The 57,676-nt window shown below is 30.2% G+C and overlaps 6 protein-coding genes and 1 long non-coding RNA gene across 9 annotated transcripts in view; 4 read left to right on the forward strand and 3 right to left on the reverse strand.

The window, feature by feature from the left end:
- Positions 1–16,162: 16,162 nt before the first annotated feature.
- On the forward strand, positions 16,163–18,059 carry LOC123220456 (transcription factor CSA-like). Of its 2 annotated transcripts, none has more exons than XM_044642679.1 (3): positions 16,163–17,164; positions 17,283–17,690; positions 17,798–18,059. In XM_044642679.1, the coding sequence occupies exons 1-3, from the start codon at positions 16,699–16,701 to the stop codon at positions 18,052–18,054; spliced, it is 1,131 nt and encodes a 376-aa protein (XP_044498614.1). In that variant the 5' UTR covers positions 16,163–16,698; the 3' UTR covers positions 18,055–18,059. The 2 variants fall into 2 exon arrangements, with proteins under 2 accessions (XP_044498614.1, XP_044498613.1); XM_044642678.1 differs by having other exon boundaries at positions 16,165–17,164; positions 17,780–18,059.
- A 4,922-nt stretch (positions 18,060–22,981) lies between these two features.
- Positions 22,982–24,898, reverse strand: LOC123221882 (WUSCHEL-related homeobox 11-like). Its single transcript, XM_044644852.1, has 3 exons — positions 24,262–24,898; positions 23,845–24,020; positions 22,982–23,216 (listed from the first exon to the last, which is right to left on the reverse strand). The coding sequence occupies exons 1-3, from the start codon at positions 24,809–24,811 to the stop codon at positions 23,199–23,201; spliced, it is 744 nt and encodes a 247-aa protein (XP_044500787.1). The 5' UTR covers positions 24,812–24,898; the 3' UTR covers positions 22,982–23,198.
- Positions 24,899–32,620: 7,722 nt separating this feature from the next.
- LOC123220101 (S-sulfo-L-cysteine synthase (O-acetyl-L-serine-dependent), chloroplastic) lies at positions 32,621–38,642 on the forward strand. 2 transcript variants are annotated; one of them, XM_044642113.1, is made up of 10 exons: positions 32,621–32,901; positions 33,543–33,652; positions 33,912–33,969; positions 34,127–34,390; positions 34,485–34,622; positions 35,364–35,415; positions 35,522–35,571; positions 36,488–36,547; positions 37,598–37,678; positions 38,140–38,642. In XM_044642113.1, exons 1-10 carry the CDS (start codon positions 32,656–32,658, stop codon positions 38,227–38,229), a joined length of 1,149 nt encoding a protein of 382 aa, XP_044498048.1. In that variant the 5' UTR covers positions 32,621–32,655; the 3' UTR covers positions 38,230–38,642. The 2 variants fall into 2 exon arrangements, 1 of the variants encoding a protein (XP_044498048.1); XR_006502982.1 differs by lacking the exon at positions 38,140–38,642 and adding an exon at positions 35,995–36,044.
- Positions 38,643–42,847: 4,205 nt separating this feature from the next.
- On the reverse strand, positions 42,848–44,376 carry LOC123220571 (transcription factor MYB60-like). The gene is made up of 3 exons (XM_044642831.1): positions 44,058–44,376; positions 43,830–43,959; positions 42,848–43,714 (listed from the first exon to the last, which is right to left on the reverse strand). Exons 1-3 carry the CDS (start codon positions 44,275–44,277, stop codon positions 43,015–43,017), a joined length of 1,050 nt encoding a protein of 349 aa, XP_044498766.1. The 5' UTR covers positions 44,278–44,376; the 3' UTR covers positions 42,848–43,014.
- A 2,449-nt stretch (positions 44,377–46,825) lies between these two features.
- On the forward strand, positions 46,826–48,967 carry LOC123221357 (presenilin-like protein At1g08700). Its single transcript, XM_044644206.1, has 2 exons — positions 46,826–47,264; positions 47,722–48,967. Exons 1-2 carry the CDS (start codon positions 46,934–46,936, stop codon positions 48,732–48,734), a joined length of 1,344 nt encoding a protein of 447 aa, XP_044500141.1. The 5' UTR covers positions 46,826–46,933; the 3' UTR covers positions 48,735–48,967.
- Positions 48,968–50,896: 1,929 nt separating this feature from the next.
- On the forward strand, positions 50,897–53,740 carry LOC123221358 (GDSL esterase/lipase At5g18430-like). The gene is made up of 5 exons (XM_044644207.1): positions 50,897–51,365; positions 51,473–51,603; positions 51,687–51,929; positions 52,402–52,654; positions 53,349–53,740. The coding sequence occupies exons 1-5, from the start codon at positions 51,128–51,130 to the stop codon at positions 53,579–53,581; spliced, it is 1,098 nt and encodes a 365-aa protein (XP_044500142.1). The 5' UTR covers positions 50,897–51,127; the 3' UTR covers positions 53,582–53,740.
- A 3,852-nt stretch (positions 53,741–57,592) lies between these two features.
- The window catches only part of LOC123221359, a 1,375-nt gene continuing 1,291 nt past the window's right edge, over positions 57,593–57,676 (reverse strand). The window contains exon 3 of the long non-coding RNA XR_006503259.1: positions 57,593–57,641. This is a non-coding gene — a long non-coding RNA (uncharacterized LOC123221359). The remainder of the gene's footprint in view (positions 57,642–57,676) is intronic.

Raw genomic sequence — 57,676 nt, forward strand, 5'->3', positions numbered from 1 at the left:
CTTTTTCCAATAGGTTTAAGCTCAGAAGAAAAGAATTAGGTAAAGTAAAATAGTGTTGAAGACAGACACAATAAAGACCTTGGATTCTTCAGGGTACAACAATATAATACTTTTTTACATCATATTGATGATTGTAAATTTAAAATTTTGATAGATGGGGCATAAGTTCCAAAGGGTAACTTGTTGGCTTTGACTGTTATTTCAGTAATCAAGCATAGGCTACTTACTTAACATATTTTCCTCTGCATATCCAATTTTCCATCGCAAAACGTTCTTTGACTATAACTAACATTCAGCTATCAGTCCAGATTTTCTTTTCTTAACAGCATACTATAGTGCAGAATGTCGTGCTTATGTCTTTTTGCAAAGAGTGAATTACCTTTTCCTCCTCGAGGTTTAACCCTAAAACACTTTTCCACCTTCAATGGATATAAATAACTTTTTTTTCACAAAAAAATAACATATAAATAAGAAAATTTCGCCCAAACTTAAACTCAGATAATAAAACAATAGTATGAATGAGTGAAATTACTACTTTATCCTAACTATTTCAATTTTCAAAATTATCATATAACTATAAATTAACAAAAATTAAAAATAACTTTTTAAATATCTAAATTATATAAAAAGCTGTTTAATTTATTTTCTTTTCACTCTCACCTTTTCTTTCTCTCTCTTTGTCGTTTAATTATATATTAGAAAGTAAATTATAATTTTTTAAAAATATCAAGAGTTTTTATAAAATTTTTTAAGGGGTTACTTAAAGTTTAAAAAAATTTGGGGGTTTTTTGGAAAATTTTGAAATATTAGTTTGCTCTCTAATAGTTTTAAAAATGATAATTATATTTTCAAAAAATTAAATAAAATGCAAATACAAAAGTTATTGTATTTTATTTTAAAAATTAATAGATAGTAAAATTACTCTTTTACCCTTACACAAATATTTTTTTTAATAGAGTTTGACTTTAAGTGAAAAAATATTATTTATACAAACTAGGAGTAAAAATGTGTTTTTAGACTAAATAGTGGGAAAATGCAACCACTCTTTTGTAAATAAGATGGTATGTGCATTTCTTTTGGTAATATTTCAAACTAATTTATAAAAGCTTGTTTTAAATTAAAAAGTGATTTTATTAGTTTAAAAATATTATTTGAAAATTCATGCTTTTAGAAAGGGTGTTCTTGTATGTAGTGGGTTAGTGCCTCAAGAAATAGTGGTCTTGATAAAACCTTTCAAAAGAGGTGATCATACAATGATACATGCCAAAGTCTTCAAATAACAAAGAATATGAACAGCTTAAGAAAAGGTGGTATTACTTTAAGAACAATACTAAGTGTATATATTTTTTATATATAATTTAAATATACAAATAATATATTATCATATGATTAAGTTTTATTTTATCTTTAATTTAAAATTATCGAATTACATGATGATATATCATTTATGTATCAAAACTATATATTAAAAATGTATATACATAATTTTCTCGATTACGTTAATAATGGATGCTAGAGCCCTACTAAATGGTGGTCATATAGTGATAAAGAATGTTAAAGCCTTAAAGAAATGGTGGTCTTACTGTGATAAAATGTGTTGTAGACTTAACAAAGAGTTATTTTACATTAACGAAAAATAATAGAACTATATGCGTAAATAATGTGTATAATTTTATATATAAATAATTATATATTACTTTGTGATTAAATACTGTTTTATCTCTAATTTAAAATTATTTAATTATATAATAATATATTATTATTTATATAAAAAATTATACATATTATTTGAATACATAACACGATGAAAAATGCTAGAGTCCAATAAATAGTGGCACTATGTGCTAGTGTCTCATGGAAAGGGGCTTTTTTACCATGACTTTTGACGATTGATCCATGAATTTGAACGTTGAAAAAAAATTTAGCCCAAAATTTGTTGAGAAATGGCCCACGACTTATTTAAATGTTAGCCCAAAAGCTTGTTTAAATTTTGGTGAAAAACAATAATAGTAATAATATATTTGCCAAAATATAGGCTTAGAGATTAAAACGAAAACTTATGAACAATTAAACTATACGTTAATTAAGAATTTATATCATCATTTTATATTTAGAGTGTCATTAATGTTTCTAATTTTTTTGGATCGTATCTCATAAAATATGGACTCAAATTACCTGATTCTAAAAATTATGAAAGAATATTAGAAATTTTTATAACATTTTCATTTAGACCCGAGCAAGAAATGGATGAAATGTCCCAAAAAATAGTTTGATTGGTTAAAGTATAGAATTCTCAGTTGACTAGTCACTTGACTTAGTGAATTACAATAAGCGCACTGTTTGTATATTTACTATTGTTGATATTTATCCATCTAATAATTTTTTAAATTTTTTGTTGATCGATATTTGAAACATTTTTTTCTAGAAATACTATTCTTAATAAAAGAAACACCACTTTCTCTTATCTATTGATGTATCATAAACAAAAATTAAAATCAATAATTTAAAATTTTTAAAATGTTTTTCTTATTAAAATATGTGCGGAAATAATTCGAAAAGTGTCATAAATCATAAAACATAATAAAAGTATGTGTATATGATATCTATTGTATATTTAAATCAATAAATGCATTTCATTTAGACTTATAAGATTTGAAGTCTTGTTTAATACTATAAAACGTGGTTAGAGTTATTTAAGGACGAAAAAGCTACCACTTAAACAATTTTCCGAGGAGCTATCCTAGTTAGGCTCAAAGGGTTAAAAATCTTAGAGCAATAATCATGATTAACAAAGTCAAGCCCAGCTTTTCAAAGTCTTCAAAGATCATTATCACCTTTTCCATGACACTTATTAGAATTCAAAACTAAGTGGGTTAAACTTGCAGTGATTGATTTAGTATTTACTTCGTTAAAAACAAATTTGTAAGTCGTAATTTTCTTTGTTTCATGCTCGCATACATTCAGAGAAACCGGTGGCTAGAGGTTAGTTTCATCTCTATCAAAGTGATCTCTCTTTTAGGTACTTCTAAACAATTTATGCATGTCTATCTATGAGATGACAACGGATGTTGAATAATTTGATAACAATAAAATTACGGATATTTATTTTGAGTATACAAATCTAATATATATTTGATATAAGTTATCATATGATCAAATGATTTTAAATTTATAATAAAATAATATTTTATCGTCTAAAAACACACAAAAACATTTATTAATTCGTATATTTGAAGTGGGTATATATATTTAGAAATTTGTGAGTGTAATTATTACCTTTGCATTAAAATAATGAAAAGAGACCCTAATTTTTAGCCAAAATTGTCTCCCCATATATAGCGCTGAAAATGTTTATGCAAGTTTAATGATTTAATTACCAAGACTTGTCAAAACCAAATTGAGCAGAAAAACGATGTTTTTACTTCTAACTTCTAGTTATAAAGTCCACATGCAATGGAAAGAGCGAAAAATTACAAATGTGTTTAAGTTTTATTTCTTTTGCTTTGATTAATTAAGTAGCTATTAAATTGAGCTTAAAGGTCAATAATGACTGCTTAGTACCTCTATTGAGAAGCATAGACTGAATCTGGTTAGAACGTTGTTAACTGCCTTGCAAAAAATAAATGAGTGCAACTTGCAGAGACTTTGAAGCAAAGATTGGCTGGTAATTGCTTAAACTTTAGGTACATTTGACTGCCATTAATTGTTAGGCATGCTCACTTTGTCAAGGTCCATTCCCTTACTCGCTAATTGACAAAGATGTTGAAGACACCATATATGATTTTTGATAGTCACTATTTTTTTTTTCGAACTGCAACTACTGCTAACTTGTAGAAGTCAATATATTGAACTTACTAAGAAATTGGAAAGCAATCAAAGTGTGTAATGCATTGAACAAGGGTGAATCGGATTAGGTTTCATGAACTTTGAAAATGTGTCATACGTTAGAAAATTTCTTGAGTGAGCTAATTAAGTTTTAATTTTGTGAAACTGGTAAATGGAAAGTCTGAGGAGATTCACAAATGGGTTTTTGTAGTCAACTAGAACTGCCCAATTCACTTGATTGAGTTTTTACAATTTATGTGAATAATTCAATGTAACTTGAAGGTCTATCCATTGGTGGAACACTAAAACTTTTGAGAAGAATTAATAAAATTGATAGAGTATTACAATTTATAAGAAAACGTATTGAGTTCGAGACTCTATCACGTTTATGAAACTCTCCAATTAATTACTTAAAACAAAAAACAAAAAATTTTAAGGTTTATCCTACCTTCGATAGGAGGGTATAATAATATATTATATATTATTCAAAAAACTATCATGTTGTTATATAATTTTGAATTTAAAATAAAATAAAACTCAATCACATGATGATTGATCATTTATGTATTTAAATTATATATTAAAGATATATACATATAGTATTACTTCTATTAATTGAATCTCATATCCGAAACCTAACATAGTATTGATAAATAAAATAATTTTATCTATTAAAAATTATCATTAAAATAAGTTTAAGTAGAAGAAGGCGGAGAAATTTCAAGAATTTTACAATTTCATGACATATTAGGTATTCCTATATATAAATTTTAAATTTATTTCTTTAAGTTGATAAATAATGTTAACATTCATGTTAACTTTGTACAACAAAATTAGAAGATAATAGCTAAATGGTTTAACTTTATGAGTTACACTGAAATAGAATGTTGAGTCAAGATGCTAAAGCATTTTTCTAAGGTGGATCAGTGCTTTCTGGCAGATTGCCATCAAAATTATTTTAATCGATCACCATTTTTTATTCCTTTTCAAAGACATATATGCATGTTACTATCCTACAAAGATTCTCATCTTACCTAACTCATTTATACCAGCAAATCTATGAAGAAAAAATTACTTAGTTGAATAACCTAAACTCGTTTTGAAGGTGACAGGGCATGCTTTGTTATTTAGGAAAGTGCTGAGATGATGACAAGGGGATTATAGCATATTGTCAAAAAAGTAGTAAAATGTTGAAACCCTAAAGCTAAAATTATATTCAAAGATGGCTGCGACTGCCGTTCCTTTAGGGCTACAAAAAGGGCCATTCCCAACTAATCTCCGATGCTGTCACTAGCAATCACCACTTGTTATGACTCTGATAGTGACATGTGATCGATCAGCCGCCGCCAATTTGTGGTGGTGGCCGCCCATTTAATTGAAACTTTTGACGAGTTTCGCCTTGTTCCTTCCTAACTAAAATCTTTGAATTGGGTTTGGTAATATTTTGTTAGATGCTGTTTCCCAAACTTTTGTTATGAAAGGAACAACAAACATTTTTATAGTTTTTCTTTAAAATTTCATTTAAGCGTGTAAGCATAAAGTCATGTCACCTTAATTCGCAAGATTTACGCAAACTTTAAGATTATAAAAATATTTAAGATCTTATATATTCAAAATTATTTGTATTAAAATAGTTGATCTTTTACTCTAAAAACTTTCTTGAATGACAACTTTCAATAAGTAAAATTATATTATATGAGTTTTGAAGAGTAGTATAACCAAAGGTTATTGAACTCATAAAAAATCGAATAAATGTTAAGACTCATACTAATATTATCTATTCAAATTATAATTTATAAGTATATTAAACTTATTTTTATTAATCAATTAAACTCATTTATAAATTATTATTAGATTATTGAATTACTTGTTTTTATTAAGTCAAGTTTAAAGCTTAGTTTCTCTCAAACAAACCAAGTTTTGACACTGTTAGAGCAAATTTAACCCTATATAAATAGACTCAAGCCCGAGCTTAATTGAGTTTAAACTCAGTTCAATTCAAATCCAATTCTATTAAAAAGTATAAACATATTGATTTCCTATGTTACATTATTGGCACTAATATTATCAGTAAGAAAGTATATAACTGAATGCATGGTAAGATAGGGCAAATAAAATGTTTATTTTAGAAATAAGCCAGATTTTATTACTTCCTCTGAAGGGTTTTTTATTTCGAAATACTTATTGGCAAAGGCATCTGAAAAATCTTCTATTAGGAGGCCAAAAAAGGATGATAATAAGTCAGTGTTCATACTCTACAAAGGTGCATGAATGTAGGGAAACCTAATTAGTTTTAGTTTCAAAAAAAAATAATTTGATACTGACTTACTAATCTTTTTCCCAACAAAGCTTTAATTATCAACCCCACAATTGACATATTAAACTCTTCAATCATTCACGGGCTCCACTAATAAATTCGGACAGATTAAGTAGATGCATGGTAATTGTTTTTATTAATTTGTTTATTTTGCATCCATCTGCCTTACAAAATTGTAACTATCACGATTGTGACTGCACTTCGGTGATAACCAAGTAATTAAATTAAAATAATTGTTTTAAATGTACGTGACAAATGGGTTAGTTTTGTAACGAGAAAATTGTCTAATATAATCATGGCGAAAAGACCTGTTCCCACCCAAGGTTAACTGAAATCCTATTCATACCCTCTAATTTTCAAAAACTTAAAATCCTACTCATGGGTAAAATTTTGTTGAAAAATTTAATTAAAGTTAAAGGTAAATTTGTTATTTAATAAAAAAATAATAAACTAAAGTTTTATTGTATTTTTCCCTTTTAATTTGAAAATTAATAATTTTTCTTCATCCAAAGTTTGAAAAGTAGTAATTTATCTCATAGGGTTTTGAAAATATCATTAGATATAACAAAACTCACTGTCTCTGACTGTGTTGACTCTTTATCTCGACTTATCTCCTCTTACCAATCAAACTCTACATACCAATGACACTAATTTTCTTTAACTAAGATGAAATCACCTTTGTAAGAGTGTCTTCGTTTGAGACCGTTTTTGTCTTTAGTGAAAACACTTCAAGAAAGACAATTTTATTTTCGTCGAAGGAAATTAATGTCACTAGTGGGTGAGAACAAGTCGACAAGATGAGATAAGTAGGAAGGGAGAGACAATGCAGTTGGAGATAGTAAACATTCCCGTCTTTAGAGATGATTTCAAAAACCTTAAGGGAAAAATTACTACTTTTTAAACTTTAAATAGGAGAAAATTATTATATTTTTAAACTTGATGAGAAAATATAATAAAACTTTAATTTTTTTAATTTTTCATTAAATAACAATTTAACCTTTGATTTTAACTAAATTTTTTAACATAATTTTATTTATGGGTAAGAGTTTGAATTTTTGAAATTTTGAAGGTATGAATTTTGATTTAACTTAACCTTAGGTGGGAACAAGTCTTTTGGCCTATAATCAAACTTAGTTTAGTTTTCCATGGAAAATTTCGCCTGCCTCGAACTGAGAGTCCATTGTTTGGCTTATGGGATACGTAAATTAAGTAAACAAAAGAGTTTTGATTTTGGGATATGTCAATTCTTGGAAATGCAATTAGGGTTTGATGAGAAGAACGAGAGACAAGAAAACAAGATCTCGGTCGTTCGGTATAGCTTAGCTTAGCTTAGAGCCTTGGAAACATAACAAACATGATATTATATCAATTATAGAAAATAATCAAATTAATCCAGCAAGGGTTTTGAAGTCTGCACATTACTTGATTCCTTTTGTTCATCGAATTTACCTTACATTTTATTTATTTTAATTTTAAAAGCTAGAAAAAACAGCTTACAATTATTTACTAAATTTATTTAGTTCTTTGCACATGATTTTTTCTGAATCAAACTTCTATATATATCCCACAATTTTCAAGATCGTTTCAGCTCTTTTATTGTTCAATAAATTGATTTCTATGTGCATTAATGGAGTATTTTGCTATAAATAAATCTAAATTTGTCGGTCTAGTTATTAACCTTGGAAAAGTCAGGTTTACATATTAATTAATCCTTATTTTAGTGATATGGTTTTAATAAGTTTCAAAGTTTAGCATTAACAGTTGCATTAGAAAATTTCTTTATTAAAACTAATATTAATTTTAATTTTGGTTTAATAAATCGGGTAATTAATTAATTTAATAATAATTCACAGATAAGTTTAAGTGATCATTAAAGATAAATACAACAAAGATTATGATTTGGGTAGACGGTTTAATATAGGTTTTTGAGTTATTGAATATTTGATAGTAATGTATAATAATCTCCTATAAATTAATGAAAACCCCCGTTTGAAATCCTAATATTACAATTTTTCCTATTAAAAATGTTATAAAGGTGGTTTTATAAAGTGATTCTTAAAAACTCTTCAAACTCAGAGATACAATTCAAACAAGTTAGTTTATCTCTTTAATTTTGATTTTATATTCAAATAAAACATATAATTTCACGTTTTATATGTTATAAATAGTTACAATTGATCATACTTAAGTTTAACGTTCTTCTCCCGGTAACATGACCGAAAACATCTTTTGATACCTTACATATCCTAGAATAAATTTCTTCTTCTTGTTTTAGTTTTTTTAATTAACCTAACTAACCAAAACAATTTCTTCTTCTTGTTTTTGTTTTTTCAATTAACCTAACTAACCAAAACACTAAAGTGTCATAGTAATTTTCTAATACCCTTTCTTGATAGTTTCATCACTATGATCTCCACAGAATCCAAACAGTCAAGATTTGTCTCATCAAAGAGTATGATTAAGCTTAATTATTTATCTATCTAACTGCTTTAGTATGTTTACTTTAATTAGCATGGTGGGTTAGTTAACTGTACCAATCCCATCAATAATATAACACCAAGCCATAGAATAAAAGATAAAATTAAACTTTGTGACCTCAAAGTCTTACAACAAGTCTGACTTAGGGTCAAAAAGCATCATGCATGGAACAAAATAAGAGTCAGCTATCGGCCGAAAATTAAAGAGCGGAAATTAGACCTAAGAATTTAGTTACGGGACAGCTTTATTTACTTACCTAAAAAATAAAAAATAAAAAATTTGTTGTGGGACACTAGAAAATGGCTCACCATAGGTAAACTTCAACATTGTTCTAAGATTCCTTTGTTATGATTCTGAATATAGATTTTTATACGAAAACCCTGTTCAAAATTGAAAAGTAGAAAGCAAAAATATTTTCTAGATTTGTTAAAGTAAATGAATAAATTGTTTTAATCATTTTAAACACTACCTTTGTAAGAGGAAAAATGTTTTTATTTCCATCGTTAATAATTTTAACAGGATAAGTTATAATGATGACTCGTTGTTAAATTTTTTAATGACAAAAAATATATTTTTATCAATTTTTTTATAACAGAAATAAATTTATTTAATTTTAATAAAACTAAAAATAATTAATTTTTAAAATCATGATAATAGTGTTTTTAACAACTAAATATTTATTCATTTATTATTTTTCTCTCATTAATATTAGTTTTGTTCAAGTGGAAATTTTTGTTGGTTCAAAATTGAAATTAAATTTAAGAAAATAGAAAATTAACATGGTCTTAATTTCCCCATTAAATATTTTTTATGCTTGCATGATGCATGATATGACTGTAAGGTGCTAAGCCAAGAGAAGGTAAATTATATAACTTAGTTTAATATGATTCACCTAGGTAAACTACTAACTAAATTGAGTCTTAGTTATTATATTGATGGGGATGGTTGACGATATATATATATATATATATATATATATATATATATATATATATATATATATATATATATATATATAAGGAGATCACAAGAGGGGTTCTTAGTTAATGATGCTGAAACCTGGTGGATTCCAAATGGGATAAAAACTGAAGGAGGAAACAAGGCCCTACCTTGCTGATTTTGCTGTTTTTTATTTTATTTTTAACAGTTTTGTTTTAATTTAAGGTGAGAAGTCTTATCACCCTATGCTCTTTTAGAAAAGGATTAATTAGTCAAGAACAAAAAATAAAATACAAATTGTTAACAGCGAGATGCGTCGGTGCCTCTTCTTTCAACAAAGGCTGCCTAATTTCCCATGTCGTTTTGCTTCTTATTATTTATGATCACGCTTTGTTGCCACCCTAACTTAGAATTTTTTGGGTAGTGATAGGTCTGTGTTCTCTAAATCACCCATGTGATTTGGCATGTAAAAATAATTTTATTATATCCGTATGTTTAATTAATTAATCTGGAATTTCAAATTAGATTTCAATTCTTCAAAGAAAATGCCAACATGCACAAATGTTCTTGAAACATGGAGGGCCAATCACCCCTCCTGGATTAACAAAACTCAAATCAAAACAACATGGTTTCATCATCGTAATAAGCTCAATCAACCCCAAGTCAAAAGCATTAAAATCTATATACTCAAAAATCATACTGAAATACTAAAAATATTGTTTCAAAATCATCATCAGAACTATGCTTTGTTCATCATACGATAATCAAAATCAAAGGCATGAGGTGGTTTCTTGCTTTCCTTTTAATCTGATGAAGAACAAAACTTTGCCAAATAAATTCCCTGAATCTCCGATCTAAAGAAATAGGGGCTTAATCCAGTGATTATGGTTTCCAGGTGACAGAAAGTGAATGAGAAAATAATAAAAAATAAGAAGTTATGATTATTTTTATGTACAATTTTGACCTAATACTTATCGAAATAGATGTTTCATCTTTAAAATAGGCGTTTCATTCTAAAAAAAATTGCCATTTTACCTAACCCAACATGGAATGAGTGTTGTAAACTTTGGAATGGCCATTCGACCTCTTCTTCCCTTGTATTTATGATTTATTAAATCATAAATAATATAAAATAATCAAAATAACCTTAATATGTATTTTTGGTATTACAAAAGAGTTCAAAAAATGATATATCTTTCGAGAGATATTTAGAAGAGTAATATACCAAAGATTGACAATATTTAATATTTTTAATAAGATTATCTTTTTGGGATAAAACTGTTGTTGAGATGTTTTTTCTAACAATCGAAGTATATAATTTAAATCTTATAGAAGATAGGAAATGATAATGATGATTAAAATTCGTTAATGAACTATGTTATCCATTATTATAAGAGTAATGAAATATGTATGGATTAGACACAAAGAAAGTTTTTAACATGATTCAATCTGTTACTTGGATGTCTACATTCACGGTTATGATATTGACAACTCTTGAAAGTATTCTACTAATCTATGAACTAAATTTACAAGAGAGATTATTTAAGGAGGATAGTTAAATTTTTTTAAGACCCACTTTACTTATCTTAAGATGAAAACTTATTTGATCTTAAATATTATATGCTAGCTATTTGCATTTAAAAATAGTTTTCATTTTCGTCCCTCTTTTCAAAGTGATAATTTATATTTACAAAGTGGATAACGGAGATTTCAATTTTATCATTTATATTTTAATCTATGAACTAAATTTATAAGAGAGATTATTTTGAGAAATATTTGATTTTGAAGAATTACTTAAAGAGGATAGTTAAATTTTTCTAATAGCCATCTTACTTATCTTAAGATAAAAACTTATTTGATCTTAAATATTAGATCTTAAAGTGGTATTTGTATTTAAAAATATTTGTCATCTTCGTCTCTCTTTTCAAAGTGATAATTTATATTTATAAAGTGGATAACGAAGATTTCAATTTTATCATTTATATTTTAAATTTAAATTCCAACAAAAATTTTTTTCCATTATATTACATAAAGATAAGATCTTAATTATAGTTTATTATAATCATTTATGAAGAGATAATCAAAATTGATCGTTCACATACCCTTCAACTTGAAATTTAACATTAAATATTGTATATTCAATTTATTTAATCAACCCAAAAGAATTTTTATGTTTAAATCGGCATCAAGTAAGCTAATATATTTTAATTGGTTTAAATTAGCCTTTTTGCTCTCCTTAAATACATTGTTTAAGAACCATTATTTTTAGAACTAAATTAGAGATAGATTCAACACAGAAGATAATCTGATGCGATCGATAGTTATACTAAGTAATTATCAAAAAATAATTTTTAAAAAAATTTTACATTTTTTATGATTAATTATATAATTTGATTTATTTAATATTAAAATAAACTTAATTTAATAGTATTATACATATTTAAATGTAATAAATAAGATTTTAAGTTTTAACTTTTATAATAAATTTTAAAAAAAATTAATTTTTTATATTAATAAAGTCAAACTTGATTTTATATCTAGTTTAACCAAATCATTCAAATGATTTAATTTAATTTAATTTAATTTGGTTTGATTATAAAAACAATTTTTTAGTGAAATTAATCTATGTAAATCCAATTTTTAAAACTATACAGAGACTAATCACCCCTCCTGTGAGACACACGTGTGGTTGTGCACGTGTAACTTACTGCAAAAAGGCTCTGTTGATCACATGACAAAACATGCAAAACCAAAAAAGTTACAACGGTTTTCAGAAAGAGACAAAACGCACGCACGAGGGGGTGGCTCTCTTGAGTAAAAGTAACTGACTGACTTCAAAGCTAAATTGAAACGGTTGTCTGTGTTCGCGCGTGTGGCTAATAATTATTAGTTAAAATAATAAAAAAAATTAATAATAATTACGTAACGTACTAATTTATATTTTTATATTGTTTGTTGGGAAAGTGGGGTTGGGGGTTTCTGTTACTCAGATTCGGGGCAATGAAAACGAGATCTTTTTGTTTCAGTCGGATCTTTTTTTTGCTTTCAATTGCTTCTGCTTTTTCGTGTTTGGTTTTGATGATTTTATCAGAAATGCAATCATCACTTTTTTCTGAATTTCACAATATGCCCTTGCTCTTTTGCATTTTCCTTTGTTTTACAATTGGATAAAAGTGACCTTTCACCTTTATGCTGATACTGTCACGTCATCTTCTCACGGCCTGGGTCAGGTTGCATATTATAGTTGGCTTTTATGAACTGGAGTAGTGTCCTTGATAGATAATATTAATTTTGTAAATATATAATAATATATTATTATATAATTAAATAATTTTAATTTAAAAATAAAATAATATTAAATTATAATAATATATATACCATAAGATTAACTATTATTTTATATTTTAAAATTATTTAAATATATTATCACTTATTATTTTTATATTAATTATTAATTTCATAACTACTAAATTAAATAATTTTTTAAAAAAAATTGAATTCCTGTTATTTTATATATAGAGTTTTTTTTTTACTATTCAAGTTATCCTTTGATGGTTGAGTATCTTTAATAGACTCATATTCAAAACGAGTTTATTTATACTCAAAACGAGTTTTGCTTGAGTAAATCTAAACACGAACATAAGATAACAAGTCAAAACTCGAATACAAGCTTGGAAATACGAATGAAAAAAAACTAAACCTGAGCCCAAACTTGAACAAGTGCCTTGCATAGCTTACAAGCTGAGCACAATTCAATTTTGTTAATAAATAAACTTTAAAACGATATTGTATAACTGAACTTGTTGAGCTTGAGATGTGAGTTTAAAGTTTATTAGAGCGAACTAGAGTTAAGTGTGAATTGATCATGAATGCTAAAATTGTTAAACAAGCTAAACAAAAATACATATTCCATGAGATTGAGCTTCGACTCACTAAAAAAGAGGTGACTCCTATTTAAACTTTAACTCTGTTCGTATCCAATACTAGTGGCTAGTTGTTAGTCAAAATTTTTATTAATTTTTCTTATATTTGTTTCAATATTTCCTATTTTGATATAATTTACTTTGCAAATTGGCTCCATCCACATAGAAATGAAATCATTTTTTTAAATTTTTTATAAAAAATTAAAATGTATATCTTTAGAATCTTTGATAAATTGTCTATATCAATTAAAAATGTGAATACAATATTTCCTGTCTTTTAATGTTATATTATAATAAAATTTATTTTAAAGATTTTCATTTCTAAGTTTGTCCCTCAAATCAGCTCACTTCTTTCATTGATGCGTAAAATGTAAGATGAGAGAGATGCTTTCACTTTTTAAAACAAAATTTTACGCATGCAAATGTAAATTTTTTTATAAAAACAATGAATGGTATGGGTAGAAAGTCGACAATGAGGTGAAATTTTCAACGTAATAGGTTCTATTATAGGGTTAGGAAACTGACATTTTACACCCCGGGGAAAAAAAAAAGTCAAATATTAGAAATTTTGACTTAAAATTTCTTTCTATACAAGATATGATGGAATAACGAATTCCCTATTACAAGTTTAAAAAATCAAATTTTTATATATCATTTATTTTAATTAATAAATTTTGTTAAGTAAAAAAAAATTTTTTTTTATAGATTTTCTTGCTTTTCTATTTTTATTTTTTTCTTTATTCTTTTTATTCTTCTTTTCCTCCTTAATTCTATATTTTGCATTTTGAATAGTTTAGGGGAGGTAATTTTTAAAAATATTAAAAGTGTTAATAAAAATTTTCAAAAAGTTTTGTAAATTCAACAAAGTTTAGAGTATTTTCGAAAATTTTAAATTATCATAAATCTCTCAATAGTTTTAAAAATAACATTTATACTCTAAAAAAACTTATCAAAATGAAACGGTTTAAAGTTGATTAGAGTTTTGATATTTTTTAATATTTATAAAAAGTGTTAACGATAGTTTTATATTTTTAATAAAAAGATAAAATAATTATTTTGAGAAAATTAAACATATTTGTAACAATAATAGATGATAAGTGAAAATTCGACATTTGGTTAAAACATCCCCTTGGAATTAATAGTAGGAATTTCTTTTTAGGTTTGATTAATAACAAAAAATTTCTATTCATTAAGTTTTAGGTATTAAAATGAATAATATAAGGATAATTCAGTAAATATTCATTAGGTTGTAATATGGTTAGTCCTATTAACTCCCTAAACGTTTTGTAATTGTAATTGCATGGGTATTTTTGTTAAACATGATAATCAAATTATATATTAATTCGTATTAATGATATATATTATATCGTATCATATCATATGATAGTTTACTGTATCGTATTATTTCGATATATCTTATTATATGTATCATTTTTCACCTGTATCATTTTATATTATAAGATACATATCATGTATCGTATAATACTGATAATTATGTTATTAAAAGGCTTCGGCAAAAATTTTGTTGTGGCATCAAACTTTAAGGGGATCAATGTCATTTAACCCTGTGAACTTGGTTCTTGTGGGATTTTCCTCAAACTTTTGGAATGGTCCATGGGAATTATTTAAGGGTCTCTTTGTTTCTTTTATCTTAAATCGGAATGCAACTAAATTTAGTAGATTAAGATATTTCAGGTTAGTTTGTTTTTTGGTTTATTTTTAAAATATTTATTTTTTATCTAAATATTAAAAAAAACATCTTAATCAATAAAAAATTAATTTGTCAACAAAAACCTTATTAATTATATGTAATTGCAATTTTAACAAACTATAACACATTATGTTATATTAGTTTTATTTTATTATTTTGTTATAATAAAATTTTAAAATTACATCATAACATAATTATTTTTTAATTTATACATATATTTTTTTTAATTTTCATATATTTGGTAATTTAAATTCATCTAAAACATGGAAAATATAAAATTATGCTATACTTTATAAAGACATGTATGTCACAACACTAGTTTTAAGATACCTACACTATATAAAAATTACACATAATTCAAACTATTCAAATACTTACAATCAAACATTCAAATATAATTAAAAAAATCATCATATTAATCAAACTTGTAATAAAATATGGAAGGAAGATTAAGAAAGACAAGAAACCAGTATATATATACTCACTTTAAATACATATTTGATATATATTATTATATGATTAAATGATATATCTGTAAAATGGGTACGTATAATTTTGCTTATATTTGAATATTGAAATAATAAAATAATGTGCATATAGAACAAATATAAACGATAATATGTCATTATTTGATTGAATGATTTTGAATTAAAAAAAAATAAATATAATTATATAATAATATATTATCATATGTATACAAATTTTGTACTAATTTTATATACAATTTTGTACTAATTATTTGTACTACTCATTCGAAAAACTAGTTGATCAAGTAAGCATAATATTTAATACAACATTTATACATAGAAATGTATTAGTTGATCAAGTTAAGCATAATATTTAATACAACATTCATACATGGAAATGTATGTAATGGGTGGGAGATGGACTCCGAAACAGAATAACAGAATCTTGGAGAAGAAATTAGAGAGATTTGGCATTAGTTTAAGCTTTCCACGGCAAAAAGACAAAAGGCTTCTGGTTTTTATATTCGCAAAACGCAACCCCCAAGAGAGAGATGAAAACATCAATACTACCAACAGAACAGCAAAGCAACCACTGGCATTAAGAGGCACCCGCCACCACCCACACGAGTGGTTTTTGTTAGAGACAGAAAAATCAGTCTCAATATAACCACCCTGACCTCATTTTTATTTTACATAGAGATTGCGGGGAAGAAAGGAGGAATCGTGTGAGTTCCTCTCTTCTTTTTGGTTGTTTTGCTTACCTTTCTCTTTCATTCAACCTTGAAACTGTTCTTGTTCCCCTTCTTTTAAACGTTTTTCTACTTCTTCTTGTTCTTGTTATATCTTTCCCTCGGCCTCTACCCCATTTCACTTTTATTGTCTTTCTTTCTCTCTTGGGCTATATAACTAGAAAAATGCAGTGCATTTTCTCCTTCTTTCTATTAGTCTCTCTTCTTTACTAGCCTCTCTATAGCTACTTCTTTTTCTATCCCATTTCAAGGTTTTTTTTTTTTAATTTCCATTGTGCTATTACTTGCGATGAGTCTTCAGCACTTGGTGAGTGATTGTCATGGCTTCACTGTAGTTCATCAAGATATGAACTTTGTGCTTCCTCCTCCTCCTTCTGCTCCTCAACTCTCTCTGTCAAACTCTTTTGGAGTTATGCGTCATCATCCTATGGGGGAAGAGAGTAATAGTCCCGCTGCAATAATGGGGCTTCAGATTTTGAGCCCTTCCAGTTTTAAGCCAGAGGAGAACAGGGGAGCAAAGAGAATAGTTGAAGAAAGCGATGGGTTTTTAGGGATTGAAAAAAAGGGGCTTTCTTTGAACTTAGGTGAAGAAATAGAGGAAGTGAAGACCTCTGTTTCTGTCAAAACTAAGCACACTAAACTTTGTGCTAGAGGCCATTGGAGACCGACTGAAGATGCTAAGCTCAAAGAGCTTGTTGCCCAATATGGTCCTCAAAACTGGAACTTAATTGCTGAAAATCTTGAAGGAAGATCAGGTAATTAATTCAACTCACACCATGTCCCAAAAGTATATATTTTAAACAAAAAGAAAAAAGAAAGTGCTTTTTTTGTGTTAGAGCGGAGAACTTTGATTGATTTGTTGGTGATGTTCAGGGAAGAGTTGCAGATTGAGATGGTTTAATCAGCTAGATCCAAGAATCAACAGGAGGGCATTCAATGAGGAAGAAGAAGAGAGGCTGTTAGCGGCTCATAGATTGTATGGAAACAAATGGGCGTTAATTGCAAGGCTGTTTCCAGGGAGAACCGATAATGCAGTGAAGAACCATTGGCATGTGATAATGGCTAGAAAACTCAGAGAACAATCAAGCATTTACAGAAGGAGAAAGCCAACTTCTGCCTCTCAGATTGGACTTGAAAATATGATTATCCCAAACAATAATGCAGGCTGTGATTCAACAACAATCTCAAGCAATGAATCCGCCTCAACAATCACTGATCTCTCTCTCACTCCCTCTTCAGCTAAAGCTCCACCTGCAATTTTCACTAGGTTCTCACCTATGGGTATGCTTTATTTTTTTTAAAATCTTTTTCGTTTGTTTTTGATAGTTTTGATAATTCAAAGTAGTGTTTTTTAATTGGGGTTTTCATAGGTAAATGTTCATCTGCAGACAAGGGGATAACAAGGGGAAGCACAGGAGACGTTGACAAATTTCATGGATATTTCAAAGCAGGTAAAATGGAAGTGGCTATGGCAGTGGACCAATCTGGGAACTCATCAGATTCAAATTCAGAAGTTTCAGCAACAGATTCAGTAACCAACATCAACCCCATCACCAATATTTCTCTCTCTGGGGAAAATGAGAATGCTTATCAGAAGAAGACCCACATGCACTTCATTGATTTCCTTGGAGTAGGAGCCCCTTAGAACTTTTTGAAAAAAAGAATGTCCAATGCCAAACTTGCTGTAGGTCTCATTTCTGCAGCCTTTAATGTACAGTTAGTTCCATAAATGGAAAAAGAGGGAAAAAAAGGTAAAAAAATAGGAGAAGAGAGAGAGAGAGAGTTCTGAGAAGTTATAACTTAAGTTATTATAATAATAATAATAATAATAATAATAATATGATGAGACTTGGTAGTTTTGGGCTTTTATATATGTATATTTTAGTTATTCTGTGGAATTTAATGGCATTTTGATTTTTATATTGAAGGTGATGAAAAGAACAAAGAGGGCAAAAGTAAGTTATGACTGTGGGCAGTGAGTGAGAGATGCATGAAGCTGCCCAACTTTGATGACTTTTCTTCAATGGTGTTTTGGTACACTTTTGTTGACCATATTGTATGTGCGTCTCCCTGTGATGTCCCTCATTTTTATTATTTTAATCACAAAAAATAGCCCCACCTGCACCTGAACCTGAACCATATCATTCTGTGGGGTCTACAAAATATTTTCATGACCTTTAGAATACTACCGCATCTGATGTGTGATACTATTTCTATCTATCCCATTCTTATAGTTGCCCCACTGTTTGCCCTGCCTGTCATATGTAGAGGTGGCAATGAGTCGGATTGGCAATCCCATTCTTGGGGTAATTTATGAGGGTCATGTGTTAGGCTAGCCTGATAAAATCTCAAAGCCAAGGCCTAGGGCGTGATCAGAGCATTTGGGTTATGTCCTTATGCGCCTTTAATGAGTTTGGCTTAAAAAATAATTTTTTTATTTTTTAATTATATAAAATTAACTTTTTAATTATTTTGACCTATCACAATAATAAATCGTAATTAAATAGGTTGACCCATAAAAAAAAATAAAAAAATTAGCTATTATAATATCGGATCATACTGAATTGACTCACATAGATCTTATCTTATGACTTCGAACATGATTCAGTCACTCTGTGGACCTAACACAACTTGCTATTTTCTGTATCGGGTTGACTTGACCCATTTAGCGCTTCTAATTGTACATGTACCTAAAGTATATGTATAATACAATAATTCATTACCCATATATGTTTCTATGAATTCTTACATTCGTTTCTTTCTAAAATACTATAAACTTATAATACTATTAGATAATAATTTCCTTGATAATTAGTAATTTGCTCCAACAGTACTCAACTTGCGATCTTAAAAATTACTAAAATAAAGAAATTGTCGTAGGTGTCTCAGCACCAAAATTAACAGAAGTTCTTGAGGTTGCCGATATTGTAATTACAGATCCTTGTGTACTTGGAAATACAAATGCGAAAGGCGGCCCATTTGAGTTTAGACTTTGTCGAGCTTTAAGTCCTATAAGCTAGTACATGCATGAAACCCAACAGAAACTCAAAATTTGAATTTCTTTGAATATAGATGTAAATAAACTTCTAGAATCTAGAGTATGAATTTTCAGAGTGCAGCCAAATAACTTAAAAAGATGAACGAGATTATGTTAACGAATAAATTTCTCACTGAAATCTAAGGATTTAGGAATATTGTACTATTTCAAATAACATTAAACTTTAGCTTTAATCAAAATTGACCATTTCAACAGTCAGAAGTATCAATGAAAAAGGTCAAGATTGTTACAAATAGAGTGTTGGAATTGGTGATCACTTTGTCTATAAGACACGAAACAAGGACTGTTTATAAGGTTCTTTCTTGGTGAGTAGGCGCAAGGCAGAAGGCAACATCCCCGGGCCTGTAAACAATTTGGGCTTCACTCATAAAGAGTCGAGTTAAGATTTCTACAAGAATATCAAATCTAATAGGATTTGTCTTACAAATAAAAATCGTATTAGCGTTCTCTTAGAGATAAGAATTTTGGAATATAAACACATTATTCTCTTCTGTAAGTGATATAATAATTCATTAACAAATACATTTATTGTAATGAAAAAGGTAAGAAAATATCCAAATAATATTGACTTCATTGATCATAGCTCTCTTTCAATGAACCACAATAAATTAGAACGTGTTCTTTCTCTTACTGCTTGTAATTATTTGTTTGTTTTATTTATTTTACACCCTCTTGTTCATCCCTTGGCTGCGGAGGGGGCCGTTGGGCAGTGGCTTCCTGCCAAATTTTTATTTTTTTTAATTTATAAACAGTTGTAGGCTGTGCCGGGATGGCTTGTGGGCTGGTCTTAAACCACTAATGTTGAATATCAGAATTCCTCTGTGTTGTACTGACATATATACGTCCTGCTTCAAAATAAGCAAATATTATACGAAAGAAAAATTGATCTTTACTTGTAAAAGGAGAGCTCTTGGATGCAGGCATGAGTGGCTTCACTTAACCCTCAATGTTGGCCATCACCAACTAGTTATTTATCTCCATAAAGTAAAGAGATAAAATAGAAAACAATGGTGAAGAAAATGGCAGAAGTTTTCCTGGGTTTGATGGTGAGATTGTCAATTGGTTGTTGGTAGAGGAATAAGGAATAATTTTGATAGGAATGATAATTTCTTAATTTTAATAAAAATTAAGGGTAAATTGATAATTGATATTTATATTAAATATTTAATAAAAAACAAACTAATAATTTGTAATAAAATTAAATAATTTTTATTAATATAATAAAAATATATAATTAATAATAATTAATAAGTAAAATTTTTAAATTTAAACGATTAAATATTATTATATAAATATATTTGTTAATCATGAATATTTACGATCACATTTTTTATATCATGTTTCCATAATAATATGTTATTTGTGTCTTAATTTGTTTGATTTGATTGTTAATTATCTAAAATAATTTAATTATTAAAAAAATTATTTAATTTAATTTTTATTTTAAAATGACTCTATCTTTCTTTCAGTATGTACTTTGCATCCCAAGGCGCATATAAAAATAAAAGATTTGAAGGCTCTTTATAAATGCAAGTAATCTTCACACAAATCAAGAAAAACCCTGCTGGATTTGTGAAAAAATGGACCATTTGTTTGTTCCTTTCAAATCATGAGGAAGACAATTGCAGATTGGATTCCCAGAGCAGGGTCTTGACTGAGTGTTTGGCTCGAATATAAAAATAATAGTTGGATTAATTAGAATAATAGTGAAAGCATATTTATTTGCATTCACATGACAGCCTATAAAAGGTTTAATTAATCACATGGTATCTCTCAGTAAATGTGCCTAATGTTACAAGAATAAAGAAAAGAAATGTCACAAAAAACATCCGTCTGTTTTGTATTGGTTATATTGGTCGGTGTGGAGGCCAAGTTGGTGATTTCCTTCATGGATTTTCGGGACTTCAGTTCCTTTCAATTCCATGGGGAAGTTCACGCAATGGCCCTGCAGTTTCCCATTTTACTTTATTTTTTAGAGTATTATATGTATGGATTATGGAGAATATTTTTTATTATATGGAGATCCCTGAAGATCAAGTTGTGAAGTTAATAACAATTAAACTAACCAAGAGTAGCATCTACTTGGTGGATTCAAATACAACATATGCGGCGAACCATGAAAAAAGAAGCAATTAGAACATGGGTAAACATGGAGGAGAGATTAATAGGGCAATACTTACCACTTTATTACCAACAACAATTGTATTAACAACTACAAAATTGTAAGCAATGAGTAGATCCATTGTTGAAAATGAAAATGGCGAAGAATTTGAAATGTTGGGTGTCAGAAATGACACGAAAGAGACTGAAGATGGGGAGATTGCTAGATTTATTAATGGATTACGTCCAAAAATTCAAGATCTAGTTTTTTTGCGCGCATTCTACAATCAATAAAATTATATGCATATATTTTTTAGTATACAAATAAATATATAAATAATGTATAATCATATAATTGATTAATTTTGAATTAAGAATAAAGTAACACTCAATTATATAAAGACATATTATCTGTATAATTACTTATATATTCAAAAGTGTGTATACATAAAACACTCTGTCTGATCTATTCAACCATTTTTTAAGTAGACCAGATCACAATATGCACAACCACAAAGCAAACAACCAAATAACAACAGAGTTCTCCATTACTTACATTACTAATTTAATAGAATTAACAGCCTATGACATTCTCAACTACAAATCGCCAACATAAAAAACTAAGAACAAAATTCTCCGTTGTGCATGTAGTGCAGATAAGTGTGTTAATTGAAGATTAATATTTGTTTATTGTACTTAAGATTGGCAATTTAGGAATGAAGTGCAGATTAGTTTTTTTTTTTTGAAATGCTTGAGATTGAATTGTAGACTGGTGACTTAATTGTAGTGCAGATTGGTGCCTTGCTTAATGGTGGCTTAATTGCCACGCAGATTGGTGACTTAATAAAGTACAAACTGGTGACTTACATGCTAATCGGTACTTGTTTGTGAATAAAAGTACAAATTGTTCGTGAATAGACAGTTGTTAGCTAGGTAAAGTTGGATGGAAGTAGATGGTCATAAGTAGATTGTTTTGAGGGTAGATGTCGAGATAATAATCCTAAGTCATGATGTGAATACATACGAGACTAATCCTCGAGAATGTAGTATTGGGGATGTCACACGGGTAGGTCGGAAATTTTAGCCCAAGACATTTTCTATCCTAGAAGAGATGGTTGGTTTCTAGGGGAGATGTCCAGGTATTGCTAATGGTAGACAAGTTATGTCAAGATTTGCTTATTTCGTTGGTGTATTAAACGATTTTATTAGCTATACAAGAAGACACATTGTACGACTCATTTGTATTAGCTGAAACAAAAATATATCTCTTTCAAGTTTCCAATTCTCTCGAATTTTCTTTGATTATTCATTTTTCAAACCCTAGACCTAGAACTAGAACTCTGGATCCCTAAGCTCATAATAAAACAGCCACATGTGTTCCTTGAAATGGAACTTTTAGATCATGCAATATATATAAAACAAGAGAAACGAATGGATTAAAATGAAAAGGGTAAAAGACATATAGGAACTAAAATAACTTATATATTTTTTCTTTTGGAAATGTTTTTTTTTTTTTTCTCTTTTGGATATGGGGTTTTAGGAAGCGCTTGGGTTATTACAGAATAGCAGCCCTAGCATACTGGAACAACATAGTAGAGGAAGCTCCCACTCGTTTCAGCTTTGATTCTTGTTTAAGCCGGTCTTGAAACCTGTAACCAAGAATTTACTTTCTTGGTAAGCTGTTTTGTTAGATTCCATGAAGCACCCAACCCACAAAAATGAATAAATAAATAAATAAAGAAAAGCAAAACGGATTTCAGATAGAGAAACTCCCATTATCTCCCTTGAATAATTAAATTAAACTATCAAGTACTACTTACAACTTCTTAAAACTGAATTTAGACGCCCTAATTAATGGAATCTTGAACTGACTAATTAAAGTAAAGAAAAAGATCTCAACATTTTTTAATACTTTAATTATAACATAGAAGTATGAATGTGTAGATTGAAAGATTTCATGGAATTCCAAAAATTCCCTCTTATACCAAGATAAAGCTAAATATAAGTACAGTTTTAAACTATTAAATAACCTGTTTATATCTGAAATTGATCTCATGAGAAGCAATTCATGAAAAGGGCAAAAAAACATTTCAAATTATCATAATTACTAATGGAACAATCTGACCTCAACGAGAACAGAGGCCAAATCGAACTTGGGGAAAAGCAAAAAGAAAAAATGAAAGAAGAATGAGAAGAAGTAGACTGAAAAAAAAATACACGTTTTGATTCATGGGAGAAGATTAATCTAATTAATCTTATTTTTCAAGAAATTGTTACCAGGAAATAGCTTTCACCATCCTGCAAACTCTGAATTAAGAACCCAAATTCATTAGTTGGAACTGAAACACCAGAGGAATGGACCAAAATTACATCTTGGCCAAACACTGCTTTCATATCAAGTGGCCCCCTTGGAACTTCTGTTGGCACACCATTGATAAAAACTGTGACAGATCCTGTTTACACACTCACAAAAAAAAAAGTTTATTAATCAATTATTGGAAATTTACTACTTCAATTAACTTTATTCCCACCTTTTACTTCAGTGACTTTGTGAAAAGAATAGGAAGAGTGATTTATATGTTATTAATAAAATTTTAAAAAATTTTCTCAATCTCAAACCAAGTAGAAAGAGAATGAAAATATTAGAAAATCAATGAAGTAAAACATCCATCATCCATGCATTTATATAATTACCAGATTGATATTGCAAATTGGAAGTTTCTGAAGGGCATAAGATTGAAGTTACACTGGAGTTCTGTTCAATTTCTTGAAAACCCATATCACCAGAAACTGAATAAAGATTCTCTGCACCATTAAATCCACAAGAAGCAGAAGAAGAGCCAGCTAGAAAATTAGACGGAGTTGAAGCAAAAGCTGGAGAAGTTGTGTAGCCCATAGCACTGGCTGCAAAGCTGTTTTCATATTGAATTGCACCACTCGATTGAGGTTGATTTCTTTGTTCTCCAGCGTTGAGGCTCGCCTGTAACTGGCGTTGTCGGCGGCGAGATCTTGATCGTCTATTTTGGAACCAATAGAAGACATTTGCATCGCCAACAGCACCAAATTTTTCAAGCAACTTTCGAATCCTCACGGTTTCATCTTTTGGAGGGTTGACCATTCCACTGTTGAAGATGGACTCGAGTATGAGGATTTGTTCAGGCTTGGGAGTCCACCTAGACCTCACTGGTTCGCTTCTCTCTGAGCCATGGCTTGGACTGTTAGTGTCTTGGCTTTGATCTTCCATTACTGTTTGTTGTTGCGTTGAAGAAAAATAAAAGGGAAAAATAAAAAGAAAAAGAAGTTTTGAAGCTGAAACCAAGGCTTAAAATATAGGAGAAAAGTTAAGCACATGAATCCACAGTAAAGTGCAACAGTCTTCAGAGGTGAAGCTATATAAAGGCTTTCAAGCAATGTTACCTTGTGAAGTTACTAAATCATCCCTATCAAAGCTAATTTGAAAATTATTTATATTTGTTGGCTAACTTATCATTTAGCTTGACAATCATTTCCTTGTTCAAGTGACAATTCATTTCTTATTTCTGAAATTCTAAGTGCTAAAGTTTTATTTTCATATATCCTTTACAAAGATAAATGTCTAAAAAACATGTGAATATATACAGATTTTGAGTATATAAATAATTATATATTTAATATATATTATCAAATAATTACGTGTTTAATCACATAATAACACATATCAAATATGCGTTTATATATATATTCAAAATAAATATGTATAATATTACTCTTTAATATTTATAAATACTAGTGTAAATTGTCTTTGAACTTCCTCTATTTTTCGGTTAAAGATCAAATGCACAGGAGAAGATTTTAAAATTAAATTACTGGGATACCTATTTACCTATATTTTGTTCATAAACTTCTTTCCGATTATAATTCTTAAAAATATTTAAAATAATTTCCATCTATATATACAAGATATTTTAGAGTAAAAATGAGAAACTTATCGTCTAATATCTATGTGGTTATTGATGAATTAATGAAACTAGATTATCCAAATTCTCCCCATTAAATATCTTAACCAATAGGCAATTTTAATAAATCTAAATTCCATCGATGGATTATGGAAGTTTACATGGTAAAAACACAAAAAAGAAAGGTCAAAATGGTAAAAAGAGGAGCGTGAAAGGCGGACAAGTTAACTAGGGTTTTTTTAGGGCTGGGAAGTCCATGTGAAGGAATGCATGGAAAGCTGGGTCGCTGAAATGAAGAGGCAATATTTTAAGATATATGTTACAAATTGAACAAAGAAGAAAAATACAAAGAAATGGTCAAGAAACCTGAAATATTTTAATAGCAGTGACGTTAAGCAAACATGGCTTACAGTGGCGCTGCCATTGCCATCCTCTCTGAAACTTTTTATATTATTATACCAGAGGAGGGAATGGGGTCATAAAGGTTGGCTTAAAATTCGAACACTTTTCTTTCTCTTTGTCTTTCTTTTCTCCAAATGTAATTATATATGTAAATAATAAAATATTTATGAACAAGACAGCAACCGACTGTGTGTTCTCGGACGCGGTTTTATTCTTTTTTTGCCTACTTTTACCTCGTTCTAAGGATCCTAATGCCTCTTGTAATATTATTGTACCATTGTACTATATATACTCCTTTCTGCTCTTCTAAATATATTATTCTGTAGTTTATTTGATCGGTGCTAAATTTCATTCTATAAAACAATAACTAGGTATATCGATGCCTCTTATTGATGCTAATAAAGGATTTTTGTTGTATAATATAAGGAAAAGTATACTGATCCATGTTGAATTAAAACCCGGTATAAATTCGTAAATAACTACTGAAAATTGGACTGATGATTGACTTAGACTTTACATTACTTCAATAGTTAGGCCCCTTCCCATGAAACTTATGGTTGCTGAAGCAGTAATAATGTATCAATTTCTATCAGCTATTACAATGTGAGAAGTTGTGGTGAAATGATGCATCATTTTTTTTCTTCTGGTCAATAGTTGCATAGATGAGTACTGCTGAATCGATGTTGATGTTGAAATGGCGTTGCTTGAGGATTAGTGAAACAGTGCGGTTTTTACAAAGTGGAACACTGTTGTTGCAAGTGTTGTCTACTTTCAGCTCAGTCTCTCCCACCGAGAACAACAAATTAGGGCTCCTCATCGAAATCAATCTACTGATCAGTGGCCTTTTTTTTTTTTTTCAGTTTTTTTGAATGGATCTCATGATCTTTCACCTAGATTGTCACACTGATAGGTATGTTAATCGATCCTATTGAATTAGATATGATTTATTCAAGTTTGACTTTAAACAAATATTGTATGTTGAGGTTTCAAACCTATACATTCGGATCTTAAAATTATTATTTAGGTTTGATTTATTAAATTGGATTTTGAGACTATTTCTGTCAACCCATTTAACTTTACAAAAATTATAAAATACTTTTGCAATTTTAAAAGCTTATAAAAACATTATTAAATAAAAAATAACTACTTTAAATAACCATAAACTATAATTCTAATATATATAACTTCTTTGAGGCCCACAAAAAATTAAAAAAAATTAGTTTCACACATCAAATTAACGTGTAAATATGTTGAATCTTGCAATATAATTGGCCTAAAAAAATAATTAGAGAATTATCATAATCTCTTTGAATATATAAAAAAAAAGTTACATTGGAAAATAAAATAAAATAGTATTAGTTATACTTATTTACACAATATTTAAACTTACTTCAAATTTTATTCCGTTTTAAACATGAAACAAATTAAAAAAAAAATACTATCTTCAAACCTTCGGATTGAATAATCTTTGTTCAAGCTTAAGCCTAATAACTTAACGAGCAAAATTTTTTTCTTTAAGTCCGTTTAAGACCCAAATTTTATTCAGTTCATAACTATTTTTTTCATATGGAATAATCAAGTGTTGGACTTGCCTAATCAAATTGATGAGGCCTACATGCTGGCTTCTTATGTACTATATATAAGATTTATTTTGTATAAATTCAATAAAATAAATAAATTAATCCTAATTTTAGGATTTTCACACGGATCATAAAATATTGAAATAAAGTTTAGAGTTATAGTAATACCTGAATTGTTATACAGTTTGAATCCATAAAACTATTGGGATAACTTGTCAAGATTACCTTTTCACGTAACTTACTCTTTTACTTTAGAAACAACTCTGACTAACAACTTTCAATAGAATAAGTTGTCATGTAGTTATACTACATTAGATGTTGTAGCAGAGACTCAATTAATATATAATATATTAAGTGACCCTTCTCAAGATCTAATAAATCTCAAACCCACACTTATATTATCCACTCATATAATGATTTTTAAATATATTGAATTTATCTTTATTAATCATTCACGTTTATATATAAATTGATATTAAATTATTTAATTACTCGATTTTATTAAATTAAAATCATAATTAATATTAACCCACATCAAGAAAATTTTAATACTATATATATATAAACTATTGTAACTCTAAGTTTTGTGATAATGAGAAGAAGTCGCATATTTCATCAATTTCTTGTGTTCTTTTATATTTATTCAGTTGATATTCTCTGTTCTTTAGTTACTAGTTCAAATCTTTCACTCTGCATTATCATAATATGACCAATAAATTAAATCATAGAGTGAGGTTTCATTTTTATTTTTTCAAAGACATTATTCATATATACTGAAAAAGGCCATAAGAAACCGCATAGTTTGATGATTGATAATAGGGTAAAGCACATACATACATGCACATGTTAAAAGTCGAGCAAATCAAAGCGAAAACCCTCAACACATGTGCCCTAAAAGCAGAACCAGATGCTGGTCGGTGTCTACTAGAAGAAATCTCAAAATTCCTCACAAATATTATTTCTTAATTCATGAAAGGGGCTTTAATTATATAATATTAACTCTGTTGCAGCCTTGAAGCTACTTGCCTAATGCTTTTACATGTGGAGTATGGCAGGTTGCCCCTTCTGTAGCTTTACAAGGTTTTCTAGGGTTTTGGACTTTAGCCATAAATGGAAATCTGCCTACTCAGTTGCAGTGCAAAGAATCTCCTCAGCTTTTTCTCATTTATTTTACTGCTATTATTTTACTACTCCCACTGCCATTTCGTTTATATTCTACTCTCAGTAGTCATTCATCTGATGTAACTGAAGCACCACTTCTGCTCAATGCTGAGTTTCATCGTAAGTGACGTCTTAATGTTTGTTTTGTTCCGTCTGATTAATTTGGGTAATTAACACAGCTTTGAAGAGATTACAACATGTAACTTATTCTCTTTAAGAAGATGTGAAACAGCTGGAATTTTTTATATTGAACGGGTTCTCTTGGCTTGTTGATAATCTGTCATAAATCAGCACTAAATGCTTTTGTGTCTAAATATATATTCAAACTTCTTAATTTCTTCTTCAAAATTTCTGAAAGTAGGGTCCCTCAGCCCTCAACCGAGTGAGGCCGCCGCCAGTGAAGCTTTAACATAAGCTCTTTACTTTATATATAGCAATATCGTTCATCATTACCAAATACAAAAAGTATTATCTAGACACCATGGTTATTTATTCGAAGGGCCTATGATTAAATTAAAATGTCTCGACATTCATTCCATGAATATTGCAGATGCTCTTGTATAATTATGTCTCTACTAATTTTATTAACCTAGCGTCATCTTCCCTCTAGGCTACAAATTCCCAACTATAATTTCTGAAGTTCAAGCTGCAGAAATTCCCTAGTCATTATTATGTTTAATCTTTAGTAGTAGGAACCACTAGCCTACATTAATAATGTTCTAAAATTGTCATATTGCTTGCTAGCTAGCTAGTTTTTGTTTGTTTTTACTGCTGTGCAGTAGTACTTGTCAACAATTTGGGTTCACATTTGTTCTATATACTGAGAAACATAAGGGAAATGCACTCCAAAAACAATATTGCTTTCATTATTTAATAGAAACAAGTATTATAGAACTTTATATTGCATCGATATAAATCAGTAAGTGCTTATAGTTACATGAACTTAATTGCAATAGGGATGAAATTGAATTATTAAGTTATAGATTATGCATTTTAGAAGCCAACATTTTTCATGCAGCAGCAGCATAACTGTAGTACGTAAGTAGATTAATGATTCAACCCCACCTGCTGGACCTCTCAATGCGGCTGTACCAATCAATTAGTTGAAAAACTTTATGCTGAATTAGAGGAAAAGAAAAATGACCATGAAAGAGAGTACGAAGAATATGGGATATATGGCTTAGGTGTCCCCGTAAATTGTGTTATCTTTGTAGAGCAAAACCCAAACCCTTACCCTTAGGCATTGGGCGTTTTTCATGATTTAAGTGTATGAATATTGTTTTGATAGTGTGATTGCCTAATTACTTAGGCCTCATTATCTGGGAATGTGAATCTGTATGCATATTATTCCGTTGCTGCTCATTCTAATCTATAAGAAGTTTATTTATATAAAGTAATCCTTACATAAAATAACTGGGAGGTTTGGACTTACGGCAAAAGAGAGAAGATTGAAAGTGGAATAATTGAGAATTTTTCTATCAAAATATATGATGAATTACAACATTTGCCATTCCTTTTATATAAGAAGAGATATCAGAATATGTTAACCAGAAACTAAAGAGAGAAGGGAATCTGTTACAACAAAGTTAAAAGTCACCGTAACAACGACAAACTTCTCAACCAATGAACCAACAACAAACAAAAATTGAACCCCATTGGTGAACCATTAGCAACTTCTTTATCATCAATAACTTCTTTTACCAAACCAAGCAAAGCAAAACTATATGACAATGCCATCGACAACGACAACAAATAAACTAGCTTTGTCATAGATAATAGACTTCTTCTTGTCAATCAACATCAAACAAAAAACTGCTACAATATAGAGAATATTTATCGGCCAACATCATTAGCATCCAACAACTTCTCTTTACTATCAGTCAACAACTTCTTCTTCATCAACAAGCACAATTTTCTAGGTAATAACTTTTCTTCTTTATCAGCAGTAAATTCTTGAGAATTAGAAACATAATTATTTGAAGTGGTAGATATTGTTGATAAGAAGTTTTCAAGAGGATAAACATACAACTTTTCTTTTAAACATTCAACTAGTTGCAGTCATGGTTTTAATCAGAATATCTTCCTTTCAAAATTTTTAAGGTACACATTGAATAGTAAGTTGCTTCTTTAAAATTTTACCTCTAAGATAATATATTTAGTTCTATGTGGTTAGCACTCTAAACAACTGGACATGAGGAAAACTGTAAGTCAAGCTCAAAATATAAGCTCCTGACCCATGCTATTTCAGTGACTGTTTGTGTTAGTGTTCTATATTCAACTTAAGTGAAGATAAGGTTATTATTTTCTGCCTTTTGGAATTCCACTAAATCAAATTAGCTCCAAGATGAAGACAATATCTAATTGTTGATCTTCTATCTTGCAAACTACTTGCACAATCATAATCAGTGATACAGTTGAAGTTGCGTAGGCTTTTGTAAAAACTGGCTAGGCTTATTTACTGAGAAAGCTATATCGGGCCCAATTAAAGTCAAGTATTGAAGTGCACTTTTTATACTTCTATAAGAATTGGGTTGATCAAACTTGGTTCTATCTTCTCTAAAAAGACCTTGTTCCAGTACAAAAAAAAAATAGAGCAAAGTTTGGCATCAAACATCTAGGCTTTAACATTACCTAAATTTTAGTTCAATCTCAAAATTATATCTATGATAGATAAAAAATTTAAACATCTATCTATAGTTTTACTATCATCAAAATTTTTAGTTAGAGATAAGGATAAAATAATCATTTTATCCCTAAACCCTAAAACCATAAGATTTATCTCATTTTCATACCCGAGGTTTCAAAAACTAAAACTTCACCCCATTTTCAAAGTTTAAAAAGTTTAATTTTACCCCTAGGGTTTATATTCTTTCTCCAACCACCACCATCTTACCAATGGTCGATCGTTTCCACCCATTTTCCAAATTAAGTCATGAAGGATGACCACCCATGATGACAAAGGATGACGAAGGGTTGCCCTTTGTCGTCTGGAAGATGCATGACAAAACATCATCTTTTGTTACTTCTTCTTGATTTGGAAGACGAAGGGTCGTCGTTTGTCAGAGAAGACTATCGCTTCTTCTCGATCATTGGCTGAATTCCTTAAGCCATTTGAGTTGAAACCTACAAAGTAGGGAAAAAAGAATTTTTTAAAGTTTAATCATGAAAAAATTGTTAGTTTTCTCAATTTAGGGGGGAAAATGATATTAAATTTTAAAGTTTTAGGGTTTATAGGTGAAATAATTATTTTACTTCTGTCTCTAATTAAAAATTTTAACAGCAGTTAGCTCATGAATGAGTGTTTGAGTTGTTAATCTATTGTAAGTATGTTTTTGAAACTTGAGAAAAATTTGTGTGGAATATTGTCCTTTTCCTTAATAAGAGGGTTATTTGCATACTTGGACTAAGATCAATGGCAAGCCTGCAGAATTTTTGTTAACTTGATAGCCCAAGAAATATTGGACCAAACCAAAAATCTACAGGGCAAAATTAGTGTTGAGATTATGAACTACTTCTTCAATCAAACCAGGAGTATTCCCACTGTCTTCCACACACACAAACACATGTTCACAACTTTCTTCTTTTTCTTTATACAAAATTAGACAAGTATCAGAATTTAAGCTAACAGATCTCCAACTAACTAAACCAAGCTCTTGGAGCTTGTTTAAGATCACAAAGAGCCTTGTGAAGCATGCAAACAAATATATGATCAGTAGTGTCTGAAATTTTAAACACTTCAGGTAGATGCACGTAGACTTTATGCAGAAATTCTGGAAAATTTTAAATAATTTTTTTCTTGGGCATTCGTAAAGAAAGACTCAAACACTTTCCAAGCCAAATAATCGATTGGGTACTTGTGTAATTTTAGAAACGCTTAGGGATTTTGCGAAAATTTTCTACAACTTCAAGGGGCCCAAAACTTTCAAGAAATATCAATTTCATCCCTTATATAAAAATGCTACGATTCTTCTATATTTATCTAAAACCTCCCAAAAACCTCCCTTCATCAAATGGCTTTATCTACTCTTCATCTTCCTCATCCCCTGATTGCAACTTCCCAGAAAAGTTCTGTACCCTTCAGAGCTTCAAAATTTTTATCGGTTAATGGCGCGTTCACCAGTAGAAGAAGAGCTTCATCCATGTCTATCTTGGCCAAAGCTGCTTCTTCTCCTTCCCTTTATACGGCCACCACCGCACAAACCCAAGAACAAGAAGATTATTACAGTGGTGTCAACATAGCCGAGGATGTAACTCAGGTTCTGCTTTTGCTCATTTTTCCGGACATAATTTACAGATTGATAGTATGTTTTGTAATTCAGTGGTGTGGTTTTGGACTGCTTTTTGAAGCGCTTTCGAATACCCAAAAGGGTTTTAGCTTTGATTTTTATAATGTTTGCTAAATTGGACGATCTGATTAAAAGCATTTGGAGAGGATTTTATTGATAATTTTCTGGAAAATGTTTTTTGAAATTACTTTCAAATACCCAAAACTGTTTTATTTTTCCTTTATTTTCATTTTTTTCTCAGCTATGTTGGTAGACAGCAACATGTTTAGGGATAAAAGAAGGGAATGCATTAGTGTTGTTCCATGAAAAGCGTTAAAGATCCAAAATTGCTTTCGTAGCAAAAAAAAAAAAAAGAGCTTTTGTATTTGTTTTCCAGTTTTTGGATGATAATAAGGAAAATTTTGAATTAAAAAGCACTTGAGTTGTGTTTTTCCAAAAGTGTTTTACAAAGCACTGTTATGACAAAAGGGACGAGAAGTATTTGGTATTTGGCCAAACGTGTTTGGATGGGAGTCATCGTGTAAAATTTGCAGGTTCTAGTTTGCTCTTAATAACAATCCTTGTATTTCAAAATATTTACTGATTTGAGCAATTTTGATAAATTGATATAGTTGATTGGGACAACACCAATGGTATATCTCAACAAAGTTACACAGGGTTGTGTTGCAAATGTTGCTGCTAAACTTGAATCCATGGAACCTTGCCGTAGTGTCAAGGATAGGTAACATCCTACTTTTTGCTTTAGATAAAGTGGAATTTGTCATTAATTTCAACCTATTATCAGTCTTTTGCCTTTGTCTTTTAGAAATTATGTGTGTGTTTATTTGCTTACGATAGTAAATGGCCTTTGTGTTAAATGATTTGGGCGTTTATCAGTAGGACTGGGGCATCTTTCTTTTTAAAAGCCCTGACTTATTTTCTTGCCTGCTTTTGAGTAATATGTTATAAGCAACTGAAGGCATATTTTTAAAATTACCCAGAATTGGTTATAGTATGATATCTGAGGCTGAAGAAAGTGGAGCAATTTCTCCTGGCAAGGTAAGCCGCTAAATTTAATACAGTTACATTTGAAAAAGGCTCTTTATATCTCTTAATTATCTGATTCTTCTACTCTGTGTTGTGTTATTTTGTGAATGCATTTTCATTTTGACTAAGTAATATATATTTTATGGTGTCGATTCTGCCTTCATTGCAGACTGTATTAGTTGAACCAACTACCGGAAATACAGGACTTGGTATCGCATTTGTTGCAGCTGCCAGGGGATACAAACTTATAGTCACCATGCCTGCATCCATAAACATTGAAAGAAGGATACTTTTACGTGCATTTGGAGCAGAAATCGTTTTGACTGACCCAGAGAAAGGTCTAAAAGGAGCAGTTGATAAAGCTGAAGAAATTGTTCTGAACACACGAAATGCCTACATGTTTCAGCAGTTTGATAATATGGCTAATATAAAGGTTACACTTTGTGTCATGCTAGACCTTATTTTATAAAAGCTGTTGCTTTTATGCTTAGAAACATTCTTTATTAATATTTATTCCATGAATACAGATCCATTTTGATACTACAGGGCCAGAAATATGGGAAGATACTCTGGGTTGTGTTGACATATTTGTTGCTGGAATTGGAACTGGTGGTACTGTCACAGGGACTGGGCAATTCTTGAAAATGATGAACAAAGAAATCAGGGTAAAGATCTTACTTTGATGAAGAACTTCAACATATAATTTCCAGATGTTATATTTTACACAATTTATCATGTATTTAAGATATGTTACCTGGAGCTTATATTCCTGGGTTTCTATGTAAGCTAAAATGGGTAGGAAAAATGGTATCCCAGTTGTCCCATGATGTGGAATATATCATTTCTAGGGTAAAAATAAAAAAATTGTTATCTAACTTGTGAAATTATTGACAGCATATGCTAGATGATGATAAAGCAGTTTTAAGTTAAAATTTCAGTTGTTTTAACTTCATGCCCCTAATGGTTTCAGGCATTAAAGATGTTCTGCTCATTTACATAGCAAGGAATTTGAGATAGGTTTAGCAAATGCAAACTGCAATAAAAAAATAATTTACTTTAAAATATAATTTTAAAAAATTAAGGTGTTAATATTCATTTATATAGTCTTTTATATTTATGGTAACATGACTTATATTTTTAAAGCATTAGATAGTCTAATTGAGTGAGTTTGAGTTGTTAGAGGAGTTCTCTAACTGATTTTTTTTTTTTTTTTGTAACTTTGAAACCTTGTGCACATGATCTAGACATTTTACTGAAAATTTTAGGGGCACTCTTTTTCTCTCTTCAGCTCCACAGGTGCTATCGTTTGCAGATCTTTGAATTACAAAGCGGTGTTGTATCATTTTTGTTAACCTTTCTGGATGACAGCAGCTAAGTTCCTAATTTGTGTTCTTTTGCCTGCTTAGGTAGTTGGTGTTGAACCTGCAGAAAGGAGTGTAATATCTGGAGAAAACCCAGGTGAAAGCAATTTAATTTTGGTTACTTTAATGTTTCTTTTCTGGTTCTGCTGTAATAAATTTCTTGGCTCCAACATCTGCTTAGAATTTGTAGCATTTTAATGCAGGTTATGTGCCAAGCATCTTGGATGTTCAAATCCTTGATGAGGTTATCAAGGTAAAGAAAATTCTGTGCTATCTTCCTTTTCTATTTCTATCCAAAAATTATTAGTTGTTTAGAATTGTTTGATTTGTTAATTTTCCAAGGTTCCAACTTTCGTTTATTCCCTGGAAAACTATTTCATATGTGTTGTTTAGCTTGCATCAGATATCTGCAATTAGATTGTGACTTTAATTATTCTCACTTTTATCTTTTGAGTTATTATCAGTACACTGCCAAGTGTATGAATCAACTTTGTTGTAATTGGGCCGATTTACTTGTTGGGGATTCATCGGAGATAGATCTGTCATATAAGTTGGCAACTTTGGTTCCTGTATTATTTGGTAGATTTTCCTATATATTATGGTTACTTGTGTGTGTGTGTGTGTATAGAGTTTATTACTTTCAAGCCACTTACTAGTAGAAATCTTTTTATTATAGGCACAAATTGCATGAGAATGGGTCTTCCACTGTTTATTATTTCCAACTGGGTAAGCTCTACGTTATTCCCAAACTAGAGTATGAGATTTGTTGTATCTTGCTCATACGCATTTCCTAGTGTTATGTAATTCTCTGAAAATTGATAGTTTTGCAATATCCAAATTGATTCCAGTTTTTCGTCGTTCTGTTTCCAGCTTCTAGGTTAATGGTCCATTTAATTCCCTTTTATCTGATTGTTGAGACCTAACTTGGGCAAATTTTTTGAAAAAGTATTTTTTTGGATGGGTGTTTAGTCGAAATTTGCATCTTAGGTTATAATGACTTTTTGTGTGCTTCTTGTAATCTTTATGAACTTTTTCTAATTTAATTGACCAGAAGTGTAATGCATTTGCTAAAACTTTGCCTCATGGGGTTCTAATGACTTTCTGTGTGATTTTTGTGACTTGACTTGTACGAACTTATAATAGCAAATTGGCTCTCATAAAATTTGCAGGTTACCAATGATGATGCTATTGAAATGGCAAGGAGATTGGCTTGTGAAGAAGGGTTGCTGGTAATTTACAAATAATTTTCTAGAGCTAGGTTGGGTTGGATTTGAGTTGAGTTGATTTGAGCTAACTTGAGCTTGATTGCCAACCCGACTCAATCGAGCCCAAAATGAGCAACATGGCTGAGCCATGGGAGACTAGGCTCAAGTTTGAGCTGAACTTAAAAAATATTCTTGAACTTTAAAAAATAATTTTTAAAAATTTATGTTATCTAATAAAGGAAAATATAGAAGAAAGCAAATAAGGTTTGCATAAATGTCACATTGGAAAATGACAATTTAACAACTCATTTAACCCAGTATAAATAAGTTTCATCCAATTTTAAAAATTCCACATCTGATGAGAGAAACTCTAACAATTCACTTCACTCTTTATAAATAATTCTATCATTTTAATTTCTTAACACAATTGAACTTCTTTTCATGTTTTCTTTTATGAGAGAACATAATTGTAAAAAATTAATGATAATAAGTTTAAATTAATAATTAAAAATTAAAAAAAATGCTGGGCTTGGTCTGCTAGGCCCCAGGGGCTCAGCCCAAGCCCTGCATTTGGAGACTTGACCCAGGTCTATAATTTTCAACACAGAAATCTAAAGTTTTATTGTTGTTGTTCCCATGTTTATCTATTATCTATCATTATCACTAGTAACTGAATATGAAAGCTGCAGCCAGGAAATGTCTTTTTATAAAACTAATATGATCTTTCCAATTTTCTGCTAGGATTTTTTATACTAGTTCTCTCTCTCTCCCTCTCTGCATATATATATATATTTGCAAATCCTATGGTATGAAGTGAGTGCCTAGATACTCACCTTAGGTCTGTATATTAAAAATTTTTAGATGTATGGATTAGAGATTTTCATATATATATATATATAATTCTCTTTTCAGTTGTAGAATTTTCCAATTAGGTGTGCCAAATCACAACTAATTGTTTAAGCTTTTAACTCCATTTCCATTGAAAATTTCTAGACATAGCTGTGTCACTGGATGGAAGAGAAAGCCCTCCTTTCTGGAGGTAGTTTTAAGTGATTGTCCACTTTTTGTATTTAGGTTGGAATTTCATCGGGAGCTGCAGCAGCTGCAGCAATTAGCTTAGCAGGAAGGCCTGAGAATGCTGGAAAACTTATTTCGGTGAGGGATTCTATTTTAAAGTTCCCAGTTATATTTGATGCTATTGACTGGTGTCGTAGCCAACTTATGGGAAAATTCTTGTGAAAATTTATTTGACTGATTTTTTATGTGTCATATATGGAATCTAGTGATGCACGTTTCTGGTATAATAATTAGAAACACAACTAATATGGAAGCTTAAAAACTAAACGAATGATGTTTCAAATTAAAAGTGGATGACCTATTGTTTCTGTATCATGTGAATATTTAGACACTTACCAAAATTTAAGTCCATCTTAGGGAATCATTATGAATAATATACTGATAATAACCATTCTGTGGTCTTTGTATATGGAGGATTGTACATAAGAACGCTGCTCTTGTCTTCTTATTGCAAATTCCAAATACCTTTTTATCAGAACAATGTAATAAGCATTATTCCAGTTTCTAACTCGCCTTTTACATTGTTGTTAATATTGAAGGTTATATTTCCAAGCTTTGGTGAGAGGTACATCCCCACTGCTCTTTTTAATTCCATATACGAAGAGGTCAAGGATATGCAAATAAGTTAGGGTGATTACATTTCCTTCCATTCAAGACGATCAGGTTTTCCCAGAAGCGAGTTGCTTACATCCATAAAGTATGGATGTACATGATACATATAGGTAGGTAAGTGATTAAAATGATATTTTTCGACAAATCCATAGTCACCCTCCCTACACTAGTCATTTATCTTTTGTACGAGGTGCCAGTTTTCATATCACAGGTCGGATTGCATCTAGTTCTGAACTTTCTTCACAAAAATTAGTTTTCATGAGATTTTGTGCTTAGTCATTAGTTTAGGCATTCAATCTTTCTTGATAATTCTTTAAGCGACCCAAATTCGGAGGTCAACTGCAATATGTTGTTTCATTTGTATAGTTAACCAAAGTCTAAGAATTTGGTGTTCACTTGCAAATTTAAAGAATTTTGTTAGTTCATAACATTTTTAGTGTTTGTTTTCTAGTTATTATTAGTTGGTATTTTTTGAATATACTCTTCTTCGTATGATACAAATAGACTTGGAAATGATCCTTAGGATCATAAGCTCCAACTGAAAACAAAATTTGTGACCTTCGAACCGGTAATTACTTTCTATAAGCTCAGGATTCATAGCTTGTAGATCGGAATTAGGAACATTTCCGTTTTGCAACATGGAGTTCCATGGATTGACTGAATACATCTTTACTAGAGTTGCTGAAAAATCAAAGAAAAACGAGGGATCTGCCATTGACGTTAGTCAGTTAACTCTGTTACCATGCCTAGAGTTTCCAAGAACCCAAGAATTTGACTAAATTTTCCGAAATTCCTCAAAAATAATTAATTAATTAAAAAGGTTACAGCCTATTTAAAAAGCGAAAACAAGGAAAACCATCTCTAATCACTGCCAGAAGAAAAGGGATATTATAATTAGCATACATACTTTTTTAAACTTATCAACAGAAAGACAAAAGTTATATAACTTGTTCAACCAAGGAGAAATGAATTATTACTGAGGCAAAACTGGTGGAGCATTGGGGCTTCTGTTAAACTTTGATTTACTTTGTGCAATGGTTGTGGGTTCAATTATTGTATCTTGGGTTTACCCGTATGAATAATACAAAAAATAAATAATAAAAATGGAACAAAATTAAATTATTCTTGTTTACAAAATAAATGATAAAAATTAAATTTATTAATGAGAACTGAAAATTTTTTTAATTTTAATCTTGATAGTTTCTTTCTTTTATGTACATAGAACAAGTTTTATGCATATGAAATTGATAGTTTCTATGATTTTTAATCAAACAAATTTTTAATCTCATGCATATGGAAATTTAGCATCACTGAGCCAGTGGCCCATATACTTCACCCAAATTTGAAGGCCATAAAGTTTTATATTTATTATTATTGCAATAGACTTCAGAGAAAGTAGAAAGTACCCTTTCCTCTTTATCACAGACGTTGATTTGTTTTTTGTATTGGAAAGAAAGATATAGTGCACTAATGATGTTGAAATAGGACAAAATTTAAGTCAGCCTTTAAAGCAGCGGGATCACATGGTAATTGGGCAATAACTAGGATTATTTTGGACTCTACTTGTCATACTTGTTCATCTCTTTGCTCCAATTTTTTCAAGTGTTTTGATAAATTATTTACCTTTTTTAACTATCTTGTTTCTGTTCTAATTATACAACATTTTGTATTCTAATCCTGGGTTGAAATTGTGTCTTATTGATTTATTAGATTTCACCACTGTTGTCCTTTCCAAACTAAATATTACATGGCGCAATTTCAATTCGCATTGCTATGTATTTTACAACAACACAAAATATTATTCTAAAGGTTAGTTTTAGTAATAAAAGATGTAAAATCTTTAAGTGAAAGAGTTTGAGTTTAAAATTTGCCGGCAATATGTTAAAATTAAATTTTTGATAAATCTGATACAATAATTATAAAATCTATTATTAAACTTGTTGGTATTGCTATGTATCACCTGTTCGGTATGATCAATTCTATGATAAAAAAATGATTATTTATGATTATTGATGGTAAGTTATTGGAGATTGGTAAGTGTCTTCTCCCAGAGAGTTGAAAATGTACTGAGAAAATACTAAGTTGTAGGGTTTGTTTGTTGTGGTCCTGAGAGCAAAGCAATATTCTATAAATTGCACTGAAAAGGGCGAATAAATGAGGATCATTAACCACCGGAGGTAGCTCTTTGTCTCACAAGCTATTGCCAGCCAAGCATGTTAGGTAGACCTGATAGCAATATTGCTAGATAGTGATACATGTGACCGGCTTTCAATTCAATAACCTTTAAAGGATAGTTTGAGTGATAAAAAATAAAATTATGTATAAGAAAATATGAATTCAAGTCTTTTTTGACTGCATATCAAATTTAAACTTTTAATTTATTTGATTCAATGATTATAGGATTGGTTATTAGACTTAGAGTTTATCCTACTCAGTTAAAGTTCCTCGTAAAAAAAAAAATTCAATTCAATTAGTAATTTTATCACATAAGATTTTTACATGCATCACCTTTTGTTTATGTGTCAACTTAACATATATACATATATATATATATATATATATATATATATATATATATATATATATATATATATATATATATATATATATGAACACCACAATATTGTAATACTTAATTATGTAAACAAGAATACATATTTGTAATACTTAGTATATTCAATTTGAAATAATATTGGCATTAAATATAATTAAAATTCAATAAACTTTATAAATAGACAGAGAAATCAAATATTTAAAATGTGAATGATAACACCTCTTTTGTTAATAATATTATATTTTGTTTTTTATGTCCAAACTGCAAATCAAACCAGATCAAACTATAATCTTTTATTTGTTTTGATTTGATTTGGGATATGAAATGGTTTGGTTTGATTTTAAATATTGTCAAATTGTATTTTCGATTTAGTTTAAAAATTTTTTTAAGACAAACTATACTGAATTTTACACACCTTTAATTTTAAAGGGTTTTCAGTACATTGTGAATGATCATACGAGTTTAATCCTTATGGTTCTTATTACAAGGGAAAAACTAAGATACAACCCTACCTTAAAACACACCTAGTCTCTCAAAAAATTTGTTTCATGAGGGTTTGCCACAATAAAAGAAAATCTATATTCTGGAAGGTAAAACTCTTTATTGCATGCTATTATTGGCTAAATTTAATGTTACGAGAAGACAGCATGCATGCACATAATAATATTATAATAAGAAACCGTGTATAGCTCTACCAATCTCCATTGATGATACAATTAAAAGTAGTTATATCATATCTATGAAAGCGTGTTGTACCAAGTCCTTCTATTCTACTGTCTTGATAGCACATTCTTGAAGAATTCAGTGTAGATTTAAAAAATAATATTTTCAAGGTTTCACAGGTATAACATAGATTTGAACCCAAATCTTTTACCTGAAAATTTTAATATTGTATTAATTTTGCTAATCTCTGTTATTATATGGATAAACATTAATTCTCAAGTTGAAGTATATTTGACAATGAGTACATAAGTTGTGCAATTCACCAAGATCAGATAAATTATGATCCTGCAAAAACTACCTTAATTTTATACGCCAAAAACCCTATATATATATATATATATATATATATATATATATATATATATATATATGCCTTGTTTTGTTGTATGATATTGTACCATGAAAAATTATACATAGGGAGCCGTAATATTAATTATAATGCCAGCTATCCTCTAAATTTGTGAGTTGAAATGGCTTGCCAGGAAATGAGTTGTAGCATCTGTAAAGGCATGATTTAGTAGAGAAACCAAAACAAAGTTTCCTGTATCTTGTGAAAGATTTGCATGGAAAGCTAAAGCCATGAAATATATGATGGTTTTAATTAACTAGTGTCACACCGAAAGGTCAAGAGAATCACATGTTTCCCTCTTATAATTTCCCAAAAAGAGAGGCTTGAAGCTGCCATTTTTTACCTCTTTCATCTGCAAGACTTTCGTGACATTATCCCCTATTTTCACTCTTGTATAAATACGGCTATTATTATTATTCTTCTAAATCAACAATTACATGTAAAAATATTACACGCCCATGTACATATATACCAGAATAAGATTGTGTATTTATGTTGCTAACATTAATTTGTAACCTTACTCTACCAAATTTGGCTCACCACTTCACTGTGGTTTACTAATATAGCTAGCTTAATTTAATGTAAACAAAAAAATGGAAGATGTATAAGGTAGTCTATATATCAATTAGTCAATCATGAATTAATAAACTTTGGTTTTAGATATATGTATAAACTTTAATCGTTACTATTTATTGTGAGTTTACAATAAAACTATATATATACATTTTTAAGTACATAAATGATTTATTATTATGTGATTTAATGATTTTAAAATAATAATAAATAATATTCAATTATATACTCTTAAGAGGTAGCTAAAGTAGGAAAAGATGAGAATCTATGTATAAGAGATTATGGGTTTAAATAGTATAGTGACGATATATCAATCACTAGATTTGAAGTTTATCTTGCTCATGAGTTTAAGTATGATTATCATCTAAATTAGCTCGCAATTTAAATCCACACAAGATTAAATGACCACTAATACAAATTGTTAAAGCTAATTCACTGCTTCCAATTGAAATACTAGGATTTATTTTATTTTGTTACCAAGAGATTCCAACTTTTCAGAATCCCTTAACCTCTTTTGTCATCCATGGATTTAAAACTCAAACTAAAACAAAGCAAGACCAATAGAAATTGAGGGAAAAAAAAAAAACAATTGACATTTTTTAATCAGAATATTGGATCAGAGAGTTCCATAATCTGATTAATCTCCTCTACTTGACCAGTTGATTCATCCAAAAGCCATTTCTCAAGAAATGATAATGGAGGTGTAGAATTTTCGGATCTTTGCAGCTTCCTCTCTGAAGGCATCATTGCTGTGATGTTAACCTTCTCTTCATTTGGACTTCCTTTTGTGGTGGACTGATGATCACTTGTAGACTTATCCCATCCCACATAGTTCAAATTTTCAAATGATGAAATTGATACAAACTCTTTATTAGAAATCAAATCACCTCCTTGTTTCTCCTCTTTCAGACCATAGCAATGAAGAGAAGTCATCGTTACTGAATTGTCAAGATTATCGTTGTTTTCGATGATGTTGTTGCAGTTATTGTTGTTGTTGTTTTTCGAGGAGGATCTCATCCATCCTTCGAGAAGACGAGAAATATTCTCGGTGCTCGATGCATATGAGAAACCTTGATTAATGGTAGTGGTAAGACTGGAGGATTCATCGTTGGTGAAATCTAGACTCCTCTTATCGAAACTATTCGATGCCAACTGATGAGTGCTAGTACTTGAATTATCTGCCGCCATTTGTGGTTCCAAAGACGATTGAAACTTCTTCAGCTTCTTCTTCAGGTGAGTGTTCCAATAGTTCTTTATATCATTGTCAGTTCTCTGTGGAAGATATGAAGCTATGGCTGCCCATCTGTTAAAGAACAATAAGTTGAAAACTTTTGTAAAATCATGAGAAATTACATATTATTATATGCAACAAAATTAAGAAAGAAAAAAAAAATCAAATTGAGATGTTTGAAGATTACTTGTTACCCAATAAAGCTTGCAGATGAATAATCATTCCTTCTTCATGAGCAGTAAAATTTCCTCTCTTGATTCCAGGTCTAAGGTAATTAGTCCATCTAAGCCTGCAACTTTTGCTGCATCTCAACAAACCTTAAGCAGCAAAAAAGAAAACAAATTGAAGATCATACATTAGGAAAATAATTAAGATAGCGAGATCTATGAAACACTTTATAGATTGATAAAAATACCAGTGTTAGTGGGGACTGATCTCCAATTTCCAGGGCCATGTTCTTGAATATAAGAAACAAGGATGATGTCTTCCTCAGGAGTCCAAGGACCTTTCTTGATGCCAACTTTATCACAGCAAGGAGGTCTTCCCATGGTTGAAGGATGATGAAATCTCCTTTTTATCTCACCCGAATTTGTTAAGTGGTCTTGGGCATATATGGAGCTTTGAAACAGTGACATATATACAGGGAAAGTTTAGAAGAAAAGGATGACAAAATTTTTTACACTCATTTACTTTACCTCACTGATTTACTTAAGCTTAGTTTTAAATGCATTAAATAGTCAACTTAGAAACCGAAGTCAGAAGGGAAGTTAACACCTTCAGCTCTTCCCCGTCTATGATATCATTTATAATTTATCTATGATATCATTGTTCAAAAAGAAAATAATGTGTTCCTTGAAAAAATGCCCTTTAAATGATAGCATCGCTGGCTTTTTTATTATGGCTGATAGTGTCACATGCAATGCCACAGAGCCTCTTTACCGAAAGCCAACGGGACTTCACAATCCTAACCTTTATTTCGCTGAACTATCAACGTCTCACGCAAGTAAAGTCAATTGATTTTTTTTTTTTTTTGGCCAAAAGACTTATCTCTCCCCCAAGTTTTAATATACACCTAAATTTACATATCTTAACTTTCAAAATATAAATATTTATTCATCTGTTAAATTTTACAGTTATTGTTAGAGGTAAAATTATCATTTAACTAAAATATTAAAAAAACTAAAATTTTATTATGTTTTCTTCCTTAGTTTAAAAATTTAATATTTTTTTCCATCTAAAATTTAAAAAGTGACAATTCTCTTTAAGAATTTTTTCTTCTTCTCAAACTTTTAGATGAGAGAAATTGTTAATTTTTCAAATTAAAAGTGAAAAAATAAAATAATATTAATATTATTTATTAAATGATATTTTAATCCTTAGATTTAACAGAATTTGTTAAAATTAATAGCTGACAAGTGAATATTTGAGTTTTTAAAACTTAGCGGATGTGAGTTTCAGTTTAAACCAAACCTTAGGTGGGGATAATTCTTTTGCGGTTTGTTATTTTTATGTTGTATAACACAATTCAAAACTAACAAATTTAATTCTTTATAACAAAGAGCAATACTATGTGTATCCACTTTGGATACACAAATATATACACACTCATATGTGTCATTATATGATTGGTTATTGTTTTATTCTTAATTCAAAATCATCCAATCACATGATGACACATATGAATATGTATATATTTGTGTACCCAAAATGGGTACACATAGTTTTATTGTATAACAAATACATTATCTCTGGTTAATATGTCGCTATGTTTATGTTACACAAACAAACTTAACTTCCTTGTGGCAAATACATTAACAAAATGCTTGGATAGCGTTATAGTGCTATGTTTATGCAAAAATGGAAGAATGCACAAGTAATGAACAGATGTTATACAAAAATAATACCTCTGAAGTAAAGTTTAAAAGACCAAACCCATCAATAAAATTATGTTAAAAAACTTAGTTAATGTTAGGAGTAAAATCATTATTTAATAAAATAATTTTAAAAACTAAATTTTATTACATTTTCCTCCTTCAATTTAAAAATCTAACAATTTTTTCTCATTCAAAGTTTGAAAAGTAGCAATTCACCACTAAGGTTTTGAAACTATTGTTGGAGACGACAAAGTTTGTGGTCTTTTGTTGTGTTGACTCTCGCTCCTAGCTTATCTCCTACTACTTATTTGTTCCCACCCACCAATGACAGGTATTTGTTTTTATCAGAATATCTTCGTTTGAGACGAAGACACTCCGATGAAGACGATTTCGTCTTTATCAGAGTTAATCTTTTTAATTGGTGGGTGGGAACAAGCTGGCATAGAGAGAGCTTGGGTCAGAGGACGAATGCAGCCAGAGACTACGAACATCATCGTCTCTGAAAATGGTTTCAAAATCTTAGGGGTAAAATTGTTATTTTTTAAACTTTGAATAGATGAAAACTATTAAATTTATAAACTGAGAGAGGAGGGAATATGATAAAACTTTAGTTTTTAAAATTATTTTATTAAATAATAATTTTACCTTAAACTTTAATTAAGAATTTTAACAAAGTATTATTTATAGATAGATGTTTGAATTTTTGAAAATTTGAGAGGATCACTTTGGGTTTCACTTATTCGGCCTGAAAGTAATTTTGTTAAGACCCTTTGTCCTAAGACTCGGCTTCATTTTTACCTTTTTGACACCAATTTCAATAGCATGATCATATTGATAGGAAAATTAAGAAATGGAATGAATTTTAGCGAGAGAAGGTCAAGTGAGTAGCACTCATATGAGTGGCAATAACTAGATTTCACAAACAATGGCAATAGAAATTGGAAAGCTTTGAGATTACCTCAGTGCCTTAATTGAAGGAACTAATGTCTCAGGTTGTGCAATTTTACCGATTAAAGATACCTTTTAGGTAGTTTAAATGATAAAAATAAAAGGTTTATATATAAAAAAACATAAATTTAAACTCTTTTTACAATATATTAAGATTAAACTCTTAACTTTGTCTAATTTAATGATTGTAGAATCAGTTATTATATATAAAATTTATTTTATTTGATGTAATTGATCAATTAATTACTTTATTTAGGGTTTATTGTATTCTATGTAATTGATTTGATCATATATATGTTCCTTTTGAAAATCCCAAAATTAATCCTACTTGAATCACTACTTAGATAAATTAAAAAAGAAAAGAAAAGAACGGGAAAAGCATAAATAGCAAAACAAAAGTTGAAAGGTATTTGAGGAATCCCACTTCACTACCAAAATGTGTTTGACCCAAGTCGTATGATTCTGGCAAATGGAGTCAAGCATCTTGGAGTCAGTGGGTACTGAGATCATCGGAGTTATGTCTCCGGTGTCTCTTTGCATGCTTCTGGTTGTTCTTTTAGTTTATTCCCTCTCTTCTTCCAATCCCCTTTCTGAACCTCCCATTCGCACTGCTGCCAATCTCGTCTACATCGAAAACCCTCTAGACTCCACCACCCAGAAGCTCGAAGGTGCCCTCCTCAACGCCTTGGTCTTTGTTGTTCTTATTGCCATCGTCACCTTCTTGCTTGTCATCCTTTATTATTACAATTTCACCAACTTCTTGAAGAATTACATGCGCTTCTCCGCCTTCTTCGTATTGGGTATCTTTCATTTTTCAATTTCTCTTTTGTTTTATTTTATTTAATTGCAAAATTTCAGTTCTATTTGAATATTTTTAATGTCTGAAAATGGGAAGGGTATGATACTGTAAAATGATAATTTTGTTTTTAGGATTAAATTCGGAAACTTCGCTTCTTATTTAGGTTTTCGTATGCCTTGTATTATTATCCACAGTGAAATACTATATTTGAAGTAGTTTTTAGGATTATATTCGAAAACATTTCAATTCAGTCAGACTGATGGTGAAGTATTGTTGTGTTCCATGTTAGGTACACTGGGTTGTTCGATCTTTTAAATACCTCTGTTCTATTTCAATCTTTTCAATATGTGAAAATGTTTTCGGTATGATATTATGAAATGGCAATTTTGAAAACAACTTATTTAGGTTTTTAATAAGTTTGCCGTATTTATTTGAATCATTGTTGTGTTCCTTGCTAGGTACAATGGGTGGTTCTATCTTTTTGTCAATCATTCAGCATTATACGATACCTGTTGATTCTATAACATGTTTTGTGCTGCTTTTCAATTTTACTGTTGTGGGTGTGTTGTCGGTGTTTTCGGGTGGGATACCCATTGTGTTGAGGCAAGGGTATATGGTGTGCTTGGGAATTTTTGTGGCAGCTTGGTTTACGAAGTTGCCAGAGTGGACTACATGGACTTTGTTGGTGGCATTAGCTGTTTATGATTTGGTCGCAGTTTTGGCACCTGGTGGCCCACTTAAGTTGTTGGTGGAGTTGGCCTCAAGCCGGGATGAGGAGCTTCCTGCTTTGGTTTATGAAGCTCGGCCAACTGTTTCGATTAGTGAGAGAACTCAAAGGTCTGGTATGGGCCCCTTGGTTGGTGGGGTTTCTGATTCTGGGTCTGTGGAGTTGCAGGCTGTGTCTAGGGACAATGTGGATCAAAGAGAAAACTGTGGGAATCCTGAGTATCCTGTGCTGAATGTGAATAGTTTTGGGAGTGTGGAACATGAAAGGAATGACGATGCAGTGGAGAGGCTGCCGTTGGTGGGTCATTTGAGGGAAGGATATGGATCAAGTAGTGGTTCATCATCTGAGTATTCAACAGTGATTGTCAATAGGGAAAATGAGATTGTTGTGGAGGAGGAGATGTCACCTCTTGTTGATAGGAATGGGTCGGGGGAGCCAACAAGGAGGGATGGCTTGGAGGACAGCATGGAAGTGAGTAGAGGTATCAAACTTGGTCTTGGAGACTTTGTTTTTTACAGTGTTCTTGTGGGGAGGGCTGCTATGTATGATTTGATGACAGTATATGCTTGTTACCTGGCAATTATATCTGGACTTGGGTGTACTCTGATTTTGCTGTCTGTGTGCCGTCAAGCTCTTCCTGCCCTTCCTATATCTATTACATTGGGTATACTATTTTACTTCTTGACTCGGTTGTTGATGGAACCTTTTGTTGTTGGTACAGCAACAAACTTGATGATGTTTTGATTCTTAATTTTTTGAAAATGATTGCAGTGTATAAAGAAATGAAATTTTTATTGACATGAGTTTTCCATATGTAGTGGAAATTGTTCACTCATGATCAATCTTTCTTTAGTGCTTATGTAAGCTTCCCCTAATTTGTGTTGTGACCAGATAGTACAGCATATTGAAGACAATCTGGTAAGTAGCTTTTTTGGCCATATATAAAATTTAGAACTGATGATTAAGCTTTGACTTGACTGCAGATGTTGAAATTTAGTATACCTATCTTTTGTTTGTATTTACATAGGAGACACATTTGAAGATACATATTTTATGATGTACACTCAATACAGGAGTGAATTTACCTTCATTTACTGATTTCTATACTTCTATTAATGGCTCGGACCATATGCTTATGCTTACCCCTGTCTTATTTACTATTCTTGAAGCTGCTCATTTGTTTATGTGCGCTATTTAACAATATAGATCTTGCATATGGCATAAATTGTTCACAGCTTTTATTCTAAAAGATATAAATCTTATATGTGAATTCATTTTTTCTTTGAGTTGCTTGGTTCTGAAATGTGGGAGTTTTAGACTGGAGAAGCATAGATAAACCTATGGAGTGAAGTGTGAAAGTTCTAGATTAGCCTAGTCCAGTCGACCAGATGGTTTGCTTCACATGAGGCAGCACTTCTAAGACAACACTCTAGCAATTTCCTTTTATAATTCTTTAGATATTGAATGAGAATGAAGAGTTAAGTTCCCCTAATGTCATCACTGTGTTTAGTCTAATAATATCTAGTCTAGCCTTATGATGATGCAAGGGGTAGAATCTTCAGTGGTGACTTTCCTCGTTGTTGCAGTAATGATATTCTGGGTTGTTGTGATTTTGTATGCACAACTACGGGGTTATATATCAAACCAGGTTGAAAATGTAAACTATTAATGTCAACTAGAGGTTGTGAATTAGCAATTTCTTATTTACTGTGCACTGTGTTCTATTCTTGGCGTGGGTTTGGTGAGTTTACTGTGTGAGTTTGGTGATTTTGCTATCTTTTGCCTTTTAAGGATTGGCATTTCCATCCACTGAGAACTTTAAAGGTGGGTTTAATACTGCTTTTGTGGAGAAAAACTTTTATTAACATATCTAAAATGATTTTCTGAGAAAAATGAGGCTCAAGCTTGCTCATGGAGTTGATACTTCAGCTAAATTGATAATGGGGTTTAGTTGCCATAGTGAGTGGCATTCTTGTTGACATGCAACATGGGAGGAGCCAGGGGTGGGACCAAATAATAACTTTTTTGAGAGTTATGTCTTATGCATATAAAATTTAAAAAAAAAAATCACTGATTTTATAAACTTGAAAACATTCAATAATACACAGCCACTTTAATGAGTTTTATCGTTTTAAATAATTTTTATTTTCAAAATTGAGATGAATTAAAAAAATTCATATTATAAATTGCATTGTTTTCATATAATTATAGAAAATGGAATTAAAAAAAAAGTTGTGAAAACAAAAGAAAAGAAGGTAAAAATGGATTTTAAAAAATTAGAGAAACATTTATTACTTAAGATCAAATTTTATATATACAGTTATCAAAAATTGAAATTAAGCCCCTAACATTAAGTCCTTAATAATTGTAATATTTGTTAAGAATACAGTTTTATACTTTCAAGATGTGTTCTCAACATGTCAACAAACTAAGAGTTAAAACTATGTGTATAAATAATATACGAAGCTTTATGGATAAACATTGATATGTGAAGATTATACATACATTCAATTATGGACAAATTGGAATCACTTATACTGAACAAGATAAACTCTAAATCTAGTAATTGACTTAGATAAGTCAAAAGCCATAAGAGGTTTGAATTCATATTCTTTTATACTTGGAGTCTCTTCTTTTACATTTGAAATAACTTAAAATATAAAAGGAATAAATAATAGATATATAACAGCATGGGTTCTAACTCTCATAACAAAATGGAAATATAACATAAATTAACAATGCCCTACACATTCTTGCAAAGAGATAAAACTTTTACAATACCTACCTCCACTGCATGAATATATCTAGTCTTGTAAATTAATAATCAAAGTCGATCCTTCCGTACCCAAAAAAAAAAATAAAAAAAAATCATGAAGCTAAGTTGTATTTAATTCTACATGCCCACCAAAATTTGAAGGCATTGATTAAGAACTTGAAGCTAGTAATCAAATATAAAAATATCGAACTTCCTTTACAACCACCCATGGCCGGTTGGCCTTTGTTTCATTTTCCCTGGTACAAAAGCTATATAAATTTATTTCCCTTCCACCCACATCTCACAGCTCTCTTTCATCAAAATTTAGGACACAAAAGAGAGTAGCTATTTGTGGGTTTTAATTCATTTAAACGTCATTTCAATGCCTACTTCAACATCAAATTTTATTATTTCTTGTTTGATTTTATTGTCTTTGACTATTGTTCCTCTAGTTGAGGCCGGAGCTTTCTTTATCTTTGGAGATTCGCTTGTCGATAGTGGCAACAACAACTTCTTAGTCACCACTGCTCGCGCTGATGCTCCTCCTTATGGTATTGATTATCCTTCTCGACGTCCCACCGGCCGTTTTTCCAATGGACTCAACATTCCTGATATCATAAGTCAGTTTTTAAATTTATCATTATTGATATCATTACATTTAATGATAAAATTACATGCAATCTTATAATGACATGTCATTTATAATATTTAATGTATATATTTTTAGGTCAGCAAATTGGGCAACCAGAAGCTCCATTGCCATACTTAAGCCCGGAGCTTCAAGGCAATAAGCTTCTTATCGGAGCCAACTTTGCATCTGCTGGTATCGGAATTCTCAATGATACGGGCTCTCAATTTGTAAGTCTGAGAATCAACAATCATGCTTTTTAAACACAATTTTTTTTAAATAAAATCTCAGATAATGCTACATTTGCATGCAGATTAACATTATCAGAATGTTTAGACAACTGGATTATTTTGAAGAATACCAGCGTCGACTGGCTGCTCTCGTCGGAGACGCAGCAGCCCGCACCCTTGTAAACCAAGCGCTCGTACTTATCACCGTTGGTGGAAATGATTTTGTGAATAACTACTACTTGGTTCCCTTCTCTGCAAGATCTCGCCAATTCGCTTTGCCGGATTATGTTACGTATCTCATTTCGGAGTACAAAAAATTGCTCCAGGTATTGCACAAGACTTATTTTACATGAACAATCATAAAATCGCGCAATACTAATTCCACGACATCTACGGATGGCATACTGAATTAAATTTTAAGGTTTATAAAAATACCGAAACACCATATAATCTGGACTAGTTTTTTGCTCCTGAAATCTACGTTAGTTTTGAAGAAAAGACTTAATCAATATATAATAGGTTAATATATTTTATTAAAGATAAGATACAGTAAACTTTAACCCACACTAATGTTGTTTATTCATGTGAAGTATATTAAACTTATTTTTATTGATCATCCAAACTTATATAAAAAATTTTATTGATTTATTCAATTAGTTGATTCTATTAAACCTAAATCATAATTAATGTTACCCCGTTTACATAAATTTTCTAACATTCCATGTATCACCTCACCTCTTCTCTATTAATGCTTATGAAAAATCTCTGAATATTATGAAATAATCATTGTGAATGCAGAGGCTGTACTGTCTGGGAGCACGTAGGGTTGTGGTGACAGGGACGGGGCCGATGGGGTGTGTTCCGGCGGAACTGGCAATGAGGGGTAACAATGGAGGATGCTCGCAAGAACTGCAAAGAGCTGCAGCATTGTACACCCCACTACTGGATCAAATGCTTCAGCAACTTAACAGTGAAAGTGGTGGAACCGTTTTTATTGCTGCAAACACTCAACAAATGAACACTGATTTCATCACCAATCCTCAAGCTTTTGGTATTCATGCATGCTTCCCGATTCTTTGGAACTGTTTCAAACATTTTCTAGCTGTTATACACATGTATCCACTTGGTTGTATTTATTGGTATTCATGTAGGAAGCACACAAAAGCACGTGCATTTCTAAAACATTTATGTTTTCAAAATGTTCTGAAACTGGTATAAAACGTTAGTTTCAAAATATAAAAAAATTTGAAATGCAATTCTTTTCCTTATTTTTTAATTGATTAAAAATCGATTTCATGGTTCTCTCTCTTTTATAATTTTAAAAACTCTGATTTTGTCTCCTCTCCTTTTCAGCATCTAAAATTTTTCTTTTCTCTGACATATTAAAACTTATCTCTTCACTATCTTTGATATCTCCAATTGTTAATAAATGTTTGAAAAATCAGTATTATTTATTTATTTAGTTATCAGTTGATAGACAAATTAATTAAATACATAAATTATTGTTACCAAAAAGTTATTATTAAACTTTTAAAGAAATACAAGTTTTTTTATTTTTTATAAAAGTGGTATTAAAAAAAAACTCGTATTTTTTATATTTGTAAGTTTCCCACGTTTCTGTTTTTCTGTTTTTTATTTTTTTTATATGACTCATTTTAATATTTCCATTTCCAAGTTTTGATTTCCGTGCCGCATAGGTATTTATACATGGATGTTAATTATGTGTTTAATTAATTAATACGCAGGCTTCGCAACATCAAAAATAGCATGCTGTGGACAAGGACCACACAATGGGATAGGTTTATGCACAGTATGGTCAAGTTTGTGTCCTGATCGTAGCCTCTATGCATTCTGGGATCCATTTCATCCCACCGAAAAGGCTAACAGAATCATCGTTCAACAGATGATGACTGGTACCAACAAGTACATGAACCCTATGAACCTCAGCACCATTTTGGCTTTGGATTCCAGGGCTTAGACATCAGTCAAACCCAGGAGACCATCCGCCATTTACTTTTAATTAATTTCTTCATTTGGGTAGTTTTGTTGTGTTTGTGGTGACTGTTAACGGAGTTTCCAAGTGTGGTTGTTTAATTTAATAATTTATTTGTCATCAATGTTTAATCAGTATTCATCCTAAACAATATTATAAGTATATATTTTTACAATAAAATTGTGTATACTTATTTTAAGTATACAAATAAATACACATTTATATATGTCATTATGTAAGTGGGTAAATTAATAATAATATAACATTTAATCACATAATAACAAATATAAATATACACCTATTTATGTATTCAAAATAAATATATATAATATTACTCATATTTTTACGTATATAATTAATAAGACAATTTTTTATCTTTAATTAAAAATTATTTGAATAATAAAATATTATAATTTATTTATTTCAATAGATCCTCTTCACTATGGCTATTCTTAATCATATTGTCAGCGATAACCGAAGGTAATTGATCATGGATTAATTACCCATTACATGCTGATCAGCTATTATAAATTGATAGTGTGAATTTTATTATTTTGAAAAGGGAAATTTTATAAAATGGCCAAAATACCCTCCAATTAAGAAAAAATGCCCAAAATCACTATTTTCAAGCAAAAATGCCCAAATTCACTATTCTTAAGCAAAAAATACCAAAATTACCTTTCTCCTCATTTATTTAACTCTCACTCATTATGGGGGTTAAATGAAATTTTAGATAAATATGGGGGGTTTTGGATATTTGATATTGTAACAAGTATGCTATTATATGACAAATTTCTGAAAAACCCGCTATGTTCTAAGAAATCTCCGTTGGCTCTTCAATATTTTAAAAAATATATTTTACCCCCCTAACCCACGGTCAATGTCTGCTGACCGTGGGAGAAATCGTTTGACCGTGGAAAACACTGTTCCCACGGTCGAACTGTCGATTATTTGCAGCCATTTTCGGCCAAAATTTGGTTGTTTCGGCCTTCGATTTTCACATAAATCAAATCTACACATTGTATAACACAAAACCCCTCAATCAATTTAACAAAAACAACTAAGAATTAAAACATTTTAAGCATTGTTCAAATCGAAACCCTAAAATTTCAAACCTAAAAATCTCAATCAAATCTCAATAATATGAGCAATAACTTGATTTAAATAAGATTACGGGAGATATACTAATCTTATTTGTCATTTGGAGTTACCGAAAAACAAGAAAATCGACAGAAATCTGATTGGGAAGTTTCGAACCGTGGGATGAGCGTGGGAGAATGGAAAACCCACGGTCATGCAGTAAATTTCAGAAAAACCTGTCATGGGCTAAGGACTTTCCCCGACACCCCAATATTTTAAAAAAGCTATTTTACCCCCTAACCCACGGTCAATGTCTACTGACCGTGGGAGAAATCGTTTGACCGTGGGAAACACTGTTCCCACGGTCGGACTACCGATCATTTGACAGCCATTTTCGGCCAAAATTTGGTTGTTTCGGTCTCCGATTTCCATATAAATCAAATTTACACGTTGTATAACACAAAACCCCTCAATCAATTCAACGAAAACAACCAAGAATCAAAACATTTTAAGCATTGTTCAAATCGAAACCCTAAAATTTCAAAACTCAAAATCTCAATCAAATCTTAATAATATGAGCAATAACTTGAATCAAACAAGATTACGGGAGATATACTAACCTTCTTTGTCATTTGCCGTTGTCGAAAAACAAAAAAATCGGCGAAAATTTGGTCGACCGTGGGATGACCGTGGGAAAGTGGGAAATTTTGAATTTTCTTTGAATTTGCATAGTAAAATGGCCGTGGGAAGTAAGGAAATTTGCTGTGTTTATATATGGGGGCAGTTTTGTCATTTCACAAAACCTGGGCATTTTTGCTTAAACCTGAATATTTTGGGCAATTTTCTTAGACCCCCTAAATTTTGGCTAATTTTTAAAATTTCCGTTTTGAAAAATAACAATCAAATCACCTTAGGATACAAAATTATTTAAAAAAATAGTATAATATTGACATTACCATCCGTTACGTAATTATAACTCTGATGCTAAATTATATAAATTTTAAGAGAATCACACTTTAAAAAATAGTTACCGAGATTACAAATCCTGAAATTATATAAATCTTCATGAAAATTTAATAAAATTCAAGTTTTATAGCTTACCTTTGGGATTCCAAGAGTCCTTGGATAATTTTGATACGCGTATGGATGGGTTATTAAATAATTGTTTTTTCTTTCTGCTGGGTGGTGAAAGAAATATTGGAGAACTACAAGTCATGAAAAGTAATGAAAATGCAGCTAGCCATCTATTTCATTCATTTAAAGTGTCACCAATTTTCACTCTTCCAGCGCACTTCTTAAAGTTGCCACACTTCCACCAATTTTTTTGTTCAATCATCACGAGATTTCAATTTACTCCTACAAAACATTCAATTAAGCCAAACCCCCACTTTAGCTTACATCCAAAATACATAAATCCAATAATCCGGTTTTAATTTTACACCCCCAATAAAGAATTTGAGTGATAAAAGAGAAAGTTTTATATATAAAAAAGTATGAATTCAAGTATTTTTTAACGACATATCAAAATCAAATTTTTGACTTATTTTTATAAGATCGATCATTAGACCTAAAATTCATCCTAATCAGTGTGATTGATTCGATTCCAAAAATGATAATCCAATTCAGATAAGATTTCTCGTTATCGAACAAAATAAAAAAAAAAGTTGAAAATTTACCCACTATAAATAGTCGAATATCTTGTTGGGTTAAAGGGTCTTTTTCCCCTTAGGCTTTCCATCAACAAAATATTAAAAATATATGTATCTTCTCTGAGCAGTTGACGAAACATTTGAGTGACTCAAAACTCTCCACTCTTCTCTTTTAGTTTCATCCTTGATGGAAGAATGCATATTAAGAATTCATGCTAGGTCCTCGAGTGAACAAATTTTTTGGACACACACCTTTTTTTTTTATAGTGATTCAGATTTTTTAGGTGCCCCTGCATTCAAAGGACAGAAAACTGCTATTCTGCTACAAATTCAACACTAATCTACGGTGGGAGGCTAGTTTTTATTTTCCACAATTTTTTTTTTTTTTCATTTAGATTCTATTATGTACATTTCAATCGTACATAGTAGAGCATTTCATTGTGTCTAAAACTACGCACTTCTTAGTTGGGGCATTGGGTTAAAGAAACGGAGAAAGAGAGAAGTAAGAAGTAGGAAATGAGGATTAGACAATGAGGATGTTATAAATTAACTTTTTTATTATCTTCCCTATAATTGCTTGCCCAAAAATTAAGCTTCAAAAACTATAAAATGTGTAAATGATTATTATCCTTCATGTAATCAGTGAAGTCAACTTGCACTTGACATGATATTCAACTCATATGAGTAACACTTGAATAAAGATAACCTCAACTTAAGATTAACTAGTCAAAAAATAATCAATAAACGATCTTTTTTTTCTTTCTTGATGATGTTTCTTCCTCTTCATATCAAATAACACTTCATCTTCTTCTCTTTCTTGATGATGATTCTTCTCCCTCATGGAAACTTGCAGGGTGAAATGAACGCCGAAAATTTATGCAGCTAAAAATTTTACATGCTTAGTTGCGACAAGTTTCCATTAAAGCAAATCACAACATACAAAGATTGAAAATAAAATAGTTGACATTAAATTTGCAATGGAGGATCGTAATAATAAAAAACAGAGATGGGTTCACATCTTTGGTCCAATGTAAAGAACCCTACAAATCCAATTCTTGGAGCTACACTAAAAAAAACAGGAGACCTGAAAAAGATGCAATAAACTTAGCTGGCAAGTTATTCACACCAAGGTTTTATCTTCACAACAAATACACTTATGAATGATAATAAATAATTTTAGACTATTGCATAATGGATAACATGCTACAATTAGTCACTGGAAAATTCACTACCAACTCAGAATAGTTTTGCTGGAGGAAATCTACGCACGTGGATTTCCTCCTACAGAAGCAACATGTCCTTGAGCTGGGACATTCCTGAAATGAAAGAGAGACCAAGTTAGTTATATAAA

This window comes from Mangifera indica, chromosome 7, assembly GCF_011075055.1.
Source record: "Mangifera indica cultivar Alphonso chromosome 7, CATAS_Mindica_2.1, whole genome shotgun sequence".
NCBI lineage: Eukaryota > Viridiplantae > Streptophyta > Magnoliopsida > Sapindales > Anacardiaceae > Mangifera > Mangifera indica.

Bases quoted from the DNA above. Each gene is read 5' to 3' on its own strand.
- LOC123220456 (XM_044642678.1), top strand. From the start codon at position 16,699: ATGAGTCTTCAGCACTTGGTGAGTGATTGTCATGGCTTCACTGTAGTT. The intron at 17,165-17,282 runs GTAATTAATTCA...GGTGATGTTCAG, and splicing joins AAATCTTGAAGGAAGATCAG to GGAAGAGTTGCAGATTGAGA. The intron at 17,691-17,779 runs GTATGCTTTATT...GGGTTTTCATAG, and splicing joins CACTAGGTTCTCACCTATGG to GTAAATGTTCATCTGCAGAC.
- LOC123221882 (XM_044644852.1), bottom strand. From the start codon at position 24,811: ATGGAAGATCAAAGCCAAGACACTAACAGTCCAAGCCATGGCTCAGAG. The intron at 24,021-24,261 runs GTAATTATATAA...GTGTGTAAACAG, and splicing joins CAATTTGCAATATCAATCTG to GATCTGTCACAGTTTTTATC.
- LOC123220101 (XM_044642113.1), top strand. From the start codon at position 32,656: ATGGCTTTATCTACTCTTCATCTTCCTCATCCCCTGATTGCAACTTCC. The intron at 32,902-33,542 runs GTTCTGCTTTTG...AAATTGATATAG, and splicing joins TAGCCGAGGATGTAACTCAG to TTGATTGGGACAACACCAAT. The intron at 37,679-38,139 runs GTGAGGGATTCT...TTAATATTGAAG, and splicing joins ATGCTGGAAAACTTATTTCG to GTTATATTTCCAAGCTTTGG.
- LOC123220571 (XM_044642831.1), bottom strand. From the start codon at position 44,277: ATGTCACTGTTTCAAAGCTCCATATATGCCCAAGACCACTTAACAAAT. The intron at 43,960-44,057 runs GTATTTTTATCA...TTGCTGCTTAAG, and splicing joins ATCAGTCCCCACTAACACTG to GTTTGTTGAGATGCAGCAAA. The intron at 43,715-43,829 runs GTAATCTTCAAA...GTTCTTTAACAG, and splicing joins CAAGCTTTATTGGGTAACAA to ATGGGCAGCCATAGCTTCAT.
- LOC123221357 (XM_044644206.1), top strand. From the start codon at position 46,934: ATGGAGTCAAGCATCTTGGAGTCAGTGGGTACTGAGATCATCGGAGTT. The intron at 47,265-47,721 runs GTATCTTTCATT...GTTCCTTGCTAG, and splicing joins CTCCGCCTTCTTCGTATTGG to GTACAATGGGTGGTTCTATC.
- LOC123221358 (XM_044644207.1), top strand. From the start codon at position 51,128: ATGCCTACTTCAACATCAAATTTTATTATTTCTTGTTTGATTTTATTG. The intron at 51,366-51,472 runs GTCAGTTTTTAA...ATATATTTTTAG, and splicing joins CAACATTCCTGATATCATAA to GTCAGCAAATTGGGCAACCA. The intron at 51,604-51,686 runs GTAAGTCTGAGA...ATTTGCATGCAG, and splicing joins ATGATACGGGCTCTCAATTT to ATTAACATTATCAGAATGTT.